General features: G+C 42.6%; 4 protein-coding genes across 9 annotated transcripts in view; 2 read left to right on the top strand and 2 right to left on the bottom strand.

Annotated features, from left to right (window-relative positions):
- wdfy4 (WDFY family member 4) overlaps window positions 1-13,853 on the top strand; it is a 187,371-nt gene extending 173,518 nt beyond the window's left edge. For 3 of the 5 annotated variants that reach the window (XM_084076960.1, XM_084076962.1, XM_084076959.1), the window contains 7 exons: window positions 612-769; window positions 1,496-1,654; window positions 2,626-2,805; window positions 5,334-5,516; window positions 6,847-6,943; window positions 11,638-11,758; window positions 13,172-13,853. In XM_084076960.1, coding sequence (XP_083933086.1) covers window positions 612-769; window positions 1,496-1,654; window positions 2,626-2,805; window positions 5,334-5,516; window positions 6,847-6,943; window positions 11,638-11,758; window positions 13,172-13,235 — 962 coding nt within the window. In that variant the 3' untranslated portion in view covers window positions 13,236-13,853. The remainder of the gene's footprint in view (window positions 1-611; window positions 770-1,495; window positions 1,655-2,625; window positions 2,806-5,333; window positions 5,517-6,846; window positions 6,944-11,637; window positions 11,759-13,171) is intronic. The other 2 variants (XM_084076961.1, XM_084076963.1) reach the window with 2 other exon arrangements.
- Window positions 13,854-14,430: 577 nt separating this feature from the next.
- On the top strand, window positions 14,431-15,528 carry LOC311058720 (kelch domain-containing protein 3-like; the record flags this gene model as incomplete). The annotated part of the gene is made up of 2 exons (XM_084076184.1): window positions 14,431-15,284; window positions 15,381-15,528. The coding sequence occupies 2 exons, from the start codon at window positions 14,431-14,433 to the stop codon at window positions 15,526-15,528; spliced, it is 1,002 nt and encodes a 333-aa protein (XP_083932310.1).
- A 4,353-nt stretch (window positions 15,529-19,881) lies between these two features.
- Window positions 19,882-46,013, bottom strand: vstm4a (V-set and transmembrane domain containing 4a). Of its 2 annotated transcripts, XM_084076975.1 has the most exons (9): window positions 45,883-46,013; window positions 45,699-45,816; window positions 41,907-42,407; window positions 25,924-25,977; window positions 25,493-25,600; window positions 24,620-24,653; window positions 23,473-23,612; window positions 22,717-22,784; window positions 19,882-20,669 (listed from the first exon to the last, which is right to left on the bottom strand). In XM_084076975.1, exons 2-9 carry the CDS (start codon window positions 45,745-45,747, stop codon window positions 20,481-20,483), a joined length of 1,143 nt encoding a protein of 380 aa, XP_083933101.1. In that variant the 5' UTR covers window positions 45,748-45,816; window positions 45,883-46,013; the 3' UTR covers window positions 19,882-20,480. The 2 variants fall into 2 exon arrangements, with proteins under 2 accessions (XP_083933101.1, XP_083933100.1); XM_084076974.1 differs by having other exon boundaries at window positions 45,699-46,002.
- A 6,304-nt stretch (window positions 46,014-52,317) lies between these two features.
- Window positions 52,318-67,933, bottom strand: cUnh10orf71 (chromosome Un C10orf71 homolog). Its single transcript, XM_084076958.1, has 2 exons — window positions 67,819-67,933; window positions 52,318-63,440 (listed from the first exon to the last, which is right to left on the bottom strand). Exon 2 carries the CDS (start codon window positions 63,235-63,237, stop codon window positions 53,116-53,118), a length of 10,122 nt encoding a protein of 3,373 aa, XP_083933084.1. The 5' UTR covers window positions 63,238-63,440; window positions 67,819-67,933; the 3' UTR covers window positions 52,318-53,115.
- Between the last annotated feature and the right edge of the window lie 710 nt (window positions 67,934-68,643).

Genomic DNA, 68,643 nt, shown 5'->3' with positions numbered 1-68,643 from the left:
AATTGTAAAACATATTAGTTTTACTCTTTTCATATTTATAATAATAATTTATCACTATTACTATATAATAATAATAATAATGATACGTAATAACTACCATATAACATGATATCAATGTTAATATGTGAATTTGCATAAAGACAAACAAATACCACCACTACCACGTTTTATACAGTATATATGAAGTGGTTGCTTCATACACACACACACACACACACACACACACACACACACACACACACACACACACACACACACACACATAAATATGCACGTTTGCTCATATTCACTATATCACTAGTTTGTCCTTGTAAATTTGTTATTAAAAATAGCCGTTCCCCTGAGTTCATACCTGCTTTCTCTCGGCTCAAACATGGGCACTCGGTGCCGTGCTATGAGCTTGTATATCTGCTATTTTTGAATAGCCAAAGTATAAAATAATATTAAAGTGGTTACACAGATGCGTTCCCGGTTTTATTGGGTTAAAGCATAACCGTCACCCCCTAGAACATCGTCTCCGACTCCTAATGCCTCGTCATTTACCCATTGATCCACAATTCTCACGACACCATGTCTTCACTCACACCCTGTCTGTCTTCCCATTGGTGCAGAGCTCCCCAAAGGCCCGGTGGGTCAGATCCTGGGTCTGGAGAAGGAGATGCTGGTGCTGGAGAGGAACAGGCTCCTCCTCTCTCCGCTCCACAGCTGCTACTTCGGCTGGGGCTTCCCTGACAACTCCTGTGTTTTTGGAAACTACACCACAGAGAAGGTATTATGTGTACAAATCAAGGTTATCATAGTTAACTAAAACGAAATAACGAAAACTAAAATTGAAAGAACATTTTTGTTAACTGAAAAAAAAGAGAGAGTTAAAAAACAACAACTAATGAACTGAATCTGTATTTCGTGTTTAGAAAACGAACTAAAATTAACTGAAATTATAGACAAAATGCCCTTCTTGTTAGTTTTTTCTCGTTGATTGTGACAGTTGATTGTTGACAGTAACTGAATATATATATATTTAAATGTTTCAATCATGTTCAAATCATTTTTACTTCTACTCTACATCTCAGAGACAAATACTGTACTTTTACAAACTTTGTAGGATTTGATTATTATTACAAAACATACATTAACCACTTATAAGCCCTATATACTTTAGCTGTTTGAAAATAGCCGATCTACAAGCTCACAACGTGTCGCGATGTGACGCATTGTGAGCTTGTAGATCTGCTATTTTCAAAAGATTTGTATCCATTTTATCCATTTGAAAACTTGTGAAACGGGACATTCTGCATAATGAGTACTTTCTACTTTTGGTACTTTAAGAACATGTTGATACCAATACCTTTGTACTTTTACTGAAGTATATTTTGAATTCCGGATTTTACTTGTAACGGAGTGCTTCTACAATGCAGTATTGATACTTTTACTTAAGTAACAAATGTGAGTACTTTTTTCCACCACTGCTTACATGTGTGTCCATCTCCTGCAGACCTTCGCGGTGTGTGAGAGTCCATGTGACTGGGGTCAGACGCTCTGTGCGGCGTGTCCCGACCCCGCCACCGTGGTCACGGGCGCGGCCAGCGGCGTGGTGTGTGTGTGGGACGTGGCCGTCAGCAAGGACAAGCTCTGTCACATGACACTGAGACGGGTGAGAGTGTGTGTGTGTGTGTGTGTGTGTGTGTGTGTGTGTGTGTGTGTGTGTGTGTGTGTGTGTGTGTGTGTGTGTGTGTGTGTGTGTGTGTGTGTGTGTGTGTGTGTGTGTGTGTGTGTGTGTGTGTGTGTAACTCTGTCCAGGTTGACCATGGTTCATAAGATTATTCATGGCGATGTCCTTACATTTTTGCCTTTTCAAAAATATATTTTTTTAATAGCTTCACAACAGCCAGTATACTGTAGCTAATGTGCATCTTTAAAAATGCAAAAGTCACAGTGGAAGAACTTACAGTAACTGCTAATTTGAGAATTAGCAGTTAGTGCTGTTCGTTGATTCGATGATTATACCTTATTTTATACTTTGTCCTATGATGGTGTTGCGAAAATAGCCAACCTCGTTTTAGATCTCCTATTCTATCATTTTATCATCTTAGAAAATTGGTGAAAATGTTTGTCTATCCACAAGTTTCCTAGGGCAGGGGTCTTCAACGTTTTCAGGTCAAGGACCCCCTATCTGAGAGAGAGATGAAGCAGGGACCCCCTACTCTATATTGTATAAAATTGTGTTTCAGATTAAATTGTGAGCTTGTAGATCTGCTATTTTTGGCTAATGTTCCCCTCAGAATAGGGACGCTGGGGTTCAAGTGGTTAATGTAAAAAAAAAACATCCTCTCAAACAAAGATTTGGCGGACCCCCTATAGTAGCTCTGAGGACCCCCTAGGGGTCCCGGACCCCCTGTTGAAGACCCCTGTCCTAGGGCATGGGTCCCCAGAAAATATATGATATACAAGCTATGAGCTTGTAGATCTGCTATTTTTGAAAAATCCCTGACACAAAATATTTTTTAGATGGGGGGCTCCGCAGCCAAATTCATGTTTATCATTTTGGGGGTCCTTGTCTTAGTACCACTATAAGACCCTCTCCTTCTACACTCTGTGTGTCATGTTGTTTGTTGTGTATCCTAGCCGCTGTACGGCCACACGGAGGCCGTGACGTGCCTGGTGGTGTCAGACGTCCACAGTGTCATCGTCAGCGGGTCAGCTGACCTGACCTGCATCCTGTGGGACCTGGACGAGCTCACCTATGTCACCCAGCTGGCCGGTCACATGACCTCTGTCAGCGCACTGGCCATCAACCAGCTCTCTGTAAGTCTGTCTGGAATATATATACCATGAGGTGTTGTTATGTACTTAAAGTACCAAAAGTAAAAGTACTCATTGTGCAAAAATGTCCCATTTCACAAGTTTTCAAATAAATCATTTGAAAATAGCCGATCTACACACTCACAATGCGTCGCAACGTGACGCATTGTGAGTTTGTAGATCGGCTATTTTCAAATGCCCCAATGATTTTTTTTAAGTCATTAAATATGTATGTTATTTGTCATATACCTGCTCTGTGCAACTTTTCCTTACGAAGCCTAAAAGTTCATTCATAAAGTTCTTTCATAATGTTCCATAACGTTCAACCACATAAACACTAAATCGTTAATCGCAATAATTTGAATGAATTAATCGTCAAGTAAAATGTCATAATCGTGACAGCTCTAATGAGGTGTCCTCTTTAATCTGTCTGTCTGTCTGTCTGTCTGTCTGTCTGTCTGTCTGTCTGTCTGTCTGTCTCTCTCTCTCTCTCTTAATTAAATTATTACTTTTTCATTTTCTTTTAACTTTTCTTCTTTTATTGTTTCATATATTATATATATATATATATATTGTATTCTTTACATTGTATTTGACCCTAGTGAGTGATATGGGTAGTGGTATGTGTCAGTCTTATGGCTGTGCTTGTATTGTAATGTCTACTGTTGTTTATTAGTCTTTTGGGGATTCTGGGTAACATATCCACCTCTGAGCCAGCTCTCTCATGTAAAAGAGAACTATTATGCCTCAATGTTTTTACTGGTTAAATAAAGTTTATAATAATAATAATAACTTCACCCATAAACCTATTAAGACCTGAGATACGATAAATGTCTTCTAAATCCTAACGGGTTTCTGAAAAACGTATTGTTGCTATAATATCAGTGGTTCTCAAACCTTTTCATGTCAAGGACCCCCAAAATTGTATGTATTTGGCCGAGGACCCCCATCTCCAAATATGTTGGTCCAGGGCAGGGACCCCCCAGAAGCAAAGATTTGAGTTAAAAAAGGTTGCTTTAAAATATATATATACAATGGGTATAAATGAACCGTCTCCAGAAACGATGGAGGATGAGACGCATGGCTGGACAACGATCCAAAGCCCAGAGCAAAGGAGACTCTCAACTGGTTTCAGAGAAAGACAAGTCAAGGTGTTAGAACGGCCCAGTCACTAAAGAACCTCTTTAAAGACAATCTGTGCAGAGGAATGGGCCAAAATCACACCTGAGCGTTGTGGGGGGCGATTAGTTACTACATACAAGAAGTGTCTTCAAGCTGTCATTACAAACAGAGGCTTCTCCACTAAGTATTAAATGCATTTCAGCTAGCGTGTCCAATACTTTTTTTCCGGTGTTATGGCACTTAATTACACATAATTATTATTTATGGACTTTTGTATGTTGTGATTTCTTTTCATGTGTGGATTACTTGAGTTAATGTCTGGTAGAAATATCCTATGAATTGCATCTTTGGAAATATATACTGAGAAACAAGATGACGCGTTCAATGCTTATTTTCCCCATTTATATTCAAAGATTTGCAAAAAATGTTCACGATTTTTCAAAAATAGCAGATCTACAAGCTCCTAGCTTGTATTTCAGCTATTTTTGAATAGTAAAGTACGTATCATTTTGAGGGTCCATGGCTCGAAAAAAAAGTTTGAGAACTTCTGATTTAGAAGACATTTTGTAAAATCGGCCTCAGGTCTTAATGGTTTAAAATAAGAAAGCATAAAAATAGATACCGTAGCAGCAAATATTCTCTCTCACTCACACACATATATATATGTTATTCCCCTTCATGTTATTCCCCGTTCATCTCCCAGTAGGAGGAAGGGAGGATAGTCATTCCTGGCAGCATGCTTGTCCTTTGTGTTTTGTGTGTGTGTGTGTGTGTGTGTGTGTGTGTGTGTGTGTGTGTGTGTGTGTGTGTGTGTGTGTGTGTGTGTGTGTGTGTGTGTGTGTGTGTGTGTGTGTGTGTGTGTGTGTGTGTGTGTGTGTGTGTGTGTGTGTGTGTGTGCGCGCGCGCGCGCACGTTCGTGCACGTTCGTGCGTGTGCTTGTCTACGTGTCTGCACCAAGGTTATTATAGTTAACAAAATAACGAAAACTAAAATTTTAAAAACATTTTTGTTAACTGAACAGTTGAACTTGATATAAAACTACCATGAAAAAAAAAAGATAACTAACTGACACTGTATAGTGTGTTTACAAAACTAACTAAAACAAACGGAAATTATAGACAAAATGCCCTTAGTTTTCGTTAGAGGATGGTTGGTGGTTCATCTGTAACTGAATACTAATACTCTTTTTTTTTTTTTAGTTTTTATTACACAATACTTACCTTTTCAATCCTGCACAAAGTATAAAAACAATCTAAAACTATTAAAAAACAACAAGTTATTTTCATTTTCAAAAATGAAAATAACTCAATAACTACAAAACTAAAATGAAAAATCCCAAACTATAATAACCTTGGTCTGCACACATGCACACATGGCATTAACCTAACATTCACCTAATCCCCCCCCAGGGTGAGATAGCGTCCTGCGCGGGACCCCTCCTCTACCTGTGGACCATGAAGGGTCAGCTGTTGTCCTGGATGGACACGTCGTGCGGTCCCCAGGGCGACATCCTGTGTGTGGCGTTCACCCAGAAACACGAGTGGGACGCCCGGAACGTCATCGTCACGGGCTGCCAGGACGGCATCATACGGGTACGTTATGTCTCTGTGTGTCACATATATGGAGGAGGGGTCCTTGAGGGGGTTCCAGGAGGTCAACAGCTAAATGATGGAACCAAATGGACCCTTGTGGGTCCATTTGGTTCTGTCTGTATAGAGTTAAAGGAATAATTCACTTTGAAACATGTTTGGGGTCATTTTAAAGTCTACTCAGGCTTTTGTGTTTAACCCCAGACAGTTTTTAAGTTACTTGATTCAGTATTTATATATTTGATATTAATTTTATCTTCCTATACAAACCCATTGTAACTTCAACCTCCATTTTAACTGTGATAGATTCATTGAAAACACCCAACCTTGCTTCTGGTGACTGATATTGTACTTCTAATGTATGAGGACTGAGGAGAGTGTGTTTTTCAATTCCTTTTTTCATAAATTTTATTTTATTTTATTTTACTTTATTTTAAAAAAAATATAGAATTATGAAAAAAGTAATTGAAAAAATACGGCCCCTCACACATTAGAAGGCCAATATCAGTCACCAGAACCAAGGACGGGAGTTTTTGATGAATGTAACATGGTTAAAATGAAGTTAAAATGTGTTCAGAGAAAGGCGTGTGTCTGATAAAATGAGTATCAAATATCTAAATACTGAATCAAGCAACTTAAAAACCGTCTGGGGTGAAACACGCATTTTACATTGTAGATTGGGGTCCAGGGGCACAAATCAAATGGGGCGGGCTCCGTGGCCGCGTTTATGTATAAATCAAACCGGGGGTCGTTGAATGTAAAATGGAAGTGAAATCTACAGTACGTGATGAGAGGGGAATGTCTGTCTTTTAAATTGAATCCATATGAATAATGACTCAGAATGAGTACTGTATTGTTTCAAATATGGCAGTCATTATAGTGGTGTGTAAGCAGTGCACATATTTTGGATGTCAACCAATGCATTAATAACGGCATATGGGATAGTGTGTGAGAGTGCGTGCATGTGTGTGTGCGTGTGTGTGTGTGTGTGTGTGTGTGTGTGTGTGTGTGTGTGTGTGTGTGTGTGTGTGTGTGCGTGCGCGTGCGTGTGCGTGCGTCCGTGCTTGTACGTGCACTTTCTGGGGTTATTATTAACATAAGCACATGCTGCCTCTCTCGCAATCAGAGCTGCAGACTCTAAATTGGGCCTCAGGTGGCAACGGGGCGTCCACGCCAAATCCACACACTCCATCCACAAATAGGATCATTATTATCTTATTATTACCGTGTGTGTGTGTGTGTGTGTGTGTGTGTGTGCGCGCGGGCGCGTGTGTTTATTATGTTGAATTATGTCAGATGTTTGCCACTGGTTTGGTGTCGCCCTCTCACACAGATCTGGAGGACAGAGTACACCAGAACACAATTACCTGGCCCTCCGGAGGAGCCCGCGTCTCCAGGGCGAGAGCATCCGGCGCAGACAGAGAGACGTGGTAATGTTATGCAACGGATCCTTTTTAACCCATTGAGACCTGAGGCGATTCTTTAAAAAAATCTAATTCCTAACAGTTTTTTGAAAAAAATATAAAAAATATTTTTTCGCAATTTTTCAAAATGCCGCGCTATGAGCTTGTAGATCTGCTATTTTTGAATAGCCCAAATAAATCTTAAAATGAGACGCAGATGCGTCCCCGGTCTTAATGGGTTAATGCGTCAAGAAGGTGCCGCGCCCGCAACGGAACATGCAAATTATAATAACGCTTTATTTATATAGCACCCTTCAAAAGCAATGGTGTAAAGTAACTAAGTACATTTACTCAAGTACTGTACTTAAGTACAATTTTGAGGTACTTTTACTTTACTGGAGTATTCCCAATGTTCAATACTTTTATTTCTACTCCACTACATCTCTGAGGAAAATATTGTACTTTTACTCCACTACAATTATTTGATAACTTTAGTTACTTTACAGATATATAGAGAGAGAGATATAAATTGTTATATTATAAAACATACATTAACCACTTCAGCCCTATTTTATACCTAGGCTGTTTGAAAATAGCAGATCTACAAGCTCACAACGCGTAGCATCGCGACGCGTTGTGAGCTTGTAGATCGGCTGTTTTCAAACATTTTAGTACTTTTACTTTTGGTACTTTTAAGTATATTTTGATGCCAATACTGTACTTTTACTCAAGTAACATTTTGAACACAGGCCTTTTACTTGTAACAGAGTATTTTTATATTGTGGTATTGCTACTTTTCCTTAAGTAAAATATCTGAGTACTTCTTGATTGAAATGATTGTGACGCTACTGTATATGAACACATTTTGCTGGGGACCCCCTGGAACCCTCTCAAGGACCCCTGGGGGTCCCCGGACCCCACTTTGAGAACCAACCCAGTAGGACACAATAGGTTCAAACATTTGGGGAATAAAAGCAGCTTTTATAAAAGTGTAGTTTTCAGGAGGGATTTGAACCGACCGGCACAGACGCTGTGAGCCTGATCTCCACAGGGAGGAGCTTTCCACAGAGTCAGATCTCTGGATCTCCTTTTGTTTTTAGTCTGGAGTTTGGGACGATTTAGGAGAGCTTTGTCTGAGGATCTCAAACTACGTTTTGGTACATTATGGTCGTCAATGTTGTTAATGTCAATTTATAAATCGATTCTAAATTAAACTTGGGAGCCAAAGATCGGCTATTTTCGATGTGCCGACACCCTGCACACAACTTTAGTTTAAACCTTTTAGATGTCATTTTTAGATGTCTTTGGCTATTCAAAAATAGCAGATATACAAGCTCATAGCGCGGCACAGAGTGCCGCGCTATGAGCTTGTAGATCTGCTATTTTTGAAAAATCGTGAAAATATTGTGCACATCTTTGAATATATATATATGTTTTTAAAGCGAACATTTGTAAATCAAATCTTTGCTTCTGGGGATTCTAGAAATGTCTTCCAAATCCTAACAGTTTTTAAAAGAAGTTAAAAAGTCGCTTTAAAGAAATCATATTCAAAGATTTGCACAAATTTTCCATGATTAAAAAAAAAAAAATAGCAGATCTACGAGCTTGTATATCTGCTATTTTTGAATAGCCAAAAAAATCTTAAAAATGACACGGATGCGTTCCCGGTCTGAATGGTTTAAACCCGGCTTCCATCAAACAAATGATATTGTCAACAACACAAATACAGCGTAAAGAGTGAATGAGGTGAAATTCGTATTTATGCAGACTGTCACTGTTGCAGTTTAAAAGAGTACAAAAAGAGGAGAGAATTTAGACAGGAACGTTCAGTTACTTCTCAGGGTTAAAATATAAAATGGCAAAAGTAGCAGATCTACAAGCTCTTACAGATCTGCTTTTTTTTCTTTTTTTCTTTAGACTTTCTTTTTATTCTTTTTTGTTTTTAGAACAGGCAGGTCATTTTGGGCATCACATTACATTACAGTCCAGAGGAGAGGGATCCCAATCTAAAGCAACTTCAGTCTTTTTTTTATAGAAAGTTCTCAGTTTGTTTCTCCTTGATGGTAAAGTCCATGGTAGTTTGTCAGCAGATATTCCAGTGATTCACTCCTAATTCTAACTGTGGTGAACAGGCCTCCAAACGTTGCAGAGAAAAAATAAAAAATAAAAATAATAATAATACATACATAAAGAAATAAAATACAAGAAATAAAAGATGTAAAAATGTATATAATTGCAGATCTGCTTTTGTGTGACGCTGTAGTATGATAAGGTAGGGGCGTTACTTTATGAAAAAACACAAACAGAGACGATATTTGACAGATAAAGACCTCTAATGTGTGAAGTGTGCGTGTGTGTGTGTGTGTGTGTGGTGATTATTGGTAAAAGCTCTCATCTCGTACAGTAGGAGGTACTGTAAGGCACGGAAGATGTTTTCCAGATGAAAGTTTATAATGCTTGGCCCACATCGCCTCGCTAGCATTAACCCATCCAGACCGGGAACGCATCTGTGTCATTTTTAAGATTTATTTGGATATTCAAAAATAGCAGATCTACAAACTCATAGCACGGCACAGAGTGCCGCGCTATGAGCTTGTAGATCTGCTATTTATTGAAAAATCTTGAAAATATTTGAATATATGATGTTGTTCCAGGGACCTCCAGCAGAAGCAAAGATTTGAGTTACAAATGTTCGCTTTTTTAATTGCTAGCTCCTCATGCATTGAAGGAGGCATGAGCTCAGTTCTGGGCTCTCCCTAGGCTGGCAGAAGGAGAGTAACGCCCAGGATTACATAGGAAATTGGCACTGGGTGAAAAAAATGGGTTACAAAATCGTGGGATCAAAAAGTAGGGAAAAAAACAAATGTTCGCTTTTAAAAAGTATATATTCGAAGATTTGCACACATTTTCACGAGGAAAAAGAAGCAGATGTACAAGCTCATAGCGCGCTATGAGCTTGTACATCTGCTTCTTTTTTGAATAGCCAAAGAAATCTAAAACTGACACAGATGCGTTCCAGGACTGAATGGATTAAGACCTAGCAGGAATTATGCTGTTATAAAGTTATTAAACATAGAGGCAGTAAACACTGATGAGTAATTCTGCTGACGTGTGTGTGCGCACGTGTGTGTGTGTGTGTGTGTGTGTGTGTGTGTGTGTGTGTGTGTGTGTGTGTGTGTGTGTGTGTGTGTGTGTGTGTGTGTGTGTGTGTGTGTGTGTGTGTGTGTGTGTGTGTGTGTGTGTGTGTGTGTGTGTGTGTGTGTAATTTAGAAAGCAATAATACCCAGATCCAATTTGGCATACGTTGGTTACAGCCGCGGCGACACCTCACAGGAGTATTACACAGTATTACACTTGGCAAATTACATTGGGAACAAGTCTTTGCGTAACACTCAGGCATTCAGAGGAGGGGGATATATTTAATGGAGGGATTCTTTCCTCCTTTTTAACATGCGTCTGACCACAGATAAACACCACTCACTGCTTAACTACTTTTACCCCATGTATGGTCGACTGATCGGAGTCCCTCAGGGCTCAATGCTAGTGTATTCTCTGTTTTCCGTTATTGTGGGGGAAAGCTTTTTCTTGCTGAGAAATAGCAGATCTACAAGCTCACAACGTGACGCGATGCGATCGGCTATTTCTCAGCAAAAGCTTTTCCCCTACTATACGGATTCTGGGGTGGTTAATTCCAGTGGTGGAAAAAGTACTCACATGTTTTGCTTTCAGTAAGTAAAAATATCAATACTGCAATGTAGAGATACTTTCCGTCCGGAATTTACTTGAGTAAAAGTACAAAAGTATTGGTATCAAAATGTACTTAAAATACCAAAAGTAGAAAGTACTCATTATGCAGAATGTCCCATTTCACAAGTTTTCAAATGTATGAAATGTAAAAAAAATCTTTTGAAAATAGCAGATCTACAAGCTCACAATGCGTCGCATTGAGAGCTTTTAGGTCTGCTATTTTCAAATGGACGAAATGTATATAGGGCTGAAGTGGTTAATGTATGTATTGTAATAATAATCAAAATCTACAAAGTAACTAGTAACTAAAGTTTTCAAATAATTATAGTGGAGTAAAAGTACAATATTTGCCTCTGAGATGTAGTGGAGTAGTACTGACAAATTTGTACTTAAGTAAATGTACTAAATGTACAAATTTAAGTTAACAAATGTAAATTCACATTCGCCTTTTTTTCCCCTCGTTCACAAGGTCAGGAGGCACAGTGAGGCATCCGGAACCAGTAGGATCCGGATTCCAACATTGAGCAACCGTCACTATTAGTCACACTATAATTGGTCATTGGGTGCTTTAAGTAAAGTAATGACATTCTTGAAGGTTTAGGCATAAATGTTATTTTTTTGTGTGTTGTTCTTGCATAGATTTAAAGGGATAGTTCACCCAGAAAACTATCGATTAGTCACCCCATGGAGACTTTTTTCATTTTTGTCTCATTCCTAAGCCAATAATTTCATGACCAGCGGATCCGGTAGGAGACACAAAGAGTCTCCTTTGTGTCTCCTACCGGAACCGCTGCCGGTCATCAAATTATTTTCCAATTGTTTTCCTCCACTTCACTTCCACTACTTACCATCATGGCTTATGGTGTCTTATGATCACCACGATGCATGTTAAGTATGTTCATAATGAAGTATAGACACAATGGGCTTTCAGTAAAGTGTGTGATAACATGGAGGTGGATGGTGTTTCTCTGCAGTGGGGGGGGGAGGATGCTGGGAGAGACATCTGGTTTTGTGTCGAGAGCTGAACCGAAGTCAGTCCACGTCTGGACGGCGCTTTAAGATGATCCCAGCCATCACTGCACTGGCCATGTCCAGGTAGAACACACACACACACACACACACACACACACACACACACACACACACACACACACACACACACACACACACACACACACACACACACACTGGCCCTCATTTATCAACGCGGTGCAGCCCAAATAATGGGCGTACAGCGTTTTCACCGCAATTTTCGGCATTTATCAATATATCCTGACGTGGGCTTTATCCTACGGTACGCTGAGATCTCACGTCTGGTCGAGACCAGTTGTTGACGTTGGCTGCGCCCGTTTATTCCATCCTAGACCTGCGGAGCACCATTGTCTGACTGTCTGACAAGCATCTGGACACATAATCCACTCCTAAATGTGTATATCTACACTAATAAATAATCGCTGTGAAAATATATAATTTTATAAAGTAATTTAAACAAACTGCTTTAACAGTCATTCAGATAAGATTGTAGATCTGTCTGTATTGAAAATAGCAGATCTACAAGCTCACAAGCCAGAGTTGCATCGCGACGCGTTGTGAGCTTGTAGATCTGTTATTTTCAAAAATATACGAGCGCTTTTGCGCCGCGGGACTCCCGGCCACCTTTTCATGGACAGTGAGGTCTACAAACTTACAGTAGCTTGTCCTATGTTATGGAGTTATGTCATAGAGAGTTATGTAGGCTACACAACCTGGCTGGGTTAAGGATATAAACCCGACGCTCCAATATTAACGTGGCGGCACGGAATCACTGCATTCCGCCCGAGTCTCATGTACCGCTATACGCTACGGAAAGACGAAGTTGGGCGGGCGCATGTGTGTGTTTGTGTGTGTGAGAGAGAGAGAGAGAGAGCGAGAGAGAGAGAGGCGTGTGCGTGTGCGTGTGTGCGAGGCGAGGCGAGCGGGGCAAACGGTTTCTTATTGGCTTTTCATGTCTTTGTTCGTATTCTGGTTCGTCTTCATGTCGTAAAATCGGGGCGTTTTGAGAATATTTAAGGGCGTGTTATTGAAATGACGCTCGGTTTCAGCCGTCACATTTATCAACGCTGGGACCAAGTGTACGCTCGGATCAGCTGTGTAGGATGCGTTGATAAATGTGACTTTGACGTTGGTGTACGGCCGAATATATGGAAACATATATGGCGGTTTATACGCTGCGTTGATAAATGAGGGCCACTGTACTTAGTCCTAGTTTGGTTGATTGGAGTCTCCTTTTTTAAGATGTGTTGCTTTTATGCAAATGATTTTTATTCTGTACTGTAGCACTTGTTTGAGATTTGTTTCAAGGATCTGCTACTTTTGATGCTTTTGTGTGACGCTGTAGTAAGATCAAGTAGGCCCTACTTGATCTTACATAATTTTAACTTTTTGAGTTTTCCCGTAAATTAACGCCCCTTACGGGAAAACTCAAAAAGTAATGAATGATTCTGTTGTCCTCTGTGTGTCTCTTTGCAGGAGCCATGCTACCCTGTTGGCAGGAGACGCGTGGGGCCGGGTCTACATCTGGACCTGCGAGTGACGCCATTCATTCATTACAGCAGATTTGAGTTGAACAAAAATACACCTATTCAAAGATTTGCACACCTTTTTCACCATTTTTCAAAAATGGCTCTTAGTGCTGAGGACCCCCTCAAGGACCCCTGGGGGTCCCCGGACCCCACTTCGAGAACCACTGCGTTACTGCACACAGCCATGCACTATAAAATCCTGAGCCTTAATTTAAACTCTGAGAGTGGTGCAAACTCTTTTCTTTGTACACTCTCAGAGTTACAGCCCCATAAGGGTCCATTTGGTTCCTACTGTAACTATCAATCATTATTTTAGCAAATGGATGAATTGACCCGTCACGTAGGATTTTCCTGTGTTAATATTTTAGTTCATTTGTTTGTATTTGCTTTCAGGGAAGGCAGTTTTATCATACTGAACACGTTTTTATTTGTTCATATTTTAGTCATTTGTTTAGAGTGTGTAAAATAATGCAAGTAAAATCCTTGCAAATTTTTACATGATATGAATTATGTTCAGGCATTTTCAAGATTACAGTACAGTATACTGTGTTCTAATGGAAGACAGTCGTGTGATTCTGTAATGCGTATGTGTAAATAATTTGATGGAATTTAGATAAATTATAATTGTTTTATTGTTCTGTTGTGTGTAATTACTCATGTGTGTGAAATAACTGCTATTCCTTCATGAAAGTCAGGACATGTTCTGAAGAGAAAATGACTGCTTACCTGTTTTCCATGGTGCTTACTATGCTGTTTTCTGGTGCTCACCTGTCATCTATAGTTCCTACGACGCACCACCGATCCGACAGGGGGCTTTGTCAGAGTACCCGTTGTACCCGTCTGTCTGTGTCCCTTTTGTGCCCATATATGGAGATGTCTGTTTCTGTCTGTCTACCGGTCTCCCTTTGTATGCCCATATATATATATATGGAGATCTTTGTATCTGTCAGTCCTTGTCCCTTTTATGCCCATATATGGAGATCGTTCATGTCTAGTGAATGAATCAAGTGAACATCAATTTGCTATAATTAGGAGATAAACAGGCATCGGCTTCCCCGACTTGACGCATCGGTTTCACAATGTCTGTGCATGACATTTGTGCCGCGGTTCTTATATAAGCAGTAGCGTGCACAATCGAGACTAAATCATTTTACAGAAAGACAATTGAGATTTTCATCTTTCAGAGATGGTGGTGCTGATATAGAAATGTTGTGCTTGACAGTGCACCTGAAAGGAGGGCCGAACAGAGATGATCATGCTGCTGTGGCGATCGGGGACAAGGTGTATTCCTTCGGAGGGTACTGGGAGAACAAGGTTCACATTGAGGTTCACATCTTCAACACAGTCTCTCTGCGCTGGACAGTGCTGCCCCCGGTGATAACCGGAGAGGTTCCCTCCATTCGCTGGGGCCACAGCGTCGTGCTGATAGACGACAGTGTCTACATCTGCGGGGGGTGGACTAACAAATGGGAGCTCTACGACATACTTTACGCGTTCGATGTCTACACCCACGGATGGTCCAAGCCCAAGGTTTCTGGGACTGTTCCGGGAGCGAGGTACAACCACTCAGCCTGTGTCTTGGGAAAGGCTATGTGTATATATGGAGGTTACACCAAGCTGTCAGGATATATTAACGTCATCTACAAGCTGGACACCGACACAATGGTCTGGTCCTTGGTCGACACCAGAGGCACTCCGCCGCCTGCTTTACAATGTCACTCCTCCACTCTCATTGGGACAAAGTTGTTTGTATTTAAGGGCCAGTGGTTTAACAACTTTACCGTGTTTGACACAGAGACCAACTGCTGGCTCAGCACAGAACCTTCTGCCCAGCTTCTTGAAGAAGGACGCTGGCGTCATTCAGCCTTTGCCTACAATGGAGAGATGTACATATGTGGTGGGCGCAACTGTGCCGATCTGTGGAAGTTCAATCCAGGTACCTTCAAGTGGAAGAGGATCGTGCCCAAGGGTAAACGCCTGGTGGGTCGGATGTATTGGATGTGCTGTTGCATGGTGGGAGAGCGTATCATCCTCTATGGAGGAGACACACCTGATAACCTGTACATCTTAGACCTAAGTCCTAGTCTGAAGACATTATGCAAGCTAGCCGTCCTTCGGTATAGTCTGGAGGATTCCGGGCTCCCGCACGACATCAGGTGGGAACTGGCAACCATGGCTGGAAACAGCACAAGAAAAAATGACTCGGCCACCAAGCCCACACAGAAGAAAGACAACAACAGCAGAGAACAAGTTCCAGCCAACGGAACAGAACAAAGGGAAAGTCCAGGAGATTGCCGCCCTTGAAACGGCTCCCTTCAATGAGGGGTGCGTTCGGAAATACAGCACTGAGCGCACTGAGCGCACTGGCCAATACAAACTAATAGGCGAGGGAGCTTTGGTGCGCAATTTCCGAACGCACCCGAGATAGAAAAGAAAGGATGGGAGAGAAAGACAATTCCTGTGCTCCCACAGGAAAGAACGGATAGGAGAGAAAGCAAGGAGTGTGTTCAGCAGGTACTAAGCAGCGCCAGCATCATAAAGGAGAACAGAGAATTCTACTACCAACTGAACTGCTCCGGGGGCAGACATGGCTGTACAGACCTCTAAGAATAGAAACTTGTACGGCCGGTTGATCTCTATTAGGAATGAATGAAGAAACAAAGAAACAGACACTTATAGAAGAGGAGTTCAGGAAACACTTTGAACTGGGAATGGAAGATGGAAAATGAATGCAAAGGTGGAGACCTTTGCATGTTTTTTTTTAAATGTGGTGTCGTTGATTTTGTCATGTTTGAGGCAATATTAAAGTGAGCAGTAGATATGAGATTGGAATTGTCAGTAACATTCTCAAGGCTTTTCAGTATAGGGTCCAAGAAAATACATTCTGTCATCACAGTTTGATGACAGGAAATAGTGTGACAGCTCTCCTAAACTAAACAAGGTTTTGGACCAGAACTAGATCTTCTGTTCTTCCACAAATACTGACAGAAGCCAATGCAGTTATTAGACCCTTCTGTCTTATTATATTTGTAATATCTTCTACTTTTGCATTCCTATCTTGTAAGTTGTAAACAGGCTCTTAACCCTTGTATGTCCAAAACCTGACCATGATACTGTTATTCTGACCATGAGACTGACCACGATACTGGATATGATACTGACCATGATACTGACATGATACTGACCATGATACTGACATGATTCTGACCATGATACTGACCATGATACTGACCATGAAACTGACCATGATACTGACATGATACTGACCATGATACTGACATGATACTGACATTATACTGACCATGATACTGACCATGATACTGACATGATACTGACATTATACTGACCATTATACTGACCATGATACTGACATTATACTGAAATGATACTGACCATGATACTGACCATGATACTGACCATGATACTGACATGTTACTGACATTATGCTGACCATGATACTGACATCATCAGTATCATGGTCATTTGAATGGTTAAGCATTCAAAGGAACTGTAGAGTATATTCATAGTCACCACAGTCCTCACACCCCTCCAGAGCTGAGCTGTCTGTCGGGGTATAAAAGAGATATTCTCTCTCCGTTCTCTCACCACTCCTCTCTTGAAGGGGGGAGGTCTCTCTCTTTAACCTTTGTGTGTGTGGATAATTGTGCTAAGTGGAGTAGCTTAATAGAGTGGAAAATAGCCCTCATAATTTTCCCAGAGAGCGAGCAATGACCTTCTCTAAAGACAACGGCCATCTCCATTCTCTCTAGACCACTGGTTTTATGATATGAAATGTCAAGCCGTTGAGCTGCTCAGAATAATTAAATCAAATAAATTATTGCACCTAGGCAGAACCATCTTGTAGCCTAACCCAATTATAATGCACTGTAAAGCTAATTATTAACCATGATTACAATTAGTCTAATTTGAATAAATGTAGTCATTAGCGGGTTCATCCTAGTCGCTGAGTCTAAGCTGTGAGGCGGGGGGGGGGGGGGTTGGTCTCTCTCTCTCTCTCTCTCTCTCTCTCTCTCTCTCTCGCACTCTTCTCGTCTCACGTCGATAGCAGTAATGTGGAGAGCATCATTCTCTTCCTCCGCAACCGCCGTCTTCGTCCCATTTTTCACAAACTGACCTTCACAAAATGGCCGACACCCTTAACCTTCCCTGGGCAGCCGAGTGTGACACAGTACCTGCTGCCTCCAGGATTCACATGCGGTGTTTACGTCTGTGCGGCGTGTTGTCCAGACTTCCAAATGAGAAGCAGCTATTGTGCTTCTTGGTGCCAACCAGCGAACAGCACAGTAAAACTAGAAAGATATATAACATTATATAACATTTCCAAAATTGTGAGCTTGTAGATCGGCTATTTTCTGAGAGTTGGTGTAGAGGGAAAAAGAGCAGACCAAGTACAGGGCCAACGGTCAGCTAATATCGAAATGTCTGGCCATTTTTTAATCATTTTGAATTGACTTTTGAATTGAATTTTTAACAAATCTTAACTCCTGGGGGTCCCTGGTACACACAAAATCTGTTGGGGGTCCGCGGCCAAATATTTATCAATTTGGGGGTCCTTCACATGAAAAAGTTTGAGAACCACTAGGTTTAATAGACAAAACACCCCGGTTTATATAGATCTTTAACATGACGCTACAAATATTAGCTGACACTGAATGCTAGAGGACATTCATATATGTTTTTATTCGGTTTGTTTATTAGTACGGTATTTATAGGAACATTTCAAAAAGCCGAGTATCGCAGCCTTAGTCTTACGGTGCAACAAACAGTGAGACGAATGTCTTGCGACACAGTTTGTGATGTCTTCTGGCTCTGTAAGGCAACAGTTAACAGTAGCTACATGTTCTAAACATTCCTGAACACACAACAACATCTGGCATGCAGACTAAACCGTGCCAATGAGAAACAACAAAACTAAACTTTTCGTCGCTTGTCGTGGGCAGAAACCTCTTATCTCCGTGTTCTAACTCTTTGTGTTTTTTCGTAAATTATCGCCCCTATTTGATCATACTACAGCGCTACACGAAAGGTCAAAAGTAGCAGATCTACAAGCTCGAAACGCGGCGCTTCGCGACGCGTTTCCAGCTTGTAGATCTGCTACTTTTGATGCTTTTGAATTTGAATTTGGACATGAGGTTTCCACCCGACAAACAGGGACGTGCACAGATAGACTCTAGGTGGTGCTAGAGCACCTGCCCTTTGCCCTCTTGACCAGAAGTGCCCTTTTTACAGCAGGGGTCTTCAACAGGGGGTCCGGGACCCCTAGGGGGTCCTCAGAGTTACTACAGGGGGTCCGCCAAATCTTTATGTGATATGATTTTTCTTTTTACCATAACCACTCGAAACCTAGCATCCCTTTTCTGAGGAGAACTTTAGCCAAAAATAGCCGATCTACAAGCCCACAACGCCTCGCGCTGCGAGGCGTTGTGAGCTTGTAGATCGGCTATTTTTGGCAAAGAGGTATAGGTGTTGAGGGAAAAAAGAGCAGACCAAGTAAACCAAAAAAAGTATAATTTACTTGAGCACCTGCCCCTCAAAATGTCTGTGCACGCCACTGCCAACAAAGACGCTTTGTAAAAACAAAACAAACGGAAAAAGAACTGCAGTGATGGAAGGGAGGCCATAAGCACACTATAGTTGTACTTAAACATTATAAGTATCTGTGGTTTAGTATTTGTTTTTGTGGAAGCTTATGACTTTCACGCTCCTCTATAGTTTAAAGACAAACATTGTACTTTTGACTCTACGCTACATTCCTAGGAAACTTAACAAAACATACATCATGAATTAACCAAGTAATAAGCCCTGCTACATAGTTGAACAATAGTGGAAACAGATGGTCTATTCTTGCGACGTGTTGTGAGAGCTTGAACATCTGCAATTGTCTCTGTTTTTGAAGTATATCACATCATGTCGTTAAAAAGAAAAATGTACTTTGTAATTTGTACTTTTGAATACTCTAGTACAGGGGTCTTCAACAGGGGGTCCGGGACCCCTAGGGGGTCCTCAGAGCTACTATAGGGGGTCCGCCAAATCTTTGTGTGATAGGATTTAGTTTTTTTTACATTAACCACTTGAACCCTAGAATTCCTTTTCTCAGGGGAACATTAGCCGAAAATAGCCGATCTACAAGCTCTCAACGCCTCGCGCTGCGAGGCGTTGAGAGCTTGTAGATCGGCTATTTTTGGCAAAGAGGCTATAGGTGTAGAGGGAAAAAATAGCAGACTAAGTAAAAAAAAACTTTAATCTGAAACACAATTGTATACAATATAGAGTAGGGGGTCCCTGCTGCATCTCTCTCTCAGCTAGGGGGTCCTTGGCCTGAAAACGTTGAAGACCCCTGCTCTAGTCTTTTAAAAAAGCATACTTTTGAATACTTAAGTATTTTTTTAAAAGCTAGTATACTCCATTACTTTAACTCAAGTACAAATCTAAGCATAAAGCAACTTTCACTTGTGGTCGAACAATATTTGACCAGGAGTTTATTGTCTCTGTCGGGTGGAAACCTCGTATGTAACCAAAATAGTTACTTTTCATGATTCAAATAAAACATTGCAAAAGTAGCAGATCTACAAGCTCGAAACGCGTCGCTTCGCGACGCGTTTCGAGCTTGTAGATCTGCTACTTTTGATGCTTTTGTGTGACGCTGTAGTGTGATCATGTGGGCCGTTCATTTACTACACCCTGTAGAAAAACACAGTCAAAAATCCTTGATTTTGTAGGCTATAATCCTTGATTTTGCGATGAAATATGGAGGGTTTTTATGTGGTTTTATGCGGTGAAATTGCGGGAAGTTGCGAAATATGTGAAATATGCGTTAAGTTACGAAATGTGCAGAGTTTTATGTGATTTTATGTGGGGAAATATGCGGGAAGTTGCAAAATATGTGAAATATGTGAAAAGTTGCGAGGAATATGCGGAAAGTTTCAAAATGTTGAGAAATGTGCAGGAAGTTTGCGTGGAAATATGCGATTATGTGCCCTTTTTTTAAAAACATAATCTGTGCCATATTTCTGTAGGAAAAACACAAAAAGGTTAGAATGTAGAAAGAGGTTTCAGCCCGACAGCAACGTTATCTATACTTTGACTCACGTAGCCCCCTACTGGGGGGTTGGAGTACTGTGTCCACCACTGGTATATTACTTAACAAAGTAAACACTTTAATAAATGCCATACGTTCATATAAATAGAGTCTTTTTGTTATAGTGTGACAGGAGGGACGCTCTGACATCCAGCGTCTACAGCTGCCTCTCCTGGAAGAGGATCTGAGCGTACACAGTGTCCGAGCCGCAGGAGGAGGAGGAGGCCCCGATGGGCTCCTCGGGGCCGGAGGAGGAGGAAGGGGCCGCGGGGGGCTCCGTGGGCCTGAGGGGCCTGACCAGCTCCAGCTCCGCGTACGTCAGACTGTCCTCTGTAGAGACTCTGGGCTGAGAGAGAGAGAGAGGGAGGAGAGAGAAAGACAAAGAGAGAGACACAAGAGACGAAAGAGACGACAGAGAGATGGGAGAGAGAGAGAGACACATGAGAGAGAGGGAGATGAGAGAGAGAGAGAGAGAAAGACAGACAGACAAAAAGACAGAGACACAAGAGACGAAAGAGAGATGGGAGAGAGAGAGAGACACATGAGAGAGAGGGAGATGAGAGAGAGAGAGACAGACAGACACATGAGAGAGAGATGAGAAAGAAAGACAGACAGACAAAAAGACAGAGAGATGGGAGAGAGAGAGAGAGAGAGATGCAGCCAGGAGATACGATGAGAGAGAAAAATATTGTTTTAGAGCGTAAACATTTCAGCTTTTCCTTCAGATAAAAATGTAAATATGGATTCAAAGTGTTGCAGTTGTGACTTTTTAGTAGTCATAAATCAGGGGGGGGGTCCAGGGGGTCAGCAGCAAAATGAGGAACAGTTTAAGCCAATTTAACCCCGTTTTACATTTAGTATTTGAAAATACTAAATGTATCTGCAAGCTCAGAATGCATCACGTGCAACACATTGTGAGCTTGTAGATCTGCAATTGTTTGAATAATTTAGCTAATTTGTAACAACACAAATCTTTTCAATCTTCAGTTTTCTCTTTCAAATGGAGGTCCCACGGCCAAATAAATACCTATCGATTTCGGGGTCCTTGACATGAAAATCTTTGAGAACCTCCTGTCAAATATATAACATTCTAGAATTCTAAGTCATCAATAGTATTCCTCTCTCTATAATAGTAGATGCTGGTCCTTTATGTCGCCGAGTGGTTTTCATTTGCAGAAAGTATGTGTTTACAGGCCCTCGCACAAACTTTTTGGAACATTCACTTTAGAAGAAAAAACATGTGTACAATAGAAGCCCTTCTCCAATATCCTTCAGATCCTCAGAGCCGTGCTAATCCAATCAATATGGTCCCGTGCAAAGACTCCCACTCTTAGCCAATCAGAATCAGCCATGTCGAGTTACCGGACAAATTAAGTAGATTAATTTCACTTGCAAATTTACTAGAAAAAATACATAATAAATAGATATATGATTGATTCAAATATGTATTTACCTCATGTCTACTTTGATGACATGTTACTGTAAATATATGAATAAATATAGATAAAATAAAGCATGGTGAGTGATTGTGTTTGAGAAGCGAAACACCTAAACAGAATTAATCAGTGTCATAACTGTATGAGGAAGACAGACAGCAATAAACTTCTGTAGACAATCAAGAGCGCTTGTGAGTGCTACTGTAATTCCCCCGTTGCATTGTAACTCTGTAAACCCGATTCAAAACGTGACAAAAACACAAACGAAAAAATATTCTGCACAGAATCTCTCACAGTAAAATACACAGTGTTTAATTTATACTTTTTGTAACTCTAAGAGTGTACATATCGGCTCCGTCGTGGTGGAGATCTCGTATGTAGAAAACATTTTACTTTACAGGATTCAAATTTTAAAAATATCAAAAGTAGCAGATCTACAAGCTCGAAACGCGTCGCAAAGCTACTTGATACTTTTGTGTGACGCTGTAGTATGATCAAGTAGGGCATTTATTTAAAGGGATAGTTCACCCCAAAATAATTCTATCGATTAGTCACCCCACGAAGACTTGAATTCATGGATATTTTTTGTTTTTTGTTGCATTCCTAAGACAATAATTTGATGACCGGCAGCGGCTCCGGTAGGAGACACAAAGAGTCTCCTTTGTATCTCCTACCGGAGCCATTAGGATCTTTCTGCCGGTTATCAAATTATTACATTAGGAATGCGACAAAAACAAAAAAATCTCCATGAATTCAAGGCTTCATGGGCCGTGTAATTGATAGAAAATAAGTCATATTTTGGTGAACTATCCCTTTAAGAAAAAACACAATCAATTATTATACGGAGATAAGAGGTTTACCGCCCCGACAGCAACGATATGTAACCACGTGTTACATTTTGCACACACTCCCAGAGTGTTAAAGTACACTAAAATAATATAATAACAGAAATCTTACAGGAACAGATCTCTTGGACTGGTTCTTTAAGCGTCTGGGCTTCCGTGGTCTTTGTGCAGCGATGGGAACTGGAACACAAGAACAAACAAAACCCACCTCAGATGAAAGAATATAGCAGCCAGGAAGAGAACTATCAGAAAAACGTGGTACTGGAGCTAAATCCAAGTCATTGGACTTGCCCGCCTTCAATGGCTTTGAATTAGCATAATTTATTCAAGTATTCAACGGCAATGGCCTTTTATCACAGTAGCCATTCTGACACCAAATAGTCGGGTAAATGCAGGTGCAATGAGACTATAAGGTTGTGTGTGTGCCATCCAGATCAAACAGAGTCAGGGTGCTGCTATTGTGCAATGTTGGCTCACTTAGAAAGACCATTGCTACACTCAATGGAACGGAAACTTAATGATTTTTAGCTTTGGTGACGTTATGCAGCCAGCACATGTGAATAGGGGAAGGGGAATTGCATCGTTGTGTGTGCGTGTGCAAACAAACAAAGACATGGAGGTGTTTCCTGCGTGGATTTGGCTTATTTTTCGGGGCTCTGGAACTTGAGAAACTGGAAATGTTTTACTCTATGACTTCATTTGCCATAAGATGGGTGGTTGGTGTTTTGCAGGCCCCTGTGTTGCATTAGCTTTTCAGATTGAAGTTCTTTGAAACTTTTCAAACATTTTGTGCCTTGAAATTGGTTTAGCCATAATGTTGTATCATGTTCCTATACTTACTACTTGTACTTTGCAAAGACAGATTTACCTTTAGCTGGTATGTGTGGCGGCGGCTCCTCTGGCAGTTGAAGTAACATGGGCGATGCCTTCATGTGAGACGTATGTCTGGTCTCTTTCCTGTGTGCTCGGGGAGACGAGCTGACGGAGCTCGTCACCGTCTCTCCTGAGCTGAAGAGGGCAGAGGAAAGAAAAACCCTTTCATTGACCTCCTCCAGGCTTTTATTGACAAGTATGTTCTCAGGGCTTTGTTCAGACTGCAGCCCAATCCGAGTTTGTTTCTCGAATACGATCGTTAGGATTTGTGTACATCCGTTGACCTATCTGCATTAGGTCAATTAGGTCAACAGCAAGTTCAGAGGGAAATCTCAGGGAAGTTGCTGGTGGCCGACCAGTGATTGGTCTGGTGGTGAGGTGGTCAGGCTGGTGGTGGTCTGGTGGATTGGTCGGTCTCCGCTTACGCTTCTATTCTCAACCAATAACATACTGAATGACATTAAGTAAGTATAACAGAGCACCCCAATAGATTAACCACTTAAATCCCAGCATCCACATTCTGGGGAAAACTTTCACAGATAGTTTAGCAGATCTTCAAGCTCACAATGCGTTGTGCTTTTTTAATGTAGAGCGAAAACAGAAAAGTCACTAGTATACAGTCCCGATTTGCTGCCTGCTGCTTACTGCTGTCTCTGCTGCTGTTTATTACATTGCTGCTCACCCTCCTCCACCCCAGCTACTACCTGTTGTTTTGGATCTACTTTTATGTGCTATGGGGTTTTCGAAAGCCCCCTATTATTTGGGGTGAAGCGTGCTCCCTCAGAGTACATAAAAGCTGATGCATTCATCGGCAAACCAATTTAAATAAATCATATTGCGACACGTTGTGAGCTTGTATATCGGCTATTTTCAGTGTGTGACACTGTCGTACAAGGAACCATAAATCAGGCTTCAGTGTTTGAATATCCAGACTGAGACAACCTTTAGAAATCAGATTTTAACAGCATTTCAAACCACCTAGGAATGTAGTTCAAATCTCATTTGCAAAAATCTGTTTCTAGATGTTTTTTTGTTTTTGCTGTTCAGACTTGATAAAAACCAATCTGATTCCATTCTGGAATAGGCCAAAAATCTGATTTGAGATGACAGTTTGGACATAGCTTTATAAGATAAGGACTCACCTGCTTTCGGGACATTTGACCAGCAGATAACTAGCTGTGGAGAAGACAGGTAAATATTAGAACTGGACTCATGTTGATCTGAATGGACATGGATGGATGTTTGATCGGTTGTGCTTTAGGGGCTGATTATACTTCATCACGAGCAGTGGTGTAAAGTAAGTTGAATTACAAATTCAATTTTGAGGTATTTTTTATTTTACTGGAGTATTTCCAGTTTTCAGTGCTTTTAATTCTACTCCACTACTTTGTAGATCTTTATTATTATTACAAAACATACATTAACCACTTCAGTTCTATATACATTTCGGCCATTTGAAAATAGCCGATCTACAAGCTCACAATGCGTCGCGATGCGACGCATTGTGAGCTTGTAGATCGGCTATTTTCCCAAGATTTGTATACAATTTATACATTTGAAAACTTGTGAAATGGGACATTCTGCATAATGAATACTTTCTACTTGTGGAACTTTATGTACATTTTGATACCAATACCTTTGTACTTTCACTCAAGTACATTTTGAATTCCAGACTTTTAGGCGTACAGAGTATTTCTACATTGCAGTATTGATACTTTTACTCAAGTAAAAAATGTGAATACTTTTTCCATCACCGATCACGTGACCTCGGCGAAAAAATAAATCTGCCGTTTTTTTGTTGAGCGGCGCGGGCGGTCTCTCACCTTTGAGCCTGTGTCTGTTATGAAGGTATTGACTGACCCATCAGAACTCACCTTTGAGCCTGTGTCTGTTATGAAGGTACTGGCCCGTCAGAACTCACCTTTAAGCCTGTGTCTGTTATGAAGGTACTGGCCCATCAGAACTCACCTTTCAGCCTGTGTCTGTTATGAAGGTACTGGCCCATCAGAACTCACCTTTCAGCCTGTGTCTGTTATGAAGGTACTGGCCCGTCAGGACCAGGGTGAACAGGAAGATGGACAGGAGGCCGAGAGAACAGATGAGTACAGCACACAGATACACGTCTACGACAGAGAGAGAGAGAGACACACAACGCTATCATGTAGTTTAATGTGAATATCGTCTCTGTCAGGGTGGAAACCTCACATGTCCAAAACTGTTACTTTTCAGGATTCAAAAGCAGCAGATCGACGAAGCTTGAGCTTGTAGATCTGCTACTTTTGTGTTACGCTGTAGTGTGATCAAGTATAGGGTGTTAATTTACACAAAAAAACACAAACCGTTAAAATATGGAGATAAGAGGTTTCTGCCCCGATAGCAACGGTATGGTAATGTAGCCGAAGGAGGGCTATATAGCAACAAGAATAATATTCTTAATGACAGTTACCTGCAAATAAGCGCCACACTCCTTCACTGCTGCTGTCCTCCAGGGTAAAGTGCACTGGAAGGACAAGAGGTCAGAAGGTCAGCACAGTAATACATACAAGACTAGGGCTGTCACCACCATAAAGCATTTGTTGACAATTAATTGTCATACGCATAATTGTGATTAATCCATTAAGACCGGGAACGCATCTGTGTCATTTTAACATTTCTTTGGCTATTCAAAAATAGTAGATATACAAGCTCATAGGTAAAAAAAAACTAAAAAAAACAGTAATCTACAAGCTCATGAGCTTGTAGATCTGCTATTTTTGCAAATTGTTTAATATATATAGATATTATTTTAAAGCGATCTTTTTTACTCCAATCTTTGCTTCAGTCCCTGGAACAAAACATTTTGAGATGGTGGTCAGCGGCCAAATACATAACATTTTGGGGGTCCTTGACATGAAAAAGTCGGAGCACCACTGCTATATCAGTGGTGCTTTTGTTCCAGGGACTTTTGTCCCAGAAGCAAAGATTATATATTTTCAAAGATTTGTAGTATGATCAAGTAGGGCGGTAATGTACGAAAGAAATAGGTGTTTTAGCAATTTAGCAAAAAATATTTGCAACCAGCTCTGATATTTACGATCAGGCGATGATGTCATAATTGCCACATTGTAATATGCTCCTGGTTGAGGACACAGATTGGAACCGCAGGCTGTGTGTATCTTTGTACATGACTGTTGTCTGAGGGCAGTGACCCAACAGGGCAGTGACCCAACAACACAGCAGACACCCCTCTGCGGTTTCCCAAAATATCCAAAACCACTGACATGCAGAGAGAGAGAGGAAAGACTACTGCACCATCAGCCAAATGCACCCAACACACACTTGCATATACACACGCACACACGCACACACACACACACACACACACACACACACACACACACACACACACACACACACACACACACACACACACACACACACACACACACACACACACAGCCTGGCTGTGTCTCCAGTCCTGGACAGTGTGGGGGTGATTCCCCCGTTTGCTCCACTTTTTGCTGTAGTTGTGTTTTGTTGGTGGACTTCAGAATAGTTTGAATGTGAACAGAATGAATAGGATAGTTGTCAGAATGCCGCTGCGTATAATAAAGACGGAGCATTGAGCGCTGTGTGTAGTGTGTACTGTGTACGCATCAATAAGCGATGTGAGACGAACAGAGAGCCTCTATCTATGGCATGATGCATGACCCCAAAAATGAGTTGATTTCTTTGAACCGTTTCAAACTGGCATCCATGTTTTGGATTTTCCAAAATAAGTCTTAATCCAAGACTGTTACTTTTTTCAATATTCAAATAAAAAACAAATAGTAAAAGTAGCAGATATAAAAGATTTTGAGCTTGTGGATCTGCTAATTTTGATGCTTTAGTGTGACACTGTGTTATACAGCGAGAAGAAAAGTCTTCTCTTAGCCCCTACCTGGCGCAAAATATGATCAAATGGGCCTCCACGGCCCTAATACGTATGAATTTGACTGATATAACTGATATACACACAGAAAAGGTGCCAAACCCCTTAAACCGTATAAACTTCAACAACCGGCTGAAATGTGTTTTCGAAAATAGCAGATCTCGCACTGCGACGCGTTGTGAATGTCTGCCTATTAAGACCTGGTTCAAAGAGTTCAAAGGTTCTTTGACAAAAAAAAGCTTCTCTAGAACTAGATGAGGAACATGAAGAACCATTCACTAGATCAAATGGTTCTTTAGTAGTTGATGGTTCTTTGTGGAACCATATAGCCTTTTTAAAGAACCATTATTTCTCTGTGTGTAAGGAACATGCCTCACATAATACTGTGAGAAGACAACAGTGATGGAAGCTACCAGACCATGTGTGACCTTGAAGCACCTGCTCAAGTCCTCATCAGATCAAACGGTGTGTTTGATGTTGGCTCTGAACTCTGTCTGTCTGTCTGACACGCAGCTATGCTATAGAATCCTTGCTGTCGGGTGGAAACCTTGTATGTCCGGGGAAAAAAAACTTTACTTTTGGGGCAAATGTCCAACAGCGATGATATAGTGTATTCTACAGATGTTCTGTCAGACAGCAGGTGAATTATATCTATTGTACAGATGTGTCTGTGCTGCCAGGTGCTTACAGCACACAGAGCAGGGTATAATATAAGAGACAGAGGACGGCTGGAGAGACGGCGAGTAACCCGGGTGGAGAGAGGGTTAGCAGCCCAAACCACTTCTTCTGAGAGGAAGAACCCAAAAGCTACAGACTGCGGTAAAACCTGCAAGGAGGGTTTAAAAATCAAGGCAGAGTGAGATGTTTGTGCCCAGCAGCAACGATGACGACGCAACGCACAGAAAAGCCCCTACTTCTGGTCAGACGAAGGAGGAGCCAGGCCCGGAGGCAACCCACAGTGCCTAGAGCCTCCTACTGTAGTGTCACCAACACCTGCTGCAACATCTCACCTAACATGGCCTGGCATTGGCCGGACTGATGGCATGGATTCACATTTGCCCATTCACACATGAGTGGATCCGTGTTGTCAGTCTGGCTATAGTGCCAGGCGAACCCTATAACCTCTAATTAGCACTGTCTCTAACTACCCCCAAGAGACAGTGGGGGCAGTATAGCATGCCACTTCTTGGACACATGCCGGGGGGTCTGATCAGCCTCGGTCGGGTCGCCTGGAGGAGGGTGTCTGTTTGCAAGACCCAAAACATCCAGTGACTCCAGGAAACAACAACTGATGATGTGTCCAAGTTTGTGCATCAGTTGATGTTTTATTAACTTTAACTATCTCTACATATTCTAACTTGTGATTTTTCGTAAAATAACAGTTTAGGACATATGAGTTTTCCACCCAACAGAGAAGATATACAGTATATAAGACCACTACACTCCGACAGGCACCCATGAAACTGACTAAATCAAGTGAAGGAAATCCCTGTATGTGTATTGTATTGTACACCATCTGCCCTTGTCATTTTCAAGAATGAATTATTAGGCACTCTGGGGTCCTTTAACCCCGTTTCCAGCTGTCTTTATTTAGACAACATAACCCCCCTCGGTGAAAAAAACATAATCCTGGCAGGAAGACATAAAACAGACTCTGAAGCAGTGGTCCCTAGGGGGGGGGGGCGGGGGGGCTCCATCCTTTGCTCTTATGAGATCTGATGTAAGAGAGGGGGCTTACGTCAGGATCTTTAACCCGTTAAGACCGGGAACGCATCTGTGTGACCACTTTAACCATAATTTTATACTTTGAGTTTGGGCTTGCCGCGCTATGAGCTTGTATATCTGCTATTTTTGAAAAACAGTGAAAATTTGTGCAAATCTTTCCATAATATATTTATTTTTTAAAGCGAACTTTCTTAACTGAAATCTTTGCTTCTGGGGGTCCCTGGAACAAAATATTTTGAGATGGGGGTCCGCGGCCAAATACATATCATTTTGAGGGTCCTTGACATGAAAATGTTTGAGAACCACTATACTATTAATAGCAACATAAGTTAAAAAAAAAAACTGTTCGAATTTAGAAGACATTTGTAGAATCCCCTGAAGCAAAGATTTGAGTTAATTTTTTTCACTTTTGCACACATTTTCATGATTTAAAAAAAAAAATAGCAGATCTGTAAGCTATATATATTTTTTTAGTCTATGCGTTCCCCGTCTTAATGGGTTAAAGAGGGCTGTGCGTGTGTCGCTCCATGGCTCCGCTTTTAGAAACGCGCGGCTAAGCAGTTAGCCAGCATTTTGGCTCCTAGAGTGAAGTTGGTCAGATGTCGGTCATCTGAGACGGGCGAGTGCTGGGCGAGAGAGGATTGACTGACTGCCCCCCCCTCTCTCTCTCTCTCCCTACGATGTCCAGTGGGGGGAAGGCAACTACATAAGTACATAAGTACATTTACTAAAGTACTGTACTTGATTTTTATTAACACACTTCTGTTAGAGGATAAGCCCCCTTGAGATGCATCATCTCGTTTTTGAGGGGGGCCTCAAAATGTAGTACAGCAGTGGTTCTTAAACCTTTTCATGTCAAGGACCCCCAAAATGATATGTATTTGGCCGTGGACCCCCATCTCAAAATATTTTGAGATTTAATATACTTTGTACTTCCACTCCACTGCATCTCTGAGGCAAATATTGTACTTTTAAATTCACTACAATTATTTGACATCTTTAGTTACTATAGCTACTTTGCTCACTTAGATTATTATGACAAAACATACATTAACCAATTAAAGCCTTATTTTATACTTTTGTCAACTCGAAATTAGCCAATCTACAAGCTCACATTGTGGTATTTCTACTTTTACTTAAAGGTTTCATGACATGCTGGTTTACAAAACATTAGAAGTCTTCATCATGGTCCTTCAAACGTGTTTTAAAAGGTTTTAATTGACAAATCCACTCCAGTGAGCCACGGCAGTTTTTTTTCTCTCTGTGTTGTGAGGAGAGGGGGCGGGATTAATGGACTGTGACATCAAAGTCCACGGGCCAATCACAGCGCTTTTCAGAGCCCAATTATTCAGAAAACCCCAGACCACAGAAAATCCACTTAATGTTCAAAGTTCAGGGTCTAATTGAGGTCATAAAAACTAAAAGAACCCTGAAAATAAAACAAAATATAAATTTGATGTCATGGAACTTTTAAGTGAAAAAACTAACAAAAAATGCGAGTGGGCGAGAGAGGATTGTCTCCACTCTCTCTGCGATGATGTCCAGAGAGAGAGAGAGAGAGAGAGAGAGAGAGAGAGAGTGGGCCTTCTCATCTCTGACGTCCCCCTCGCTCTCTTGCTGAGAGAGTGAGTGGGCTCTCTCTCAGCAGGCCTTCAGTCTTTGTTGTGGGGTTCCCACAGACAGAGGGGTTCCAGGCGGATTTGCACATTTCTCTAAACTTTGTTTCCCTCCTCTTTGTTTGCCCTCATCATCATCTCTCTGGGCTCTGGTGTTTGTGTTCCTGTGGTCCACGCATGTCGGAGATGCCTGAGGTCTGTGTGGCTTTTAGCAGAGCGGGACGTTTTGCCCCGTATGCAGGGCAGGGCGTTGTCTGCTTGTCATATAGCTGCTGACTTGAGCCCGTTTGACTCTGTGGAAATTACATCCAGTCAAATACAAAAATGCACTTTTATACAGGCTGTTATACAGGCAGGGTTCAATGTGTAAAAAGACAACAGGGGGGACGTTTTACCATTTAAATCAGGGGTAGGGCAACCTTAGGCACGGGTGTCAACATTGGCCCAGGGGAGAGGGTGATCTTTTTCTTTTTCTTTTTTTTAATGTAGTCACTTCAATTAGGTCCCCTCACATCTGTATGCAAATTGTGTCCTGCACATATTTCTGCATACATTCAAACCCTGAACTCTGACTGGGGAGGCAGTCTGGGAGATAATATATTATAGGTGGGTTATTGCTCTGATCATTACAATGTCCTGATGCACACAGAAACATAATGGTTCTTAAATGGTTCTTTAAAAGGCTATATTTGTCCACAAAGAACCATCAACTACTAAAGAACCATTTGATCTAGTGAATGGTTCCTCGTATAGTTCTAGAGAACCTTTTTTTTGGGTCAAAGCTCTTTGAGGAACCTTTGAACTCTTAAAACATGTCTTAATAAGCAGACATTCATAGAAAATAGCAGATCTTCAAGCTCACAACGCGTCGCCCCAGAACAGGGACTCTAATGGTTTAGTTGTGACCTGCCGTCATGTCACTGTTGTCGGAGCAGAAACCTCATATCTCCAAATTCTAACTTTGTGTGTTTTATTTGTAAATTAACGTCCTACTTGATCACACTACAGCGCAGTGTTGATGTTGACAGCAAATTTTGATTTAGTTTTAGTCATATTTTAGTCCTCTGAAATGTATTAGTTTTAGTCTAGTTTTAGTCGACTAAATATAAGATTATAGTCGACTAAAATCTACAGTTGATTTAGTCGACTAACATGTATGTTGGCGGTGCCTTGATGGCGTTGTCGTAATGGCTGATTTTACACTTGGTTGCATGCTGAAAATAGCAGATCTACAAGCTCACAACGCGTCGCAGCGTGGCGCATTGTGAGCTTGTAGATCTGCTATTTTCAGAGCGCAACACCCGAGCGCAACCAAACATAAAATGACTTCTACGTCTTTTAGTTCTACTGGATCTCTTCTCCACTAGATCCCTCACTAACATTTTAGTCTAGTTTTTATTTGTTGACGAAATTGTGAATATATTTAGTCTTAGTTTTAGTCTTCATAGCTTAGTTTTTATGTAGTTTTTGTCAGTGTAAAAAGGTAGTCGACTAACATTTTTCGTCATAGTTATAGTCGACGAAACCAACACTACTACAGCGTCATATGAGGTTTCTTTCCATCAGACAGAGATGATATGCTCTGATTATGACAGGAGATCTGTTTGACATCCAGTAAACATGTGTGACGGTGGCCTTTTGGAGCCTCTGGAGCCGCAACAACAGTCGACACCCAGAGAAAAAAGAGGAGGAACGTCTAGTACTTATTCACAGAAAAAAAAAAAAACATTTATCCTGGCATTCACCGTGCATTTCCTAGGAATCCCCTCACTGAGCAGCAACACACACACACACACACACACACGCACACGCACACGCACACACACACACACACACACACACACACACACACACACACACACACACAATCTTACACGCTTATACAGTACGTTTTGCTGTCTACATCTCTTACAATGGAAACACTGATTGAAACAACAGAAGTGGTTTAGCACACGGACAGACCAAAACGCTGACAGGAACATGCAGCGCATGCAGGGCACAGTCAGTCAGTCAGTGGTGGAAGAAGTACTCGGATATTTTACTTAAGTAAAAGTAGCAAATACCACAATATAAAAAATACTCCGGCTTGTGTTCAAAATGTTACTTGAGTAGAAGTGCAAAAGTATTAGCATCAACATATACTTAAAGTATCAAAAGTAACAACAAGTAACAGAACTAAAATGTTTGAAAATAGCCGATCTACAAGCTCACAACAGAATAGCTCACAGTAGACGCGTTATGAGCTTGTAGATCGGCTATTTACAAATAGCCTATGTATAAAATAGAGCTAAAGTGGTTAATGTATGTTCTATAGTGTAATAATTTATATCTGCAAAGTAACTAGTAACTAAAGTTTTCAAATAATCGTAGTGGAGTAAAAAGTACAATATTTGCCTCTGAGATGTAGTGGAGTAGAAGTAAAAGTATTGAAAATTGGAAATATTCCAGTACAGTAAAACATCCTAAAGATTGTACTTAAGTATAGCACTGGAGTAAATGTACTTAGTTACTTAGGACCACTGGGCACAGTGTCCCCTACCCCCCGTTTTCCCAACCTGGTCCGTTTTGTGCTGCTCACAGAGCAGAGGGCTGTGTCTGAGTCTGACCCCAATCCTCTGGCATTTCCATCTCAAAACAATGAGCTCACACAGCCAAACCACACTCCACAATATCTGTGTGTGTGTGTGTGTGTGTGTGTGTGTGTGTGTGTGTGTGTGTGTGTGTGTGTGTGTGTGTGTGTGTGTGTGTGTGTGTGTGTGTGTGTGTGTGTGTGTGTGTGTGTGTGTGTGTGTGAGTGTGTGTGTGAGCAGCGAGAGAAGACGAAGAGAAGGTGCTCCATGGTGCTGAGCTAGAGAAACTCTGAAGTGCATGACATCAGCACGCTGGCTTTGTTTTTAATGCCACTGATAGAAATATTTTGATTAATCATAATTTGTCTAATGTCTTAAACCTGCTTTAAATGTCAAATTAATATAATGCTGTCATTTTGGCCTAAATTCTGTCATGTACTCTATTCTCCCTATTTCTCCTGTCTCTGTCTATGCAAGGTCAAATTAGTTACAGGCCTTTCTGTGGTTATCTATTGTTTTAAGAACACCATATCTCGGTGTTCTGCTCCAAATGCATAACCCTTCTCGCAGTGTCACGAAGTTACCTCTGACCAGACAGGTCAGAGCCGAGGCTAACGTGTTGTTCGAGACATGTCGACGCTGTTTGTTCAAAGATAAACTCACACCATCATCACCATCTTCATCATCTACCATCATCATCCTCATCTGACGATGACGTACTCATCCTATCCACCAATAGCAGGACTACTCCTCTGACGGCTGGACGCTTGATGTATCTTCAATGATGTCATATGTTTATGTTAACGGACGCTGTTAAAGACCAGTGCTTTCTCTGTTTAATGGCAGAGAGAGACGACGACCGATGATGCGTTAACCCCTGTGATACTGTAACCTTCCCACTCTCTCTGTCTGAATACAAGATATTTCATTACATCCAATGGCTGCCTAAATATCGATGTGATGTACTGCCATGTATCGATATCTATATATCTGGTTGATAAGGAAAAAACCTACTTTAACAATTGGTCCGATCGAAGCCGGATATGTTTAAAACAGGGTGGACGGGGGGAACTGAGCTATTGACCGGAACTGTACGGTCAGACTCTCTTCCCCTGGCAGACCATGTTTTAATACGTATCAAACGAACCAGCCCTGGGTGTAACGATTTATCACTTCTATTCAGATGAAGGTTATCTTTGAACAGTATCACATTTTATTTTATTTTATTTTGTTTTGGACCTGGACGCGATCGCTGGACCTTTGGACTTGCCCCTTGACTCTCGACATGTCTCAAATTCCAGATGGTCCAGCCATCGGGGTCAGGATCCCTGAACCATCGATTTGATGAGTATATCTTTTTATTTTTATTTTTACCATGGTCCAGTGATTGGGATCTCCACGTAACTTCTCCATGTAAACCTTGATCTGATGAGTATACCTTTTTATTTATTTTATTTTATTGTCTTTACCGAACGATTTGTCTCATAAATTATAAGCCTGTTTTTAAATTACTGTTTAACACAGCTCCGCCAGGGAGTCAGTCAAGTAAAAATGTTTTATCACCTATATTCCTGGGAAGACATTCCTAATGTCTCATAAATTCTCTTATCTAGTGGTCATTTATTAAGGTCCTTTCAGCGATTTCTTACCTACATGTATAATTCACAAGTCAGTCCTTTTGTTATATACTGGTTACTGCTTGTTGTTACTACGTTCTGTTTCGGTGGATTTCGTATTGATTACTATATCTTATCTGTCTCTTTCTGAGCGTATATAGATTTTTTTCCTTTGACCGGTTTTATTTTGACCACTGTAGATTAAATCCATTTAATATTGTGAGTTTTAAAAATAAGCCTTAATAATACATTTTATATTCCTTTCCCCCTTCTGTTCTAAATTCATTGAACCAGTAAATAGTTTGCCTTAGAGAATAAGTTTTCTCTTTGTCAACTATTCAACTTTCTCGTTTACGCCCCATAAATTCAGATAATTGTAAATACTGATTTTTCTATGTAACTTTTAGATGACTTCATTTCCCATAAATCATTGCGGGCTTATACTTCCGGGGCGATTCATGGGAAACCCCGGTAGCTGCTGTTTCCGGGGTCATCTAGCATCTAGCATACAGTAGCTTGTAGAACTCGCTCCCTCGAAACGAATTCATGCTAAAAAAAATACAACACTAACCTTTATATCAGATTAACGCTTACAAGGAATCTTTTGGTGAACCTTTTTCTAAATACAGATATTTTTTATAGATCGTAGATCTGTGTTTTTTTGTATATATATACATACGTACAGTATGTGTACAGTAGGTCTACCTTGATGCCTGCAGGATGCGTACGTATGGATATAAATACCAGTAGTTCTTTGTATCTGTGGGTATATGTATATCGACAGGCATATGTATGTATGTGTGTATATATAGGTATAACTGCAAGATACCATTTATCGTCAAATCGCTCATTTTCCTGACTTTTATGTCGGGTCAAAAGAGGGATTGTGATAATCATTAGACATTACGTTTCAAGAGTTAAATCTTTTTCTTTTAATTGTAATATTGTTTCATTTATGTTACACAAACAAGACTTTATGAACAGACTACTCCTTAATTTTGATTTAATGTTATTTTATTAATTTTGATTTAAACTAAAATGTTTTATAACCCCCTTTAAATTCATGAAAAACATTCTTGAATATATATACTTTGTATAATATGGTCTAGACGGTCACTTATATAACTCATCATTTATTTTCGTTCTTCAAAACTTTTTGAACGGGGAATCTTTTCAGGGCTTTGAGCGTGTCAAACTTTAACTATAGTCTGTTAGAGCGCCCGTATCCACTGCCATAAATAGATTCTAGACTAAACGTTCTTAAAAATACAATATTTCACTATATATCTATCTCTCTCTCTCTTTTTCTCTTCCTTCCTCTCCGCGGTAAACATTTAGGCTGCTCGTAGTTGCTTTTGTGCTGTTAATGTGTTGACAAGTTGTTGACTGACATGCTCAGGGTAATTTTTTGTGAGGGCAGCCCTCTTGTGCTATGAAAAAGTGTAGGATAATGACGTAAGAAGGTTATATTAACATTAACCGCACACGATCTGTACTGGACATCCTCCATATTTTTTTCACTGGTTTTTGACTAAGCAACTGGATATTCTCATTTCTGAATATTTCCAGTTCTTTATTTATATATAGATACTTGTGCTAGGTTCCGCCCTGTATGAGTATGTATATATGTATATGGATTTATGGTGTACCTCTGATCATATCATCTAGAATAACCCCCGATCCAAACTTTGGGTGTTCGATGAGAACGTTTTAGGTACATGTATAAATCATTATGCTGGTCTCACACCAGGGGAGGGTGATCAAGTGTAGATAAGTGTGCGACCCCTCGTCATTCGCGTAAATTAATTTTGTGTTAATGTTTGTCACGAGAACTAATATATCTATTTTACTCTGTAGGATTATGAATATTGGTCGACTTGCATTCACAAATTATTGATTTTCGGGGATATGTTTTTCATAAATTATTGTACGTGTGGTAGACCATTAATCGATAAAAAATGGTCGATTTAAACAATCACAAGAGCTCATTCGTCTGCTAGACAGACTAAGTCGACTAATAAACTCAACCCAGGAATGCTGATTATTTTCTGTGGTTTCATTGTATATCTTAAACTCAGACCTCTGTAACCATATTTTGACCGTTCTAGTTCCCTCCCTCGCCTCATGTATGGGTATGTCTATATATATAGACATATACCTTAAATAATAAGTTCTAATTTTTTTGGTTTTCTTTAATGGTCTCTCTTACACTCCATTTGACTCAATTACCCAGAATTCATTCAACAGGAAGTATCAGCTTCCCTGTCACGTCACTTTACCACGTCACTTCTACACATTCCATTGAATTCAATACTTATCAGTGAATATTAGATTAAATACATTACAATATTATAATATTCTTTATACTATTCTTTGGAAACATTTTAATGATGAATAAGAAGAATTATTTTATTTAAAGTTTTAAAGATATTTGATCATTTTTAACTAAACTTGTAGATCTGCTATTTTATTTTTTTCCAAAGTCTGTGTTTTCTTTTCAATTTATTTTGATGTACTTTATCTAGCTCTAACTCTTCGCAACGAATATGTTTATTTTAATTTTGTCATTGTTATATTTTAATTTTAAACATTTTTATCATAATTCTTTCATATATTCTGTATCCATACGATGTAACGCCATGTATGGTTATAGGTATCTGAGGGTATTGGAAGGTTTAAAATTATTATATATATGTATATAGATATATGAATATATGTATTTCTTTATTTGTTTTCTTTTGTACTGTCATTTTTTTTGTTTGTCTATTTTCAGAACAAAACACAGTATGCCTCACGTTCCAGGCCAATTCGTATTGCTGTAAATAGACCTAGGAGGTAAGTGGGGTACAACCCCACAACTGATTTACATATTAATACGAATCCTGGAATGCATTTGTTTGTTTTTAGTTTAGATGAAGGATAAAAGAATAAATCAGTGAAGAGTCATTCATTTTCACAGTTGTCCTAAGCTCGGTGGAAATGAATGTACCCTTCAGAATAGAACCTCAAATAAATATTTCCATATTTTCTTTTACATTTTTCATGTTCCCATTGTGTTTAAATCTGATTTTGTTTCTTTTCCATGTCACATCCATTCCCCATTGAATGTGACAAGGGGAGAGATTTGTAGATGAATAATTGATTTGATTTGCTGAATATACTTAGATTGAAAACATTTGAAAATTACACAAACAGTTTGTATTTACTCAGGTTGTACTTACTTAATCCATTAACATGATTCCTCCTACCAAAATAAACCCCATATACATGCAATCAGGAGGTATTACATTCGGGGAGTATTTCCTGGGTTTTGGGGCCATTCCACTGAGTTTTTCCATAAATAAAGTAAAGTTATTTGTTAGTGGGGATGTGAATGGTTAATCAACTGTTGCTAAAGGCCGCAGGTGGAAGGCTAGACACAGCCCTACTACCAAAAAGTAAAAATACAGGTCAGAAGTGTACCGTTTCATTTTAAATACTTAAAAACTTGTTAAAGTATCTGGACCAGCTCAACACGAGGAGGGGTAATTCTCTTATCTGAATTGTCCAGAATCGTCTTTGATCAGTTACGTAGGTGTCTTGTCAAAGTCCAATTTCAAAAACTTGTCAGCCTGGTCAATTTTCCCTCACTCTATCAACCAAAACGGGCTATGGGTCATTAACAGGTGCTAAATAAAATTGATCAAATCTAAACATATTTTGAAAAGATTTGTTTTGGAACGGTACATTACCTGAGATTTTTGAATTATAATAAAATTATTTGTTAGTGGAGATGTGAATTGTTAATCAGCTGTTGCTGAACGCTGCAGGTGGAGAACTAGACGCGACTCCACTAAACAAAGGGTAATACCCGGGAAAAACTTTGTCGTATGTGTCTCGAAATCTCATGAAATATAACCCTGTTTTACTTCCTAATTGAATGAATAACCATTATATACAGTCCTTTCAAAGTAATATCTGTTAATAACTTATACAACCCCTTACATTTTTTTAATAATATATATCTATATATTAAATACATAACTAACCATTTATTTTTTCCAAAGGCATTAAGCCACTCTGTCACAATGTAAGGTTTATTAATCTACAATTCGATTTAAATTATACAGTCCTTAAAATATATTTGTACTTCCAATCCATTTGCCCTTTAGGTCATTTGAAATCTCTGTGTCCTTACTTAGTCACTGTAAGCCTGTCTGTGTCTGGTTTGGTTTGAATAATGTCACAAGGTACAATCAGCTTGCCCTTTGACCCTATCCAAATCATGATCAAGAGGTAGGCTTGATAGAAATATTTTGATTAATCATAATTTGTCTAATGTCTTAAACCTGCTTTAAATGTCAAATTAATATAATGCTGTCATTTTGGCCTAAATTCTGTCATGTACTCTATTCTCCCTATTTCTCCTGTCTCTGTCTATGCAAGGTCAAATTAGTTACAGGCCTTTCTGTGGTTATCTATTGTTTTAAGAACACCATATCTCGGTGTTCTGCTCCAAATGCATAACCCTTCTCGCAGTGTCACGAAGTTACCTCTGACCAGACAGGTCAGAGCCGAGGCTAACGTGTTGTTCGAGACATGTCGACGCTGTTTGTTCAAAGATAAACTCACACCATCATCACCATCTTCATCATCTACCATCATCATCCTCATCTGACGATGACGTACTCATCCTATCCACCAATAGCAGGACTACTCCTCTGACGGCTGGACGCTTGATGTATCTTCAATGATGTCATATGTTTATGTTAACGGACGCTGTTAAAGACCAGTGCTTTCTCTGTTTAATGGCAGAGAGAGACGACGACCGATGAGGCCTACCACTGTGATACTGTAACCTTCCACTCTCTCTGTCTGAATACAAGATATTTAATTACATCCATGGCTGCCTGTGTCCTGAGTCTGTTTTTTTCTTTGTCGCCTTTGAAAGTTACTGGTACTTTGTATACATACTGATGTGATGTTTCGCCCTGCATTGGTATCTATACATATGGGTGATAAGGACAAAAACCTACTTTAACAATCCTCAGGATAAAAGATTTACTTGTGAATTAAATTGCACCATGGAACTTGTTTAGTTTATTCCCCCCCGGTTTCAGCAGGAACCAACAACAACACAGCCGTACTCTGGTGGATATAGGAAATTTATGGCAAATAGTTAGTAATGTAATTTTCCCCTCGAACACTGCTCTGGTATAGTCTTGTGTTATGTGGTTGGTGAGGTTGATTAACATCATGGTTTTGGGGTAGACGGTAAACAGAGGTCTCAAGGCTGGCCACCAGATTCTGTCAAAGAGGACGTTTTTTTTTGCTGTAATGATAACTGTGTGTGTGTGTGTGTGTGGGGGGGGGCGGGGGGGTCATGCTTCTGCTATCCTCGCTGATAATCCCTTCTTATGGCCAGTGGAGAATCGATTTGTTTTATCCCTACTTTTGGACAGACTGAATTAAATATACATGCCTTTCCTTTTGGGAAATGTTTGATGTATATATGTCTGATCATGACACAACTTAACAATTTTATTTAAAACAAAAGTACAGTATGTTAACCACATTAGCCCTGGAGTCCATATTTTGGGCAAATTTGTCAACTTTGTGAAAACCTTTGAAAACATTATTGTATTAAAAAAATAGCTTTTAAAAAATGATCTACAAGCTCACAACGCATGTGAGCTTGTCAATCTGCTATTGTCACTATTTGTAGTAGTACCTATAAGAAGTACAGTATTTAGGGCTTAAGTGGTTATTAACCACTTTCTACCTGGCATCCTTATTCCTTATCTTACAAGCTCACATAGCGTGGCAATACGATGGCGTTGTGAGCTTGTCGATATGTCTGCTATTCGTAGTTACGACACAGTATATACAGGGCTTAAGTGGTTAAATAAATCAAAACGAGTGACTCTATCACCTGACTAAAGCCTACAAACAGACAGAGGTATGTGAGTCCTGGATGTTGGGGGTGTGTTCAGGAAACAGCTGGATGGGTGACCTCCAGTCTCCAACACTCAACTATATCAGTTGTGTAAAGCAAGGGCATGTAAATGTATGCTATCGTTGTGATTGAGACCAAAGATATTCAATTATTAAATATACTCCATCCCAACTGGAGCCACTAGAGTGGGCGCAATGATCTGGCGCAATGATCTGATCTCACAAACGTCCAGTGTTTACTGGTGCTAGATCCCACGGGAGAGTGTTGCTAGGACAGAGAAAGGTCGATGATAATAGATTAGATTTTCTCCTGATTTGTCTCTCTGTGAAATAAAGCCATTTTAGTATGAAAAGCTTGGGAAGATTGAGTATCTTGTGACGATCGGGTCCAATATTTAGTTCAGTGACCATGGGGCTAAAGAATAGTTCAGAAGCTGTGTTCACGTTCACTCTTCCATTGGAATCAATAGAATCTCATAGTCACATACTGTAGAACTCATCCAAATAAAGCTATTTCTTTACATTTGTTCCAATGTCGTATCCCAAATGTGAAGGTCTTGACCCACAAATGGGGCTAAAATGTAAAAATGGGGTGGTAAAATGATGAAACAGTGAAACAACTGTTTAAATCTGTGTTTGTGACAGCCTGCACAGAATTCAACGATGAAGCTTGTTTTGTTCCTGATTCGCTGCTGAGCGGGAACAAGCTTCCGTGTTAAATGTGGATTATGGATGATAAAGCCTAATTACTATTTCACGACATGACGGTGTCTCGCGCCAAAAATAGCCGACCTACAACCTCGAATCCTACAACGTGTCGAATCCGTGACGTGTTAGTTCTGCTTAAAACTGGTGGAAACGCAAGCCGGTTCGCAGCCAGTTCCGTGAAAGCGTCAAGTTTCCAACAATCTAGAATGGAACCAGTTGTAGAACTTAAGTTATTTTGGTGGTAAAGGTCCTATGTGACACTATGTCACAGAGTCCCGAGCTACAGCAATGACTGAGGTCACAGACGGGGCGGGGCCTATATAGCAGAAACCCGGCCCTGGTTGGTTTACCTGTGAGATGTGTGGCGCCGGTACCGTTGGACGCCGCCTTCCAGGTGTTGCGGTGTTTGCGTATCTCCTGCACTCTGCAGGTGTACCAGCCCTGGTCCCTCAGGGTGACGTTGAGGATCAGCAGCCGATACACCTCCCCGCCCCCTCCCTCGCTGTCCTCGTACAGACGGAACTTGGGCTGAGGGAAGTGGCGCGTGTAGTTCCCGTAGAACTTCATCTTCTTCATCCCCATCTTGACGATGAGGAGCTCCGGGGGCCGGTGGGACGGAGGCGCCGCCGAGGGAGGACGAGGAGGAGGAGGAGGAGAGGGAGGGGAAGGAAGAGGCGGCGAGAGCGTGGGATGTGCCGATGATGAAGGAGGAGTGAAGAACCAGCGGAGGACCAGGAAGCTGCTGCTCCTCTTCCTCTGCGACACAAGGCATGACAGCGTGACGTTGTCGCTCGCCGGCGCCGACGCCAGGGGGCCGGGGGTGACCGTCACGTTCAGGGCGTCGCTTATCTCTGTTGACGAGAGGACACACATTACATCATGTACACAGGGGTCATCGATACTAGCCTGGCATGGCCAGACTAATGTCACTGCGTAGATATTAGTCTGGAATCTCTGTGTGGAACCTGCATTTACAAGGGGCCAATCAAAAAAATGCCTCTGGTGATATACCCACCCCATATTTGCATACTGGGCCCTGATTGGTCCCTCACTACTTCGGAGGGAGTGAAATCCAATCGCAACTGAGCGGCGCCAGACCAAATCTGCCAAAAACAAAATTGCGATGGCAGATTCGTCTGGTTTCCAGGCTACATCAATATGTGTCCGTGGCAAAGACTTGGTCTTGTCCGTGGCAAATTTTATAATGTTTTTTTTTCTAAAAAACATTATAATGTTCTCATTTTGATCATAAGACCCAATTACTGAATGTCAAGTCTCCAGGTTTTCTTCAGAATATGTATGACACATATTTACTGCGACTCTATGGCATATTACAGTAGGAGTCCAACTAGTACTAGTGGGTTCTCAAATGTTTTATTTGCAAGGACCACCTTAACTCTGAGAGTGTACAAATGGAACCAAATGGACCCTTACGGGTCCATTTGGTTCCATTTTTACACTCTCAGAGTTACAGACCTGCTATGGTCATTCAGGGCTAGAGGAATATGTGTTTCTGGTGATATATTGTCCACTCATGTCCGTGAATTTTGACAAAAATGTCCACCACAAGCCAGCATGGCGATGACCCCTGCAAGTACATACTGAGTCTGTCCAGAGTGTACAAATGGAACCAAATGGACCCTTTTTTGTATTCTTCAGAGTTAAATTCACAGGATTTTACGGTGTACACAAGAAGAACACTTATAGAATTAAAGCATCCGGAAAACGCAGACCCTAAGTGTCTGTGCACGCAACACCTAATTTAGGGTTGACCTTTGTGACCCTTTAGGATGATTTAGGCTAATCCTCTCTTCAGGGCAGCCCACCCGAGTTTCATGAAAATCCGCCCGGCCCTTCTCAAGTTATCTTTCTAACAAACAAACAAACACATAAATACAGAACTCAAACACACAAACAGACAGGACCAATTACAATACCATGCCACCCACTGTTGTGGGCAGGATTATAAAACAAAACCCATTTCCTATGTTCTGCATGATAGAATACTGTGTATTCAGTGTTTTGGCCTTTGAAAAGAAAATGCCTAATGTGCAAGACGTTATTTCAAATCATAGCATTTAGACCAGTGGTTCTCAAACGTTTTCATGTCAAGGACCCCAAAAATGTTATGTATTTGGCCACGAACCCCCATCTCAAAATGTTTTGTTCCAGGGACCCCCAGGAGCAACGATTTGAGTCACAAATGTTCGCTTTCAAAGATTTGCACACAATTTGCTGATCACCCCCTGGAACACCCCCAAGGACATCTTGGGGTCCCCGGACCCCACTTTGAGAACCCATGATTTAGACCAGGGGTCTTCAACGTTTTCTGGCCAAGGAACCCCCTAGCTGAGAGAGAGATGAAGCAGGGACCCCCTCTATATTGTATAAAATTGTGTTTCAGAACTTTTTTGTTTACTTGGTCTGCTCTTTTTTTCCCTCTTTGCCAAAAATAGCCGATCTACAAGCTCACAGTGAGCTTGTAGATCGGCTATTTTTGGCTAAAGTTCTCCTCAGAAAAGTTATGTTAGGGTTCAATGGTGGTTAATGTGAAGAGAAAAAAAAATCATATCACACAAAAATGTTGATGGCCCCCCTGTAGTAACTCTGAGGACCCCCCTGTTGAAGACCCATGATTTAGACAATAGGTTCGTATTCGCTTTGTGGAGCTCACATTCTAATGAAATGCACATCTAGCTTCTATACTAGTCTGTAGCAGCTCTGTGTAGTTTTTAGTGAAATCACCAGCTTGGAATGTAATCCTGTAATCACTAGAAAGCATAAAGAAGTCAAGACTGCGTTTGTTTTGGTTCCAATGTTTCCAATCAGCCAATAATAATACAGTAACCCTGGTGTATATTCACTTGTACTTACAAAGGGGGGGGGGGGGACAGCTGTTTAGAGGTACTAGTGTGTTTAATCTGTTTTCTAGCCAGCTGGGTCAGGGCTCCTCCGCTGGAGACAGCAAGTCTGGGAGTAATATGGCCGAGAGAGGCTCCCCTACAGGTGGGAGACATTTATCTCCAGCACCGTAGCCCCCTGAAACAGAAACCCGACAAGATAACAGGGACCATCTGGGGACCCCCCCAGCCAGCCAGCCAGCCGGGCAGCATGCACCGCCTTCTTGCCTGGCTCTTGTTTGTGTTCATTGGTTGATGAGATCCCCCCTCAGGGGTTTGTCCCATGCAATTTTTGTGTGACATATATCCGCGGCAAAACGACGGGGGACTCAAACCCTGTGTGTCCCTGTGTGAAGCGGTAAACGGTATACGGGTGTCTTTTCACCACACGTTTCTCAACGTGTGGTCCGGGGGGCCTATACCAAAAGGGGTCGAAATGGACCCTCCTCGCGGGTCTGTAAGAGCATGAATGGAACCTTTTTTTCTTTTAATCATTAAGACCCCATTAGGGTTGACCTTTGACCCTTTAGGATGATTTAGGTTAATCTTCAGGACAGCCCACGGCCCGTCTCAAGTTACCTCGCTAAACAAACACACACATACTTAATTACACTAACAAACAAACACACACACAGACAGGAGCAACTACAACACAACACCATGACACAATCCTCAAGTTTTTAAGTAACTCTGAGAGCGTACCAATGGAACCAAATGGACCCTTACGGGTCCATTTGGTTCCATTGGTACGCTCTCAGAGTTACAGACCCCGTAAGGGTCAACTGATGGAGAGACAAGCTGCAAGACCCCGGTCTCATGCATGATGCAGGTACAGCATGGCTGTAGAGAGACAGTGTTACAGTAACAATAATGTAAACCTTAAATGTACGTTACACAACACCATCTGCGTTCTTATGGAAGATGTAACTGCATTAACACTGACTGTACACCGTGTCCCACAAACATGATAGAGTTCATGCACAGATTCTGTTCTAACCAGCATCAGTGTTAAGTGGTGAGTTTTAGTTAACTTGCAGCAGTACAGAATGATTCTTTAGAAAGTTCCAAAGTCCCGGCTGTTGTTTCTTTATGTACATACAGTACAGTGATGAAGTTAGCATTTTGCATCCTTTTGCACTTCTTTAACTTTGATGTATTTTTTGCACTCCCCTCTTCTTCTTTCTCTGAGTTCTTCCCTATACTTTTTGCATTGTTATTATTATAATAAAAATAAAGACTTACCGTTGCACAGAGCTTTAGTCAGGACTAGGATCACTATAGAGAAATACATTTTCTTCAGTCAGCGAATCCATAAACCCAGACACACACAACTACACAACAACAGCACTTACACAAGCAGCTACATCCAAACACACACATACACACTCACTCACTCACTCACACACTCACACACACGCACACACACACACATACATACACACACACACACGCACACTCACACACTCACTCACACACACACACACACACACACACACTCACACACTCACTCACACACACAGACAGCCACCACCATTAACTCGGCCGCTCTCTTTCTTCTCTTTCTGTGTAATATGAAACAGTAAATGCTCTGTTCCCACTTAGAAAACTCCCACTCCACTCTCTCCCACTACTCACTCTCTCTCTTCTCCTCCTCTTTCTCTCTCTCTCTCTTCCTCCTCCTCTTCTCTCTCTCTCTCTCTCTCTCTCTCTCTCTCTCTCTCTCTCTCTCTCTCTCTCTCTCTCTCTCTCTCTCTCTCCTGCAAAACGTAGGAAATGTCATTTCCTGTGTTTCATGGTGAGGAGTGTTGGACGGCGGCCCAGGACTCTTGTGTCTAAAGCAGCGGTCGGTCAAGTCGCTATGGAGGGTTTTTGGGTGGGTGTGTGCGTGTCCCTGTGTCACATTGTGTGTGTGTGTGCGTGTCCCTGTGTCACATTGTGTATCTTTGTCTGCTGCCACACAGACAGGACTGAACACAACACAGCATGTCATTGTGGAGAGAAGAGCACGCACGTATGCACACACGCACACACACACACACACACACACACACGCACGCACGCACGCACGCACGCACGCACGCACGCACGCACGCACGCACGCACGCACGCACGCACGCACACACACACACACACGCACAGACACACAGACACACAGACACACGCGCATGCACGCGCACACACGCACACACGCACAGACAGACACAGACACAGACGCACGCACACACGCACGCACGCACGCACGCACAGACACACAGGCACACGCACAGACACAGACACACACACACATGCAGAGGGGGCCCTCAGCAAGCTGATATGCAGGTCTGATAATGCGTCTCTCATTGATGTCTTGCGTTTTCCAAAAATAAGCAGATCTACTTGAGGGAGATCTAATCCTTGGGGGATTTCCAGGGGGTCCCCAGCAAAAAATGGCTGTTCAAAAATAGCAGATTTACAAGCTCACAGCGCGTCACTTCGTGCTGCGCTGCGAACTTCTACTACTGCTTGTACATCTGCTGTCCGTTGTCTCTCTGTCTCTGTCTATGGGCTTGTCTCTCTGTCTCTGTCTATGGGCTTGTCTTTCTGTCTCTCTGTCTATGGGCTTGTCTCTCTGTCTCTCTGTCTATGGGCTTGTCTCTCTGTCTCTCTGTCTATGGGCTTGTCTCTCTGTCTCTCTGTCTATGGGCTTGTCTCTCTGTCTCTGTATGGGCTTGTCTCTCTGTCTATGGGCTTGTCTCTCTGTCTCTGTCTATGGGCTTGTCTCTCTGACTCTCTGTCTATGGGCTTGTCTCTCTGTCTCTCTGTCTATGGGCTTGTCTCTCTGTCTATGGGCTTGTCTCTCTGTCTATGGGCTTGTCTCTCTGTTTCTGTCTCTCTGTCTATGGGCTTGTCTCTCTATCTATGGGCTTGTCTCTCTGTCTATGGGCTTGTCTCTCTGTCTATGGGCTTGTCTCTCTGTCTCTCTGTCTATGGGCTTGTCTCTCTGTCTCTGTCTCTCTGTCTATGGGCTTGTCTCTCTGTCTCTGTCTCTGTATATGGGCTTGTCTCTCTGTCTCTCTGTCTATGGGCTTGTCTCTCTGTCTCTGTCTATGGGCTTGTCTCTCTGTCTCTGTCTATGGGCTTGTCTCTCTGTCTATGGGCGTGTGTGTCTCTCTCTCTCTAGCTGTGGTTGTCTCTCTGTCTATGGGCTTGTCTCTCTGTCTATGGGCTTGTCTCTCTGTCTCTCTGTCTATGGGCTTGTCTCTCTGTCTCTGTCTATGGGCTTGTCTCTCTGTCTCTGTCTATGGGCTTGTCTCTCTGTCTATGGGCGTGTGTCTCTCTCTCTCTCTAGCTGTGGTTGTCTCTCTGTCTATGGGCTTGTATCTCTGTCTATGGGCTTGTCTCTCTGTCTCTCTGTCTATGGGCGTGTGTCTCTCTCTCTCTCTCTGGCTGTGGTTGTCTCTCTGTCTCTCTGTCTCTCTGTCTATGGGCTTGTCTCTCTCTCTCTCTCTCTCTGGCTGTGGTTGTCTCTCTGTCTCTCTCTGTCTCTGTCTATGGGCTTGTCTCTCTGTCTCTCTCTCTAGCTGTGGTTGTCTCTCTCTCAGTGGAATGAAGCTGCTGCTTTATAGGAGAACAAAGTGCTGAGGCAGAGCTTTACTGCAGAGAGGAGCTCTCTGCCAACAGCCTGATGGCATTACACAACACATTAACCCTTCACACATTATATATACACACACTGGTGGAAAATAATACTCACATGTTTTACCTACAGTAAAAGTTATAAGTAGAAGTCCTATATTCAAAATGTACTTGAGTAAAAGTACAACAGTATTGGTATCAAAATGTACTTAAAGTACCAAAAGTAGAAAGTACTCATTATGCTGAATGTCCCATTTCACAAGTTTTCAAATGTATAAAATACAATAAATCTAAAAATAAATCAATGGAAAATAGCAGATTTACAAGCTCACATATCACATGTTTGCTTCTGGGGTTTGGTGGAGTAAAAATATAAGTATTGAAAATTGGAAATACTCCAGTAAAGCAAAAACAACAACAAAATTGTACTAATATGTACAGTACTTGAGTAAATGTACTTAGTTACTTTACACCACTGTATACCCACGTAGGATTCTCTCAGGCTTTAAGGTATCTTACCTAACCTAACCACAGTGATTTCATAATGTTTTCTTCAGCCCAAATTAGGGTTTCGTTTGTTGTAAATGTTTACACGTTAATACACACTGAAGCACGAATAAATATGCTTTTTAAGCTTCAGGTTCAAGCATCCTCGTGGTTTGATGGATTCTTGGTGTCAAGAAAGGCCAATATTACTGTAACTATTCAATCAGTACACATGTTGCTCTTTCTTCTGTGTTTCTCTTGTCAACAACACTTTATAGCATTTTCAACCAGTGGTCCGGGGACCACCAGTGGTCCTTGAGGGGGTTCCAGGGGGTCCCCAGCCAAATTAATAGTTAGCAAGCAAATTGACCCTTATGTGTCTGTAACTCTGAGAGTGTACAAATGGAACCAAATGGACATTTGGTCTCATTTGTACACTCTCAGAGTTAAAAGAACGCTGATGATGGTGATACAGTGTAGATTGGGACCCCCAAGAAATCTAAATGGTTGAGTCCCTGGCATATCTTTTCAAATGGGGGTCCCTGGGCTAATATTTGTCAATTTCGGGGTCCTTGGTGCGAAAAAGGTTGAAAACCACTGCTTTATAGTCAAGTCTTTCTTCAGCCTAGCCACTAGCCAGCGAGAGCTTCGCTCGCCTCTGCCCCGCAGTGGTCAAAGCATGTTACTGCCACCCAGGGATCAACTACATAACGTAGAAGGAGTTCTCCTTCACGCTATGGAACTTTAGAGCCTTTGCGCATGCTCTATAGGCTGCAGCCTCTCGTGTTTAGTAAAAACAAAAAAAATACACTTTTGCTACTCACCAAAACAAAGACGGTTTTATGGAGTTGAAAGCCTATTCTACTAGGTGGGAACACTGTGAGCCCCCCACCTCACGTCTAAAATACACTTTTTGGTCAGAAAAGAAAATATTCCACCGGAAGGAAAAGTCTGTCAATAGAAAAAAATCCATTAACCAGATCTGTAGGGGGCGCAGTGGAGCACATGTTTTCCTTCCGGTGAAATATTTTCTTTTCTGGCCAAAAAGTGTATTTTAGACGTGAGGTGGGGGGCTCAGTGTTGCCACTATGTAGAGTAGGCTTTCAACTCCATAACACTTTCTATGTTTTGGTGGGTAGCAAATGTATATTCTTTATTTCTTATCAAAGACGAGAGGCTGTGCGGAGAACTCCTTCTAACGCTATGGACCAGAGCTAGTGTGATTAGAAGGCTCTGGATTCTACCAATGAATTACAGACAACATTCACACACATAACAGTGGTGTAAGAAGTACTCACTTTTTGTACTTAAGTAAAAGTACCAATACCACGATGTAGAAATACTCTGTTACAGATATCCAAATGTATAAAAATGCTTTGAAAATAGCAGATCTACAAGCTCACAGGCTATTTTCAAATAGCCTCAGTATGCATAGGGTTGAAGTGGTTAATGCATGTTTTGTAATAAATTATCAAAATCTACAAAGTAACTAGTAACTAAAGTTGTCAAATAATTGTAGTGGATTAAAAAGTACAATATGTACTTAAGTACTGTGTACTTGAGTAAATGTACTTGACTTGTACTTGCTACTTTACACCACTGCAAATGTACCTGCACTTACATTTTCTTTATGAATAGAATAATTATTTGTTTGCTAACATTGAGACCGGACGCACAGGTGGTCGTTTCATGCAATCAATTCTCAACGTGTTGTTTCAGCACACCCCCCCCCAACCCCCTCTTGTGTGTTGGCTAGTGAGGCGCGTCCTAGGGAGACCTGACAGAATTTGGAGCCAGTGTGACGTTTGGAGCCAGTGTGACGTGACGTCGTCTGTTAAGGGGTCTAATAGGTGAGATAAAAGGAGACACTTTCATGCACTATGGCCAGAACTAAGAATGACCATAATTAGGTTCCACTTCCACAGGCTTATGAGGTCATTGATTTTAATCAACTGATTCATTCATCCAGCAGAGAACCACAGATCTCACACATGGCTCAGGAACTTCGGTTAAATTTGAAGTCGATGTAATGTTGCCATAATTGTATGCAACAGTTTTATGTATTGATGCATGGTAATTTTATATTGTTTATAACATTGGTTCTCAAAGTGGAGTCCGGGGACCCCCAGGGGTACTTGAGGGGGTTCCAGGGGGTCCCCAGCTAAATGATGGACAGGAACCAAATGGACCCTTATGGGTCTGTAACTCTGAGAGTGTACAAATGGAACCAACGGGTCCATTTGGTTCCATTTGTACACTCTCAGAGTTAAATTGACATAGATTTTACAATATAAATTGCGGTCCAAGTGATAGAAATGCCATTAAATGGGGGTCTGTAGCCCTAATGCATGTCAAACTGGGGGTCCTTGACATTAAAATGGTTGAGAATCACTGCTAGAGCCGTAAAACATCTTCTCTTATGGGGGGTCCCTGGCATATCTTTTGAAATGGGGGTCCGTGGGCTAATAAGTGTCAATTTGGGGGTCCTTGACATGAAAAAGTTTGAGAACCACTGGTTTATAATATATATATTTCATTATCATTTGTATATGATCATGTGATTTGCTTGTACACAGGGCACCATGGAAAAATTAGACGTTGGCCTCTCAATATGTTTTGGTTAAAACTAAAAGCTTTTTGTAAGAAAGTATAACTATATTCTGATAATACTGTAATTATATTGTTTGTTTGTTCAGTGTCACAAGAGCTCTTTAGTCAACAGAAAATACATTCTCAAGTGTTATTGGATGTGATGTGATGGAACGGGAACACTATAAATCTGAAGTTGATGGACTCTTTCCTGATTGGAGGAAATTGGCAACCCATCTGAAAATGTATTTTCTGAGCTGGAGAGATATACTCTATACTGTTGGTTCTCAAAGTGGGGTCCGGGGACCCCCAGGGGTCCTCGAGGGAGTTCCCGGGGGCCCCAGCTAAATGCTAGAACCAAATGGACCCGTATGGGTCTGTAACTCTGAGAGTGTATGCAAATGCAACCAAATGGGCCAGGGTCCATTTGGTTCCATTTGTACACTCTCAGAGTTAAAATAACAGTGATTTTACAATATGAATTGGGGTCCCAGAGATAGAAATGCCATGAAATGGGGGTCCGTGGGCCTAATGCATGTCAAACTGAGGGTCCTTGAAATTATAATGTTTGAGAATCTGCTTGAGAATCTGCTAGAGCCGTAAACATCTTCTCTCATGGGGGTCCCTGAGGCATATCTTTTCAAATGGGGGTCCGCGGGCTAAGTGTCAAATGAAAACGATTGAGAACCACTGCTCTATACTATATAGTGTTTGATCAGTAACAGGGGTATATAGCAATGATTAGGCCTACTATCAGAATGTAGAGATATTTGACACTTAATTCAACAAAAAACACCATTAAATAAAGGTTAAGACAACAACAAAAAACAGTACCACAGAACAATACCACACCTTGTGCACTCATTTTCTGTTTATGAACCCATCTCAATACAAATATCACCACACACTCTTTTGCTCTTACTCTTTTTGTACAACGTTTTATGCACATATTGAAGAAACTCTACATTTTCTATTGTCACAACCAGAACAATGTGTGAAGGCCAAAGCAGGATGTGGTTTCTAGACACAATTATTTCATGGTGACACTGTTGTTCCAGTGTCTTCTGAACGTAATGGAAATCAAGCAACAGCAAGTCATTGTGTTTATATTCATTTCGCCTGTTTATTTGGATTTTTATTGTATTTTTCTTTTCTTATTTTTACCTTCATAAGGAGCTTCTGAAAGCCATAGATTTCACTGAATGAGTTGGGCTTTTATTTTCCTGCAGAAATCCACGTCACACTATTCTGGTTCACAGCAAGACAGAAACACTAATCTCCCACTTTAGAAATTGGCTACTTTTATTAAATGAAACCCAAGAAACGGCAATAATCACGTCACATTATTTCCACGTATTTTAGTTTGCTGTGCTTAAACAGACAATCAATCAATCAATTTATCCTGCAAATGAATATTTGCAGACGTTAGATCGACACAAAGGATTTAATATTATTTCATGCATCACAAAATGCTAAATGCATTGTTTCTCCCACCGTGCACATTTCAGTGAAACGTATGTTACTCCTTCAAGCTATATTGCACGATACTGTAATGTTTTCTTGTTTGTAATAATATTCTTTTCTAGTTTTGCAAATGAGATTGTTGATTACTTGCACCAGAAAAGAATATCTTATAGCATCTGGTTCAGAATTATCAAATGGAATGGTAAACATGTCTGTAACACAAGTTAACTTTAGCATCGACAGCTACAACTAAAGCAAAAATATAACAGCAGCAATTGAACAGCATGTCTCAGGGACTTTTCATCAAAAGCCTCTGATAACCAAAATACAACCGTTTTGCACTTCAATAAATCACATATACATCCATTTCACTTATATATAACGAACAATAACGTGCCTCTGACTGTTTATCTGACGCTGCGGTTGGCCACAGTAAATGTGCTACATTCAGTAATTTTTAGGCTCTCAAATGATTTCCACTCAAAAAGTTCAGTGTGTCACAACGTCACCAATCGTCCATAAAGTCCTCTAGTTCACTCATAGTTATAATATCGCGAGGGACGGCGGTATTGTTTGTGCGTGGCTGGCTGCGCGTGGCCTGCTCCGTGTTGTGTGTGTTGTAAGCTGTGGTACGCGGCGTCTTGCCCGGTTCACAGGCGGTGTCCATGTAGCGGGTCTGCTCCGGGCTGCAGTTAATCTCGTGCGAGTCCCGTCCCCGTTCGTTCTCCCGGTATCCATCAGTCTGGCTCTGTCTGGCGGGGGGCGAGTCCTCTGGAAGGGTGGAGGTTGCAGACATTCCCGAGGAAGACCTATGGGTCGGCAGCGAGGACTGGTGGTGTTGGGGATGACCCGGGTAACCCCCGGTGGGAGCAGCTTGGGGCCGGGGCGGTTGCTGCGGCTGGGCCTGCTGCTGCTTCCGTCGGGGCTGGGGCGAGCCGCCTTGGGCCGTCTGGCGCACGTTCAGCTGGACGTACTTCCCCGTCTCCGGGTCGAAGAAGGTCTTGGCCTTCACTTGCACGGGCATGTCCACCACGTAGTACTGACCGGACCCGGGGTCCTGCAGGACCTTACGTTGGGTCACAGGGTGGTTCTGGGAGTAGCCAGGCTCTACTTGGTACTGTGTCACCGGGGCGGGGCCGCGGCCGGCGTGGTGGAGAGTGGGAGAACGGGGGACACTTTGTGGAGCAGCAGCTAGAGAGACAGGGGGCGAGTGATGGGGAGAGGCCATGGGAAGGGAGATGGGAGGCGAGTGGTGAGGGGAGGCGTGGAAAGTACGCGAGGAGGGCCGGGAGGGAGGTGCAGAAGGGTCTTGTGTTGGGGCGTGAGTGAGGGAGATGGGAGCAGAGAAATGAGGAGAGGACAGGATAGGGAAGTCATCGGAGGAGGAGTGAGTGGTGGCTGAAGGAACGCCAGAGTCGGCATGGAGGGGTTTCTCCTCTGGAGCAGGGGACTCAACGGCGGTCTTACTCAACTCCTTCTTTATCCTCCGCTGCGTCAGCCTCTTTGCCCTGCGTAAGGCTTTGTCGGTCTTAGCGGGCACACTCGGGGGCTTCCCCAGAGAGCGGGACACATCGCTGCTGAAACTACAGGCCGACTCCGGTCTGTCGTAGTCATAAATCCCCCTTAGCTCTGCCAGGTCGGCCGCACTGGTGGCGAAACTCTCCACGTCTTCTGACATGTTGCTGACCATGGAGCGAGAGTCCTCTTCATCCAGAGCGATGCTCCTCCTGGAGTAAGGACGGTGTTCTAGGAGAGGCGCCGAGTGATCTTGTCCCGAAGAAGTTTCTCTGGCGAGGGAGAACCTGCTCGACCCGGCGAAACCGTCGTGCTGGACGGGAGTTCCGGCGCCGCGTCTGGCTTTGTCCTGCTCGTCCTCCGCCGCCTGCGAGCCCCCCCGCCAGCCGTCCAGAGGAGAGCCCACCCTGAAGTCTTCGCCGAGGGTCTTGTGGAAGCGCGGTTTGACCGACCTGGAGAAGGAGCCGCCTCTGACGGTGTTATCCTTCACCTTGAACATGGTGGGCTTGCCTCCGAAGGCAGGAGAGGAGGTGTTGGAGCGCGAGGCGGACGGGGCAGGAGATGGAGTGGCGTGAGGCCTGCTGTAGGACCCCGCGTCCTCAGCGGGCTCGACCCCGGGCGGCTCCCCTCGTCTCCTGGAGGGTACGGGTGAGCGTGGAGGAGGTCTGCTGTCTCCCTCCGCTGTGTTGATATCGTAGTACTGGAGGAGGGGGTCCATCCTCTGAGCCGCGTGTCGTTTCTCTCTCCTGTCCTCCCGTTGACCCGCTCTCCTCTCCTTCTCCCGCATGGCTTGGCGCTCCTTCTCTTCAATCTCTTTGGCTCCCTGTTCCTCTCGCTCTTTCGCGTTGTTCTCCTCCTCTTCGATTTGAGCGGCTCTCCTCCTCTCTTCCTGTATCTGCGTCACCATCCTCTCCTCCTTCCTCTGTCTCTCCTTTCTCTCGTCTTCCAGTTGAGAAGCTCTCCTTTTCTTCTCCTCCTCTTCTTCTCGTTGAGCAGCTCTCCTCCTCTCTCCCTCCTCTCTCCGAGCAGCCATCCTCTGCCTTTCCTTGTTTTCCTCTTCTAGTTGAGAAGCTGCAATCATCTCCTCCTTCTTCTCTCTCTCTTTTCTCTCATCCTCCATCTGTTTGATCCTCCTCTCTTCTGCCAGCTGAGCAGCTCTCCTCTCCTCCTTCCTCTCTCTCTCTTTTCTCTCCTCTTCCAGTTGAGAAGCTCTCCTTTTCTTCTCCTCCTCTTCTTCTCGTTGAGCAGCTCTCCTCCTCTCTCCCTCCTCTCTCCGAGCAGCCATCCTCTGTCTCTCTTTTCTCTCCTCTTCTATCTGAGCTGCTCTCCTCTCCTCTTCCTCTCTTTGCTTGGCTCTCTGTTGCTCCTCCATCTCCTTAGCTCTCTTCTCCTCCTCCGCTCTCCTCTCGGTCTCTCTCTGTCTCTCTCTCCTCTCCTCTTCTAGCCTAGCGGCCACGGCCTCCCTCTCCTTTGCTCTCCTCTCTTCCTCTCTCTGAGCCACTCTCTTCTCCTCCTCAATCTGTTGTCTCCTCATCTCCTCCACGGCCTGTTTGGCTCTCCTCTCCTCCGCTTCTCTCCTCTCCAACTCCCTCTGTTTGTCTCTCCTCTCCTGCTCTCTCTTAGCAGCCATGGCCTCTCTCTCCTTTGCTCTCCTCTCCTCTTCTGCTTTCTTCTCCATCTCTCTCTGTTTTGCTTTTTTCTCCTCTTCTGCTTTTTTCTCCATTTCTCTCTGTTTTGCTTTTTTGTCCTCTTCTGCTTTTTTCTCCATTTCTCTCTGTTTTGCTTTTTTCTCCTCTTCTGCTTTCCTCTCCATCTCTCTCTGTTTTGCTTTTTTGTCCTCTTCTGCTTTCCTCTCCATCTCTCTCTGTTTTGCTTTTTTCTCCTCTTCTGCTTTTTTCTCCATTTCTCTCTGTTTTGCTTTTTTCTCCTCTTCTGCTCTTCTCTCCATCTCTCTCTGTTTTGCTTTTTTCTCCTCTTCTGCTTTCCTCTCCATCTCTCTCTGTTTTGCTTTTTTCTCCTCTTCTGCTCTTCTCTCCATTTCTCTCTGTTTTGCTTTTTTCTCCTCTTCTGCTCTTCTCTCCATTTCTCTCTGTTTTGCTTTTTTCTCCTCTTCTGCTTTTTTCTCCATTTCTCTCTGTTTTGCTTTTTTCTCTTCTTCTGCTTTTTTCTCCATTTCTCTTTGTTTTGCTTTTTTCTCCTCTTCTGCTTTTTTCTCCATTTCTCTCTTTTTAGCTTTTCTCTCCTCCTCCGCCTTCCTCTCCATCTCTCTCTGTTTTGCTTTTCTCTCCTCCTCTGCTCTCCTCTCCATCTCTCTCTGTTTAGCTCTCCTTTCCTCTTCAAACCTAACAGCGATGGCCTGTCTCTCCTTCGCTCTCCTCTCCTCTTCCCTCTGAGCAGCTTTCTTCGCCTCCTCAATCTCCGCGGCTTTCCTCTCCTCCAGCATCCGTTTCATCCTCAGTTCCTCCTCTCTGATCTGCTTTGCTCTTCTCTCCTCCTCCTCTCTGATCTGCTTTGCTCTTCTCTCCTCCGCCGCTTTCCTTTCGGCCTCTCTCCGTTTCGCCTTGACCTCCTCCTCCGCGCGCTGAGCCGCCAGTCTTTCTTGTCTCAGTTTTTCTCTCCTTTCCTCCTCCACCTTGGCAGCTTGTTCCTCCTCTTTCTGTTTCACTCTGGTCTCCTCCTCTCTTTGAGCTCCGCCACTCGACCCGAAGGTGTGTGTTTGCCCTTGAATGGCACGTGGATGAGGAGCCGAGGTGAATGCTGGCGCTGGCTTGCTGCTGTGGTTGAGATCTTGTTTGTGTGTTTCTCTCTCAGCATCTGCACTTCCCTCACTTGGCTTAACATCTGGCTGCTTGTTCTCTTTGTCCCCCAGCCTGAACATACCTGTCCTTTTGTGCTCTTGCTCCACGATAGAAAACACTACAGCTTTGGGCTCCTTTTGGCTCACTTTGGCACTGACCTCTGGCTCTTTGGGCAACGTCTTTTCTTTCGCCGAGAGGCCCTGTGTGTCGCTAGTGGTGAACACTGGGCGTCTACTAGGACGACTCTGAATGAGTGGGAAAAATCCTTCTTTTTTGGCGGGATGGAAGTCCTGTAATGTGTCTGGACTACCCTCTGCAGCGATCACTTTTAATCTGGCATAGTCTGCAATGGCTGATATCTCCGGTGTAGTGGAGGCTTTCTCTTTAGGTTTCTGTTTGTAATTGACATTTTCCTGCGTTGTATTATTTGCAGGCTGTCTTTCTGTCGCCGATGAATGGGGCTGACTCTCTGTGTCATGTTTCCTGGCATGAACGTCTTCATCTGTCTTCATCCTTGCACTGAACTTGCTTTGTCTCTGTGTAGGACCATCGCTCTGCTTTGAAGCCTGCTCATCTTTCACTTCTCTGTGCATTCTTTTGCTATGTACAGTTATGTCATTCTCTGCAGTAGACTCTGCCATCCTATTTCCACTCACTGCATTTGACATATTTCCAACATTCAAACTGAGATTAACTTCTCTGTGGTTTGTCTCTGTTGCCCCTTGCAACTGAAAATAATCCTCATCCATCCTGTTGCTATGTGCTGTGGCTTCAACTGTCGTAGGTTTTTCAGGCGTTCCACTTTTGACTTGCTTATTCTCTCTGGTTGTAATGCCAGCGTTGTGTTCATCGCCCAATCTCAATGAATGAGTCCCCTGTCTCTCACTGGGTGACGTATGCCGAGGTTCCAAACTGTCTTTAATTGGTTTTAACTCATTGCTTCCTGGTGTGACGATTTTAGCTCGGTCCTCATCTTTTGATGTGTTTGTTTTTGTACCAGGGCTTGGCACTGCAGCTGGTTTATTTTCATTTACTGCACCCGCGCTGCTAGATGGAATTTTAATGGCAGGATGATTTTCTGTCATTTCCTGTTTCTCAATTACCCCTGGCACAACTCGGATGGCAATACCGTCTATGTGCAGTTTTTCTTCACCGTGGCTGTGCTCTCCACTATGTAGGACCTGCTTCCCCATCGATATATGTACGTTTTCTTTCCCTGTCATACTGTTGTTTTCATCATAAAGGTTCTCCTCAGATGGTGCAGAGTCTTGTCTTTTTTCCACCGGCAGGGATGTGCCATTTGTGTAATCTTTAGCCTTTCTTGTTATTATCCCCTGTTTAAAGAGGAGGGGTTGAGTTTCAGACGAGATCTTACTTTTAGCAGCTTCATGAGCATCTTTATCCACCTGACCATCACTCACAGAGGGTTTTCTCTCTCTTACAGTTACCCTTATGCCCATGATCTGCAAGTCGTCATCAGCTGTTGCGGTCTCGCTCTGGCCTATGACCAATTTTAGCGAAGGGGCTGAATCTTCAGGAATTGCTTCACTTTCACCCTCCGCTGTGTTCGTAGTTTGAGTTTCAAGTATGCAGCCTTCCCGCATTACTGCTTCAGCTTGTGATGAGTCCACTTTATTCACCTTAGACGGCTCTTTGTTTGTTACTTTGTCATGTCCTTTAGGGGTTTCCAGTGGCGGTGGCTTCTGGCACACATGACCACCCTGACCGCTTACTAAATGCTTTGTGGGGTTTTTGGAAAGGCCCTTTTCTTTAATCGCTGAAATTTCCTTTTCTGCGTGAGCTTTTATTTTGGATGTCAGTATCTCCTGCCTGGCTTGTGCCCTCTCTTTATAAGACAGCGCTCTGTAAGGTGTAGAATGTGGATCTTTACTGGGCTTTCTTTCGTGAGGAAGAGATTTAGCAGAATTTGACAGTGAAATGTTATGATCAAGAGGCTCACGTTTTTCTGAATTGTCATTCATTGCCTGGTCATCCTTTGCTTTAAATGTATCATTGTTGTTTGTTGTGTTCCCATCATTATTTGAGCTGGATAATTTAAATTCTTTAGATGACTCGCTATAAACATATTGGTTTTCTCTAACCTCTTCATCATATTCAGTAGAACTCAGGCTTTGCTCCTGTCCTATTTCATCTATGGGGATTCGTTCAGGGTTGGTTTCATCCTTTGATTCCTTATTGTTCATTGCCTCTACGACCTTATCATCAACTAATGGTGGTTTTTGACTGTCATCTGTATTCACCCAACCATATTTCTCCCTGACATGCTCATAGTCATCTCCGCCTCGGTCTGCTGAAACTGGATCAGAACTATTGACCGTTAAGTCTTCATTTTGTTGATATTTTAGATTTTCTGCAGTTTCAAACTTTTCAGGAGTGCTTTTATTTGCCACGTTTCCCTCTTCAATGTGATCTTTCTGCTCTCCTCTCATCTTCTCCTTTATTTTGGCCAACTCTGCTCTGGCTTTGGCTAACTCTGTTTTAGCATGCTGCACTTTAGTAGGCTCAAGCTTGACCTGCTCTGTGTCTGCTTGTTTTGCTTTGGATTTAGCGGACTCTGATTTCATTTTCTCTATTTTAGAATCCTCTGCTCTAGCCAGCTGCACTTTGGCTTGTTGTGTTTGAGTTTGTTCTGTATTAGTATTGAGCTGTCCTGCCTCAATTAACTCACCCCCGGTTTTGTCTTCTTTAGCTTGCTCCATATGTTCTGTTTTGATCTTTCCACACAATTCTTCCTTTATCTGTTCCACTTTGGCCTGTTCTACAGTAACCTTACTTATTTCGGCCTGTTCTGCCTCACTTTGCTCTATTTCCTTTACTTCATATCTGTTTTCTGCTACTATCGACTCCCTATCAGCCTGTCTGTCTTCAGCTTGTTTTACTCCAGACTGCTGTGTCTGCTGAGCCTTTGCCAGGTCACTGTTCAGCTGTTGAATGAGCTGTTGAATCTCTCTGTTGTCTGATTTAGACTGCTCTTGCTTGTTCTCCGTCTCATCTGGTGCTGCTTTTACCAGTTTGTCTTCAACGTGCCCAGTCTGTCCCTCGCTGGCCCCCTCTTCTGCCTGCTTTTCTACAACATGTTCTAAATTATAGTCCCATGCTTTGACCTGAACCCCCATGGCCCGCTCTGCTGTCATATCTTCAGCCTTGTGTCGTTCTCCGCCAGGCTGTCCTTCTATAATTAGCTCTGCTCCAGACGACCCTGGGCTGGGCCGTCCCACCTGAACCCCTGCTCTGCCCTCTGCCTGCAGGGTTCTAGGGGGCTCAGTTTCAGTATGATCCGCTTTAATCTGGTTTGTCATTGCGAGGACATTTTCGTTGCACTGTCTACCTTCAGCACTAGCAGGTAACGGTCTCTGTTTGTCATGCTCGTCGCGCTGTGGTTTAAAGTCATTTTGTTGTAATCTCAGAGCTTCATTCTCCTCAAGCTTTGGCACATATCGTGTTTTCTGTGCAGTCTCCTGCATCACCGTGTTTTTCGTGTCTTCGGAGTAAAACATCTGTTGTTTTCTGTACTCCTGCTCCATCTTTCCATATGGATAATAATTCTGGATCGGATAATTGTCTTTGGTTTCATGTCCCTCGTTTTGCTGTGCACGGTGATGTTCATATTTGGCCTTTGAATAGGGTTCAGACTGGTCTTTGAGTACAGACTCATTACCAAGAGGAGCATATTGCTGCAGCTGGTTTGAAATGTTATGACCCGCCAACGGCTGATAAGGAGCATGGAACGGAGCCTGATACGAGGTTCCATCGTTCCAGCTCTGCTCCTGCGCACTCTGGGAGGACTGAGCTTGTTTGTCCTTTTCTGACAAATACGCAGCTATCTCTCCCTTCCATGCAGGCCGTGGTTTGTCTTCAACACCCTGCAGGCTCTCTGCCGCTTGGCTGCTTGTTGTGCTGACATAGGCCTGTTGTCTGCAGCTGTCCTGGTAGGATACAGCATTGTAACCATATCTGTTTTCTGTCACTTGCTCATATCCATCTACATTAGTGAATATTGATTTACTAGCGTTTTTCTCAGTACTTGTTTTGGCTATTACATATCCTCTGTTTTGACTGTTAGAATCAATATTGGATCTGGCTGTGTCTGTAGTAGAATAGAATGGCTTAGGGCTTATATTATGTTTAGTGAGGGGTGAAGTAGCTATGGGCAGTGTGTTATAAACGCTGAGTTTTTCAGAGCTAGCCTGCCCATATACATGGCCTGCCTGGGGCTCTCTCTTATCAGTCTGGCCCATCTTAAAGCCAGTAAATGGCGATAAGTCTTCTTGGCGATTCAGTCCATTAATAAGCTGGTTGCTATTGTAGTTTCCCTGTGGGAATCCACTGAATCCACCATGGGGAACCATCTCACCTTGCATCTGAGCAGTCAGGTATTCACGTGCATTGTACTCTGTGTCTAGGCCTGTCATGGGTGGGGAGGTGTACGCTGCAGGTGGCGGGACGCGGCTGCATTGCTCTTGTAAAGCTTGATGCAACGCAGCATCCGTCATGCCGGGTTCCTCCTGTACAAGCACCTGGGGGATTTGGATAAAAGGATCGGGGAAATCAGGCATATCTATTATCGTGTCTCTGGGCTCGATATGTTGTTTGCTTTTGTCGGTCATCTCCGGGCCTTTGAATTTGGGCGGGCTGTAGGTGCTCTTCACTCTTTTCCGGTTGTCTTTGAGGTTGAAGAGGAGGCTCGTGGCTCTGGACTTGTAACTGGACCTGATGTCAGGAGTGGCTCCCCTGCTCTCGGCCCGCACAGGGGGGTGTTCCACGCTGTGAGGCGACATGGCATCCAGTGTCTCCGTGTCCTGATACGCCGGTATCACCGGTGTCAGCAGCTGGCTGATATTGAAGGGCGTCGTGCTGCTGGCCGCGCTACCGGCCACGTTTCGCTCAACCGTGCTAAAGGGGATTAAAGTGTCGTAACTGTTAAGTATTCCCTGCTGCCTAGCGGTCGTCTCCGCCGTGACGCTTTGCGCCGACGTCATCATTGAGATCTTCTGCTGCAGCTTGCTCACGGAGCTGAGAGTGTCTCTGACGCGGCGGGACAAGTCTCCGGTCGGCGAGACCGTCGACGGGCGTCTGTCTGACGCGAGTCTGTTCGTCGACTGGCTGCCCTGTATCTGCTTCCAGGGAGGATACTGGCCCGTCAGCTCAGACTCGCTGCGCTTCTCCAGGGCGGTGGCTTTCTGCATCACAGAGGAGGTGGAGGTGGAGCGAGGAGGAGGTGGAGGAGCCACGGGCTTCCTCTGAGGCCTGGCCCCTCTCTCTGTGTACATGCCGGGGCCCGGCGGCTGGGGCCCCAGGGAGAGCTCCTTGTACATAGGTGTCTCGTACCATCTGGGGAACTCGGAGCGGGGCATGAATCCTGTGACCTCTCCGTGCTGAAAGGGAAACCTGTTGTGATCCCTCCACAGCCTGAAGGGGCTAAACTCACTGTGTATGAAGAACTTGGAGTTGGTGTTGAACGCGCTGTGTGTGCTGTGGGACGTCCTCATGAAGGAGGAGGTCGCGTCCATGTGCGCCACTGCCGTAGCCATCTCAGAGGAGTAGAAGTTGTTATCTCTGGAAGAAAAATGGCCGGGTGGCGAGAAAGGGCCACTGCTGTTGAAGTTCTGGTGGCAGGCGTCCGAGAACTCAGACAGCTCCCTCTGGATGCTCATGAGAGCCGATTTGTCCCAGCTTGCCTCGTTAGTATTCCACTCCCTGAGGTTAGCGTCTCTGTACCCTTCGTTGCTGAACGCCTTGATGAGAGACGAGACCCTGGAGCGGCTCCTGCGATTCTGCGAGCCCCCCAGCTCCATGGGTCCGTTGAGGAGGGACAGCTGTTCGTCCCCCTGAGAGTCCTCCTGCTGAGACATATCCACAAAGGAGCGCTGGAATGTGGCAGAAACCCCCCTCTCTGTCCTCGCCTCGCCGTAACCCTCCCCCTGGGTCTGTGCCCCGTACGGTCCTCCCTGCATCCGGTCCTCGCCGTACTGCTGCACCCGGAGGCTGAATTGCTCGTGGGCGGCTCTCTTAAGGGCCTCTGTGTCCCCCCAGCCACCATGAGTGTTCTGCTGGCTGAACGCCAGCTGTTTCTCCCTCTGGACAGACGGGGACGAGGTGCCGCCGAGGTCAGAGTCATTATAAACGGCCTCGTCTCCGATGCAGAGGCTCCTGAAGGCCCGGTCGGTCAGGCTGCTGACCTCGCGGTCGGTCTCGTCCAGGAACGAGCCGCCGCTGGAGGTGTCGCTGTGCGCTCCGTCGCTGTGCTTGCGGTGCTTCCGGTGCCCGGAGTGGCGCTTCTCCACCGACGTCATGATGATGCCGGCTCACGCAGACAGAGCTCTGCCTTCCCGCTCGGTCATTCATGCAAACCGTTCACAGCCCGAACACAGCTTTGAACCACCGGTGTTCACAGGGGCCGGCGTCTGGGCCCCTCAGGGTGGGTGGCAGCAGCGGGTGGCTCCTCAGACAGTTCAGTTGTTCTGTGTCCAAATAAGTCCTGGGATTCCTTGCTTTCCTGTAGAAGAGACCAGAGAATTAGTCCAGACATCAAGACACTTTGTATGTTAAGACATGTACACACAAATGTACAGTATGCACACATACATGTACACATTTTACTGTATGTCAATTGATATTTACACACACACGCACACACGCACACTCGCACACACGCACACACACATACATACACACACATACACATACACACAAACACATCATATTACACACAATACTACACGCACACACAAGATCAAAGAACAGAGTGATGAATTGATGCAAAGAGATTTGGTGTAGAGGGGAAAATGTTGTTGAGTTGAATTGAATTGAATCGAGTTATATAAAGCCCTTTTACAACCTAATCTCTGGGTCTTGTCCAAATGGACACACGATAGGCCGGCCGCTTCTGTTTTTAACTTTAGTGATGAGTGCCTGCCTGGCCTTTATAGGAATCTACTTTCTGTGAATTAAGCAAGCCAGCCTCGCTGCGTATGTGTGGCTGAAAACAGCCCTGTAAATCCTCCCCGTCAATTACACTGACCTTCGGAGACATGTGGTGAACTGAGCCCTCCTGTTGCCAGGCGGACAGCAGACAGGCCTCAATCTCACGTGAGTTATTTTTAGGAGAGGAAGACAGTTCCCATGCAAACTAACTCTGATGCTCACACAGACACACATAACATAACATAACACCCCTCCCCCTTCAGTGATTAATTATTGTCTCAAACTGGTGGATCATCATTAGTTAAAGGTTGGTGTTAAAGTGATTTCCTTTTGTTTAAATAAGTGTTAAATAGCTCTATGGTATTATTCCCATAGTAATCATTGCTATAGAGTCACAGGCAGTGGTGGAAAAAGTACTCAAATGTTTTTACTTACTTAAAGTACCAAAATAAAAGTACTAAAAATTGTAGTACTTGTAGATCTGCTATTTTCAAACATTTAATGTTTGAAAATAGCAGATCTACAATCCCACAACGCGTCGCGATGCGACGCGTTGTGAGCTTGTAGATATTTTCAAATAACCCTAGGTATAAAATAGGGCTAAAGTGGTTAAAGTTATCTCCTGGTTCTGTGTGGAAAAAGTGAAAAATAAATAAATAATTAAACATTTTTCTTTTCTTTTTTTAGTTGGAACTGAAAAAACGGGAAAATCAGTTTGGTCTGTTTTCAGACCAATTTACAGAAAACCCCAGATATGCTGTGAAAGCTTGAGTTTTCAAACTGGGGTATTTTTGGGGATAGAAGAGAGGTAGGGGAGACCAAAAACACACAAAAAAGAAGGAAAGTTAAAATTCATGGTGTAGTCCCTTTAATGTATGTTTTATATTGTAATAATAATAACTAAAGTTTTCAAATAATTGTAGTGGAGTAAAAGTACAATATTTGCCTCTGAGATGTAGTGGAGTAGAAGTAAAAGTATAGACAATTGGAAATACTCCAGTAAAGTAAAAGCACCTCAAAACTGTACTTAGGTACAGTACTTGAGTCAATGTATAGTTACTTTTACACCACTGGTCACAGACAGGGGTCTCTACCAGTCTCTCCAGCTGTTCGGTAAACAGAAAATACATGTTCAGGTCGGGATACCGTTTTCATCCAATCAGGAGAGAGGACTCATACTGTACATGATGATACAGGATAAACACGTGGAATTGGAAGTGACATTTTTTCAAAAATAGTACTCACAGACTGCCAGCATGTTTACAGCTTAAACATAGAAAAAATGATATTTTTTTGTCCGTTTATTTTTTAACATTGAAGTGAATGGAGCAGCAACTTTTTGGAAAATGTTATCTCCTGGTTCCTAATGACGAACGGAAAAACGGAAAACCCCCAAAAATAAAGAATAATTTTAGATGTTTTTTTTTTTTTTTGCAATAGCTAAATTCTCAAAAACATTTATAAACGTTTTTTTTTAAAGGAGCAGACAAAATAAATTGGAACTGGACCACAAGCTGATCAATTGTCTTTGTGGGATTCTCTCTCCTAATTGGATGAAATTGGCATCCCAACCTGAACATGTATTTTCTGTTTACTAAAGAGCTGCATGGAGGGAGAGCCCTGTTACTGAGCAACCTATAGAGCGCCGAAGTCTGACGCAGCAGGGGCGCAGCCATGGGTAGGCCTGGGTGGGCCGTGGCCCACCCACATAGAAAGCTGGACCACCCAATCGATTTTAACAAAAAAAACGCCCAAAATCCGCCCAATATCCGCCCTAAAACAAAAACAAAATTCAGTTTTAGTTTTTTAAATATAGTTTTAGTCATAGTCTTTTGAATAGATCTACGCGTCGCACTGCGACACGTTGAGAGCTTGTAGACCGGCTATTTTCAGAGCGCAGGAACCAAGCGCGACCAAACATAAAATGACATCCCTGACATTTTAGTCTAGTTTTTATTTGTTGATGAAATTGTCAATATATTTAGTCTTAGTTTTAGTCATCATAGCTTAGTTTTTATTTCGTTTTTTTGTCAGTGAAAAACATTTTCGTCATAGTTTTAGTTGACAAAATCAACACTGGTGCAATCTCATGCAAGAAGTCCAGATTCAATATGAGTCATATTAACAGTGACAGTTTGATTGCAAGATAAGGTTACTGTGATGGCTGCTGTTATGTGATGTTTTGGAAAGTAATAGTTGCAGCCAAAAAAAAAGGTTTTAATAATGAATAGAGATAATCTGTGTCTTGTATCTACTGACACACCTGTCGTTGCACATAGTATATAATATATATTTGCCGCTCAGTACCTTTACTTCTGCTCCACTACATCTCAGAGGCATATATTGCACTTTTACTCCACTACAATTATTTGACAACTTTAGTTACTAGTTACTTTGCAGAGATAAATCATTACATCGTAAAACATACATTAACCACTTCAGCCTTATTTCATACATAGGCTATTTGAAAATAGCAGTTCTACAAGCTCACAACGCGTCGCATTGCAAGCTTGTAGATCAGCTATTTTCAAACATTTTACTGTACTTTAAGTATATTTTGATGCCAATACTTTTGTACTTTCACTCAAGTAACATTTTGAACACAGGCCTTTTACTTGTAACAGAGTATTTATATATTGTGGTATAATTGCTACTTTACTATGTGTCTTCCACCTCTGTCGCTAACATAGGTGTCGTTTCAAATGAAAGTTTGCACTCTGATAGCTAATATAACATACAGTAAGTGAACGTAACGGTGCTACAGTGCTAGTTAAATTTACTGCAGCTGCCAGGCAGCCTTCTCTCCATGCCCAGAATATCTAGTGGTCCATTAATACCTACTGACCTGAGAGCCGTCCAGGTCCTAGACACATCTACACGTCTACACAACTACACAACTACACAACTACACACCACACTGGCTAGCTCAACAATAGAGCAATATTTTATAATTAATATATCATTTAAAAAATGTAACCCTATATATCGAGTCTTTGATTATCAACCATTTAAACGTCCCTATTCCAGTCATATTAGGAACTATTTTGGCAACGAGATTTGGTGTAAATGGGGAAAAGGAGGGGGGCAAGGATACAGCCCTACTGAACTGAACCCACCGACCAATGAAGTACTGTATAGTTTAAGTACTGTCTATAGGGTTTAAGTGCCATGAAAAGCCATGGTATTAAAACCTTAATTAAAACCTTACCATCAGTATTCACATGTCTCTGCCTGATGCAGAATGCATACTGTCTCCCAATGAGAAATATTGTCCAACAAGACAGCAGCAGTGCAGCTCATGTACAATCTACCTCCAAAACATTGAAGTCTGCATGCTGTCGTCACATGCATGGACATATACAATCATTGTCCATAGTCTGTTCCAATAATGAGATGTCATACTGTTCATCCGTGCATGTGGCAGGTTTATTTTTGTCCAATGAAGGACTTCCAACTTCAAAACCTGACACCAAGGAGACTTGGTTTCAAGAGGCCTTAAGCCTAAGGTCAGAGTAGAGGTTTGTGGCACAACTTCCCCTACTTCCAAAGTGCATGGAGAAGGGTGGGGGGGGAAAGGTCTAAAATGGTCAAAATAGCAGCTACACTTGTAGTAAGGTGCCTTACTGTAGGTCCAAAGGTACTGTTGTAGTGCAGACAACAGCGGCTATAAACCATTAGTTCTAACAGCAGGAGGGATATGTTCAAATCTTCATGATGTAGAACAAATATTTACTCGTCACTAATAACTCGTACTTAATGGCTAATGAAACAAATACCTGTGTGCAATATCTGTACAAAGTTACTTATTAATATGACATTAAGATCATGCTAAAGCAAACAGGATTGCTCCATATAAAGCACAGAAAGGCAGATGTAAAAATGCATGCCCACTGGTTTAGCCTATAACGTTCTATAGAGTGTACATTGATCTTGCTTAGAGTTGGCCTTACCTTTCAGTCTTATAGTCCATATTATGAAGTGTTTTTTTTTTGTAAATCCTCACAGGGCTTCATCCCCCCATCCCCCACCAACCACCCTGCCCCCCCCCTACAGTGCCAAATCAGCTTGGAACACAAACACTGTAGAGAAGAAGTCTTTCTGCCCGGCCCGGTAACCGGTTCTGCCTCCTCCTGCTGTCGCTGAGAAAAGAATCAGACGTAAAAAGCCGGTATGTCCATCCACGCTCGGGCCTCTGAGGTCACGGCCGGAGGGACCACGGGGCCGGAGACCGGCGGACAGGAATAGAGGAGTTTGTCCCAGAGAAAGTATCCTCCACTGGGGCCACAGCGTGAAGGCTGGGAGCCTGCATGCATGCGGGGTCTGACAGGATCCTTCACGGTGTCGAATATCAGGCAGATGAAACAAACAGCCTCTCTCTCTCTACACTATTTATAAATCTGGACAGCTAACTGGTTGACCATTAGCAGCTAAAGCTACAGGAACATGTCAGCAACTGTGAAGATGTTTGAGTCTATTCTGAAGAAGTTGAGGTGGTTTCCTTCCTCTCTGAGAGGGAAAGATGTATTTTTCTCAGGGCCGGGTTTAGGTTTAGTGGGTGTGGGGGGGTTTTAGAGGGTGTGGGGGGATTTTAGAATATGAGGCAGGACTGTCGAGGAGACAGAAATAGCCCATTGCCTCACGCTGTGAACGGTCACCTCCTCATTTAACAGATTACTGACAAAGTAATACAGAGTGTTAACAAGTGGCTCTTAAGTCATGATTAAGGTCCATCTGGACTCATCTTAAGATGAAGCTTAAGATGGACAGCGTTTAGA

Source organism: Gymnoscopelus microlampas (genome assembly GCF_963454915.1).
Source record: "Gymnoscopelus microlampas genome assembly, chromosome: 13".
Classification (NCBI taxonomy): domain Eukaryota; kingdom Metazoa; phylum Chordata; class Actinopteri; order Myctophiformes; family Myctophidae; genus Gymnoscopelus; species Gymnoscopelus microlampas.
Note: the sequence above shows the minus strand (reverse complement) of the source record. Positions and strands in the feature narration are given on the sequence as shown.

Excerpts from the sequence above, each read along its gene's own strand:
- vstm4a (XM_084076975.1), bottom strand. The coding sequence starts at position 45,747 with ATGTATTTCTCTATAGTGATCCTAGTCCTGACTAAAGCTCTGTGCAAC. Across the intron at positions 24,654-25,492 it reads TAACAGACACAGGCTGAAAG|CTAGTTATCTGCTGGTCAAA; the intron begins GTGAGTTCTGAT and ends TCTTCTCCACAG. Across the intron at positions 22,785-23,472 it reads GCCACACATACCAGCTAAAG|TTCCCATCGCTGCACAAAGA; the intron begins GTAAATCTGTCT and ends CTTGTGTTCCAG.
- cUnh10orf71 (XM_084076958.1), bottom strand. The coding sequence starts at position 63,237 with ATGACGTCGGTGGAGAAGCGCCACTCCGGGCACCGGAAGCACCGCAAG.